Here is a 72089-nt window from a genome sequence, read left to right on the forward strand (position 1 = left end):
TGGTAAATTTAGAAAGAGCTATCCATGCCCAAATAGCTTCACCACTATGAAAAGGCTGGAATAAATCATGGCTACTTCCCAAAACGCAATGTTATCATCTATCTATCTATCTATATACTTACCATTTAAAAAATAAACAAAACCTTGGATTTACATACATATCAAGGACATCCTTGACAAATGACAAGGGATCAAGTTGGCTTTCACAAATGTTATCCTAGAACAGATCAAATTTTTATCCTCATGCAGTTGGTTAAAAGATTCAGATAAAAAAAGTCTCATTTTGCTTAAATTGAAGGGACCACAAACATTGACATAAAAACTGCATTTTTGCAGTTATTCATTAAAAGTTATTATTTGTATGAGAACCAAAAATCCCATGAAATTTTTCTTATTGCTGTTGAAAGGACAACTGATCCAATTCATTTACTTGTTATTCATAGCTGCAGATTCCTTTTTGTTTACTAGATTAATATGATTTAGGGTGTCCATTTAGCATTTCAGTGGATAATTTCACATTTGAAAACATTTGAAGTACCAACAATTATTGATAAGTGATATGCTGCTTCTTCCTCCCATTTCCCCCACTCTGCCTCTGTCCCTGAAGAACTGAATAGCTTTAATGGGTAGTCATGGTCAAATAATGTACCTTCAGATGAGCTTCTGATGAGATGACATGAACACTTTTGGTTGGTCTTCCAATTGGAGACAATCTCCAATAGTACCCATTCTTTCTAACACAGAAGAACCTGTCAGAACTTATTCTGAAGGAGTAGCTTTAAAGAATTCAAGGTCCCTGGAATTGTAGATAGCTCATGAAATAATATATTATAAATGTAAGTTTTTAAAAAATAATTATCTATAATAAAAATTAGCCTTAGTATTATAGTTATGTGAGAATAATGGCCTCCAGGTTATCCTGGCAAAGCAATGAGTTAATAAAAATGAAAAGGCAATAAATAAATACAATATCTTTTGTCCTGTTAAGTTTTTTCCTAGTAGTATGGCTGAATAAACACATCCTAACTCAGTTTCTGTTCCTTTCTATTATTACTAATGCATTGGTTTGCAAACCAAATAAAAAGCTATGTGGTCATTTTCATCCTTTCAACTATTTAAGTCAGATGACATAAAAAGCAAAAAAACATCAATTCAATTTGAACTAAGCTTTCATTCTCCCTAATCATCTAATCTAGTCTAGTCTAAGTTAGTCTAGGACCTAACAACCCTTTTTAGTCTTTTTTTGTTGTTTAATAAGTCTTTTTATTAGTCTAAGGCTTTAGTGGTTAGAAAAACACTGAAAGAATAAAGACAAATAAGGTACTTTTTGATCTCCAGTATTTCAATGGATTCTGCAAAGTAGCTACAAGCTTTTTTTTTTTTTTTTTTAAATTACCATTCCTAAATGGGAAAGTCTCATAAAAGAAAACAGTGTCTCATCTCTTTTCTGAATCAAAACAACCAATGTGTAAAACGTGGTCATTGGTTTTTTTTTTTTTGAGTGTTCAATAAAGTAACTATTGGTTTTTTTTTTTGATATGTTGTAGAATCTTTAACAAATATAAAAGATGTAGAACTTCATTCAATTAGTCAATTAAACAAGCAAGACAGCATTTATGCATCCATCATTTTCTGGATTGTTGGTAACCTGTGCGTATTTTCCTTTAAAAGAAAAAAAAAAAAGAGAAGAATTAGTACTATCTAATAAATCACTAACTTTAGTTTATGACATAAAAGTTCTTCAAAACAAATTTTTTAAAATTATATTCAAAGTGTTTAAATTCAAAGTGGATAATGTCTATTCAATCTCTAAATATAAAATAAGGCATGAACTTCAGCTTGAAAAATTTTGGAAATTAAGAATAGCAGTCACCCACAAACAAATTAATAAGAAAGAAAGCTTTAAAATGTCAATTCATGCTATGTGCTAGACACTAAAAAGAGAAATGTTTCTGGAAATGTTTTTTAATTGTATGCTAATCTGAAAAAAGGCTCCATTAAAAACAACAACTCTTCCTGTAATGTTATGTCTAGCAACAATGGAATGCCTAGAGAGTAATTGTGAATTATCCAAAGAGATTGCTTGGATCAAACAGTTTCAGTGAATTAAAAGTATCAATCACGTAAAAGATGTGAGATATGTGAGAAGAAAGACCAGGTGGCAAGAACAAGGGGTAGGTAACTAATTGATAGCCTGTATGTTTAATTCATATTCATTGAAATCAAGAGATACAGAGGAAGACACCCTACCCCTCAACCCCCAGAATGTTGAAAAGCCTTTTATACCTAGATAGGGAAGAGATGGATAACAGAGATAGAGAATAGAATGGATAGGCCTGCATTATTAGAAGGAATACCTACACTAACAAAATCAAAGATCTATCTAAAGGTTAAGATTTAGGATTTCTAATAAGTCACATTCATACTTTGGTCACAATGACCTTGAGAGACACATGGTAAAAATATTTTTTAGATTAAGCTCAGAGGTTGACTTTTCTATCAAATCAGGGTTTAAATTCAGGCTTCCTAACTCCTATTTTAGTACTTTCTAACACATCATGTCTTTTTAGTTAAAAAAACATTTGAGCATACATTTTATATTTTTTTATATTGCACTTTTAATTTTCTATTACAATAGCTTCAGTATGTATAGAAAGAATGTTCTTGGACTAATTTAGAAATGTTCTGGGCACTTAGTGAAGAGCAAAGTAAAAAGCTTGCCTTTCCTTTCTATGTCTATGTTAATAAATAAGACAAAGGAATATTAATTTAAGTTTGTCACAGTATTAAAATTTGCCATACTGACTTGGGATAAAATTTAGTTATATGATTAAATAAGACAGTTGATTACCACAGATTACTAGCAGTTATTAGTATTATGAATCCTACTTACCCCAGATAACTTTGCCTCCTTGTGTCACAAGGCCCAACTCACTCACATTCACTTCAATGACAGTCCCTTTGGTAATAACACCCAAAGTTGTATATAATGGGGAGGAGGGATTCTTCTTCACACCAAGTATCGGCAGGCAAAAAGTAGCTTTAAGTTCAGGATGAGTTACATGAGCCTTCTTAAACCGCAAACCCTGTTAACAATGAAAATGTCAATAGCTAATTTCCAAATGCCTAAATAATTTTTGCAACATTTATATAGTCAAAGATTATGGAGGTTATAAAACTCAAATGAAAAGCATGTTCTGCTCACAAAATAGCTTCTACTAAAAGTTTCTTTTGCCTTAGATATAGTAAATTGCTAATAGTTTGCTAAAGTTGTATCAAATGAAAATCTGAGTTAATTTAGGAAGATACAAAATCTGCAATATCACCAGTATCTATAGTTACAAGACACCTTTCTCTCTTCTACATATAATAGCTAGCAGCAAAATGTTCTAAAGAGATAGGAATCACTTTTCTTCTATAAACATGTATGGAAGAGGCAGTAGCCTGGTAGGCATTCAGTAGGATAGAGTGAAATGCTTTTGTCATCTCTGCAGTTATCTAGTAATATTATTAGGTTAACAGTCTATTTGGTAGTAAGCCTCACCAAACTGTTTGGTACTTTCCCATTATTTATGATGGGAAAATTAGGCTAAAAATGCAGATTATAATAGGGATTTCAAATCATCAGCCTTTAACATATATGAAAAGAATGGAATATATTACTGAATTTTACATCTTTTCAAGACTTAGAAGTTAAATTTACAAAGTTTTTATTTCTGATATTACGTTAAGTGACTCTTCTGAAAGAGTAAGAATTTTTAGAGTGACCCAATTTCAGAAGAGTAATTTGTAGAGAAGCCCAGCCCATATGTAGAAAACAATAACTAGCACATTAAATTGCAAAAAGTTCCCTAGTAATATTCAATTATTAAATACTTTAAAATTACAGAACTATGTTTTTTATTCAAACAAAACTGCCCCCTTATAAGGGTTATTACAAAGAAATTTTAAAAGATACTTCATCTTTTTCCCCCAGTGTTCCAATTACTTTTTTTTTTTTTTTTTTTTTTTTTTTTGCTAATGGTTAAGTAACTTGCCCAGGGTCACACAGCTAGGAAGTATTAAATGTCTGAGACCAGATTTGAACTCAGATCCTCCTGACTTTAGGGCTGGTGCTCTATCCATTGCACCACTCAGCTGCCCCTTACATAACATTTTAAAAATCTACTTCACATAGACATAGGGGACTGGCATCAAGGTTTGTGGCTGCAAATTCTTGCAAATGACTTACCATTGGTCTAATAAATCTTTCATATTTTGGTGGTTTTCGAGTAAAGCCATCCCCAACAAAGCAGACTTTAGTAACCATTCTCTTCCAAGCCTTCTTCTTTCTCTTTCCTGTACGAATAACCTTTAATACTTCTGTTTCTCCCTGGGCCCGAACTTTTGGCAAAGGTACTTCCCATTTACCCTAAAAGCATATCCATACAAACTGTTAATAAATGGTGTTAGTTAATAATAATCAAAGGATATGAACAATTTTCAGATGAAAAAATTAATGCCATCTATAAAAAAATGCTCTAAATCACTATTGATTAGAGAAATACAAATTAGAATAATTTTGAGGTACCACTTTACACCTATCAGATTGGCTAAGATGACAGGAAAAGGTAATAATAAATGTTGGAAGGGATGTGGGAAAACTGGGACACTAATGCATTGTTGTTGGAGTTGTGAACAGATCCAGCCATTCTAGACAGAAATTTGGTACTACACCCAAAGGGCTATTAAACTTTGGTTCAGAAGGGTCAATATCGAGTCTGTATCCCAAAGAGATCATAAAGAGGGACAAGGATGAACCATGTACAATGATGTTTGTAGCAACTATTTTTTGTGGTGGCAAGGAATTAGAAATTAAGTAGATGCCCATCAAATGGGAAATGACTGAATAAGTTATGCTATATGAATGTAATGAAATTCTACTATTCTATATAAACTGATTCTGAGTAAAGTGACAAGAACAAGAAGAATATTGTACACAGTAACAATAAGATTAAGTAATAATCAACTATGATTAAGACTTAGCTCTTCCTAACAAAACAATGATCCAAGACAATTTCAATAGAACTGGGGTGAAAAATGCCATCCACATTCAGAAAGAGAATTATGGAGACTGAATGTGGATCAAAGCATAGTTTTTTCAACTTTTTGTTGTTGTTGTTTGCTTTTAATTTCTCGTGATTGTTCCCTTTTATTCTGATTTTGCACAACCTGACTAATATGGAAATGTTGGAATATGGAAACTATCTCTACATGTAATTGGAAAAAAATACTATTTGGCTAAAAAACAAAACAAAATATGATGTTGACAGCAAAATGTGAAAAATTTTGAGCCAAAGGCTAATAAATTAATACAGACATACACACACAGGATTTGAGGCAGGTAATACATATATTATTATCACTTTACAAATGAGGTGAACAATCACATGGCTAGTAAATCAAAAGAAGCAGAAAGCTCATTAGAAAGAGTTGCTTTTTCAAATCTTAGTTACTTAGGAAAAAACAGGGCATTGAATTCTTAATTAAAAGACTGATCTCTTTAAGACCCTTTTATTATTAGGGGTGATAGAAAACGGCAAACTAAATAGATAAGGCAAGGGCTTCCAATAATCCTTTAGTGGTTTCCTGTTCTCTACCAAATCAAGCCCAAAGTCATTGGCGTGGTTTTGAAGATTTTTTGCAACTTGGTAACACTTTAATCCTTCGCCATCTCTCACTTCATTCTCTATATTTTAGACAATGTAAACTTACTGTTCCCCTCACATGTCCCATATCATCGTGCCTCTGATATTCCTAATGCCTTGAAATTCCTTCCTCTATCCATTTACCATTAAATATCTTTCCAAAGCAGAATATTACCTTGTCCATGATATTTCCCAGATCTGTTAGAAATGATCTTTCTTCTGTAAAATCTTCTGTAGCCTGTTATTTCTGCTTCTTATGTACTCACTATATTTTATTTTCTTAGTTTTGTATCTTCACCTCCTGCTCCCACATTTATTTTTGTTTCTTAGCACCTGGGACAGAACTTGGCATATAGAAGGTTGGACTGTTTAGCATTATATGATTTTCTAATATTCTAAAGATGAGCCACCCCTTATAACATGCTATAACAGTCACTAATGGTTTACTGAATGATTTCACTGAAATGACAGAAGTTTTATCTGATGAATTTTTCTTCATGAAATTCTGTGAAAGAACAGTATCTACTGACTTTAAAAATATAGTTAATGTTATTAAAATGGATGGTGTAATATCAAAAATCTCTATAGCTAATGCTTTTTTCATTGAAAATTCTGTATGTAGTGATACAAATTATATAAAAACATAATTTGATATATTCTAAACTCCTATCCCTATGTGTACCAATCAACAAAACCTATATTCTTACTAAAATCTAAGTGCCATGAAGACAAAGATCTTATTTAATACTTTTATGTTCTTAGTCTCTCTATTGCCAATATATAATTTATTCAAAGGCTGTCAATTTGTATTATAATTTAAATGATTCCCAGTTTTGTCTTATGTCTAATAATATTGTAGCTACCCATGGACAAGGACTTTTTTGTGTACATTCATTTTATGTCATTGATTCACTGATTTTTTCTATCAATTTGCTCTTATCTTCCCCAAAGCACATATTTTTACTAAAATAAAAAAGGCTATAATTGTAGTTCTAGAAATAGATTGTCATCTAATTTCTGTCATTTAAGGACTAGCCTATCAAAACCTGGACAATTTCATTACCAAGTTGACCATAAGTTGCTAAATCTTTCAATCAAACAAATTCTCAAAGACTGTTTATCTGCCTCAGTAGAGGAGTATTTACCAAAACCATGAACCTTTCAAGCAAGTATTGGATAATTCTAACTAATTCTAACCCTTTTGTTTCAAATCAATAGGAAAACCTAAAAAACATCCCTTACGAATTTTGATAAAAATCAGACATGAATATTTCTCATAAGCCATTTAAACATAGCAAAAAAGGAAAAAAAAAAAAAGAAAATCTTAAGAAATACCATCACTTACAGCTTTCTCTTTTCGTTTCTGTTTAATCATGTTGGAAAGGACTTTGGCTCGGGACTGTCCCTCTCTGTCTAGCAGATATGCAGGCACTGCTCCTTGGGGAGTTTTTTCATCATTCTTTTGCTTGGTATTTCTCTTTTCATGCATCTTGATACTATGTAAAAAGTCCAAGAAAAAAAATTATCCTATAAAAAGTTAATTTGATACTTTGTAATTACAAATACAGCAAACAGAATATACTCACGTCTTTTTCATCTGAATCTTCTCAGCATGACGCTGTTTATGGTAGAGTTTGGCCTTTAGACCAATCATTTTCTTTGCTTTCTTTGACCGTTCATGAGCCTCTCGGCTTTCCTTCTTTCTCTTTTTTTCATGGTAATCCAAGCGGTAGCCATACCGCTTTCGATGCAACTCTATGTATTCATTTTGTGGCTATTAAGACAAAGACACAAAATACTTTTAAAAGCACCTACTGAAAGAAAAACTTCCCAAATAACTTTCTTTTATAAGGACCATGAACTAAGAAAAGATCTACCTTAGTTTAAAGTGATTACCTGCAAGCAATCAGAGAATTAGCTACAAACAACTTCTCTCAGACAAAATGAATTATTTTTTACATAGGAGGATAGTGGCAGGGAATGCTTCTTAATCTGTTAGGACATTATTTATTCATCATACACAATTGGTAAATGCCACTGATTCAGATGTCTTTTTTTTTTTTAATTTAATAGCCTTTTATTTACAGGTTATATGTATGGGTAACTTTACAGCATTAACAATTGCCAAACCTCTTGTTCTAATTTTTCCCCTCCTTCTCCTCACCCCCTCCCCCAGATGGCAGGATGACCAGTAGATGTTAAATATATTAAAATATAAATTAGATACACAATAAGTATACATGACCAAACCATTATTTTGCTGTACAAAAAGAATCAGACTCTGAAATATTGTACAATTAGCTTGTGAAGGAAATCAAAAATGCAGGTGGGCATAAATATAGGGATTGGGAGTTCAATGTAATGGTTTTTAGTCATCTCCCAGAGTTCTTTCACTGGGCTTAGCTGGTTCAGTTCATTACTGCTCCCTTGGAAATGATTTGGTTGATCTCGTTGCTGAGGATGGCCAGGGTCATCAAGAATTGGTCATCATATAGTATTGTTGTTTTAGTATATAATGATCTCTTGGCCCGGCTTGTTTCACTGGGCGTCAGTTCGTGCAAGTCTCTCCAGGCTTTGATTCAGATGTCTTTTATGACAGTTTGAGCGAAATTTGCTCATTTTTATGGCCAGGAGAGATGTTCAACAGTTAAATTAATAAATTGCCACGATTCAAATGAGAAACTACAGCCAGAGAAATGCAATCCGATGCTACTTTATATATTCTACTTTTAAGAAAAATGGAGCTAGAATCCTATTCCTGCATTTTGAGCTTCCAAGAATCATTCTGATGCAGTGACCAAATGCTTACCTCATGAGAAGCAAGGCAGGTCACTTGGAAGGGAATTACCCAGCCCACTGAACATGAATGGAGATTTTGCTCTGGAACCTCTCCCCATTTTGGTCCCCTTTCCCCGAGACTGACTGTTCTTGATCCAGCCTCTCCCCTGTACAATCACTCCTCAAACAGCTGCCAAATTAATATTCCCAAAGCAGAGGTCTGACTAGGGTGTTCATCTGCTCAAGAAGTTCCAGCGCCTTCGGGATAAAATACAAAGCCCCCGTTTGGCGTTCAAACCCCTCAGTTATCTGGCTCGAGACCACCCTGGCTAGATCTGGACGTTATTGCAAATTGCGCTCAAACTGTCATAAAAGACATTTAATGTCAAGCTGCTTAGCCACTATCCCAGTCTCTCCCTCATCTCCGTTTCATGGAACCCTCGGTGCTCTTCAAGGCTCCATGCGAGTATCGCCTCCCCGGAAGCCCCAGCGGAGTAAGTCCCTTTATTTTATTTATTTAGGTCCAGTAGTTACGTAGTGTACACCTCCTCGCCCCGCTTCCAGGCAGAGCGTAAACTCCTCGAGGGCAAGCATTACCTCACCCTCCTCACAGGCGCCTCAGAGCCCGGCACAGTGCCAGAAGCACTTGGGGTGGAGCGACTGAAGACTGGGTTTGCTCGGGGTGACGGGGGAGAGGAGGTCCGGGGGTAAGAAACTCGTGGCAGCAACGACCTCCTGCCCATCCCCCTTCCGGGACGCCTCCCCACCGCTGCCGTCAGACCCGACGACACCGTGGCGGGGAGATGGGGGGGCCTCCTCTTCCCGTCACGCCTCCCCAGGCGAACAGCGTCAGGGCGTCCTTCCCCTCTTGGAACCGTCTAAGTGGCCCGGTTTGCTTACCATGTTGACGGCTGGGGGCCAGTCGAAGAGCCGACTGAAGTGTTCTCAAACTTCAGATGCTCCGCAGTTACCGACAGCCTCCCCACGAGCCGGAAAAGAAAAGGGTCTCCTTTTAAAACTCCCGGACAAAAGCAGAAGTTTCAGCGCTTCCGTTCCGCTTTGCTCCGCCTTCCTTTCTCGCTTCACCCCGGAGGGAGGCCGGGCGGAAGTCGCCGCCGGGCGGAAGTCGCCGACGGCCGCATTTGACTGTGGCGCTACGGCGGAGAGACCGGACTTCCGGCCGGTGACTGGCGGAGAGTGAGCTGCCGCAGCTTAGCGCGGGCTTTCCGGAAGCGGCTGACGGATTCTCTTCCCGGAAGCGGCTGACGGATTCTCTTCCCGGCAGAACGTTCGCTCCGAGGGCCGGCTGGTGCTGAGGTGCGTCCCCGGCGGGGCTTCTCCTCCTGAGGAGCTTGAGGAGATTGGTGATCGACAAACGGAGTTTATTTTTCTGACCCCTCTGCATCCAGCCCGGCGCCCCGTAGGCCGTCAATACATACTTTTGGGCTGATAATGAACGAAGTTGATCGGGAATAGTTGCTTTCCCTAAATGAGTCAGCCAGCCCACAATTACTAAGCGCCTGCTTGCGCTGGTTCTGGGGCTGCGAGGGCAGAACACGGAACGGATTCCCGTTCTCAGTGAGCTTGTATGTCAGCAGGCACCAAGCGCAGGCAAGAGGCTGGGGAACAAAAATAAAGATGTTAAATACAGAGATAAGGGAAGTCGTTAAATGCGCGCGGATTTGGAAAGGCTTCCTACAGGTGGAGTGTGTAAACTGCGTCTTAAACGGAAGGCTTCTGTGAGCTCAAGCTGGGAGCACATTGCATTCATGGGGCAACGCAAAGGCGTGGAACCATAGCGGATGAGGAACAGAGAAAAGGCCAATCTGGCGAGGGATTCCCAGCAACGTTAGGTTGGGCTCAGATTGTATAGAACTTCTGACAAAACAGCTGCATTTATTTGATTTTTGAGACAGTAGGAAACCGCTGGAGTTGATTCTTCTGGCATTAGATGGTGAGCAGCTTGAGGGTAGGTACTTTTGCTTTTCCACCTCCACACACTCCCCAAACTCATCCCCCTTTTTGAAAACTCAAAATGTGGTTGCAGGAACTCGCAGCTCAATAAGACATCAAAAATGTTTCAGGAATTCAGGAGGCTGTTGGCAGAATGGGCAGACACTAGCATGGAAAGTATTTTTCGGGACAATATGGAGGGAATTAGGACTCTAAAGTGCTGAGATCCCTGTAAATCATTCAGATATATCTATTATTACTGCTTTTAGAAAATAGAAAGGCATTCAGTTAGGTTGCTGATCTGGAACTTAAATATAGAAAATAAATAATGGGTGTGGTTCGTAGAAAAGTAGGTATTTTTTAGGGTACATTGACTTTAGGGCTCTTCAGAATGGGAAATACAGGCTGCAATGATATAAAACTTCCCTCTAGTGGTAGGTAGTATGCAGTGTACATCGGGGGAAAATGATTTAACTACAACCAGTTCATTCATATTGCAAATGTCTTTGGTTTTGTTTATACCAAATTTTTTTTTTTAAGTAATAGCTTTTTATTTTCGAAATACATGCAAAGATGGTTTTCAGCATTCACCTTTGTAAAGCCTTGTGTTCTAAATTTTTCTTTTCCTCTTCCCTATTTCTCTCTCCTATACAGCAAATAATCCAACAGAAGTTAAACATGTACAATTCTTTTAAATATATTTCCACATTTATCATGCCACAAGAAAAATCATCAAAAAAGAAAAAAAAATTGAGAAAAAAAACAACAAACAACAACAAAAAGTTGAAAATCCTATATTGTGATCAACATCCAGTCCTCAAAATTCTCTTTCTGTATGCAGATGACTCTATCACAAGTCTATTGGAATTGGCCTGAATCACCATATTGGTGAAAACAGCCAAGTCCATCACAAGGGATCATCACATAATCTTGTTATTACTGATGAGGTTTGGCTCCCATCAATTCCTGGTCAGGAAACCAAAAATGATGGGATTTGGCACAGGGCAGAGCATTGTGGGAACCCCCTTCTGGTTGGTGCAGGTCCTTCATAAATGAATTTATGAACCCTAAAAGTTAGACTGGCAAAGGAAGTTTAGTGGACTGGGAAATCAGCTTTTGCAGGCTGACTTCCTTAGTGGCAAAATCCTGACAGAGAAGTAAAGGTCTAGCAGAGAAATCCCAGCAGAAAGGTAAAGAGGGTATAGTCCTGTTAGGAAAATACATGAGAGAGACAAAGAGAGGTTAACGCTGAAAGGAGAAAGTCTTTTCATTCAGAGGGCAGAGTCCCTTGCAGGCAGCTATTCCAAAGGAGGTCCCTTGGCCTGGCATGATTCCTGCTTTTGGCCCTCTGCAAGGAATTGAGTTCAGTTGCCTCTTTTTATAATTTAAACTTTGGCTAGAGGCTGGGTGCAGTTTGAGTTGAAATCAGAATAGAGAATCTTCCAATTGAATGAGTAAATCTAGGCTAATCTTCAACTCAATAGAAGGCATAATCAGTAGTTATCAATGTTATCAATGGGGGTGTGCTTGTCTAACAGAATGAAACTACTTATCCTGATTCCCTGGGTGGTTTTTTGTTTGTTTGTTTGTTTGTTTTTGCAGAGGCAGGGTTCAAGGAGTTTCCATCTTATGCCCCTCCTCCTCAAGTAGAAAGAGAGAGTTTTGGGACTCCCCTAGTCATTACTGGGTACAGTGTTCTCTTGGTTCTGCTCACTTCACTTAGTATTAGTTTATATTAGTCTCTCCAGGCCTTTCTGAAATCAGCCTGCTGATTGTTTCTTATAGAACAATGATATTTCATTACATTTAAATACTGATTATACGAGTTCTTAAAGTACATCTGAGCTTCTCTATTTTTTCTTTTCATATTTTAGAATGTATAGTTTAGCTGATATACAGTGTTATTTGAAGTGTATTGCAATAATATAATTTAATCTTGTTTTACAAGTCTAAATATAAGACACTAGACAAAAAGATTTTAAAAAAAACCCATCACATTCTCTGCCTTCAGGGAACTTATCCTTTACTGAGGAATGCAGTAATTTAGATGGATAAAAAAAACATATGCAAAGTAAATTTGGGGAGGGGAGAGCAGCCAGAAGCTAGGAAATTGGGAAAAGTGATATTTGAGCTGAATTTTAAAAGGAGTTAGGGATTCCAAGAGGCTGAAGTTAGGAAGAAGAGCACTCCAGGCATGGGAAACCACCCATACAGAGACAAAAAGAGTAAGAATTGAAAAAGGGGAACAGGTAGTAGGCCAAGTTGACAGATATATAGGCAGGGTAGTGATGTTAATTCTCCAACAACTGGGAGTAGGACATAGATTCAGCATAAGGAGGAGTGGTCAGACTGGTTGGAACAGAACTAGGAAGAAGCAGTGTCACAAAAATCCGTGGAGTAGAAAGAGTCCTTGAGGAGGAAGTGGTTTGTAGTGTTTGGTGCTTTGGAAAGGTTAAGAAAGATGTGAATTGAGAAAAGGCACTTGGATGTATGCTTGTCACCAGCTCAGGTAGTGACAAGGATATTGGTAACTCTCATTAGGTAGTACATTGCCCAAGAAAAGGGGGAAAAAATGTTCACAAGAATATGACTTTTTTTTCTAATTTTTTTTTTTCATATTCACATATAATACTTGAATTTTGTTGATCAGGTTCCTATTTTCTTATGGTACTTCAGAGACAGTGAAGTAATTAGGTTATAAAGGATAGAAAGCAATCTATTTTCTTTCTTGAAACTAAAATTTTGCATGGAATCCTGACATTTTCATGAAATGTCTTAGTTGCCTTTTTTCTGCAGCTTAAGTTATTTTATGATGCTTTAGTTAGAATACTGATCTTTACTTTTAAGCTTTTGTTTCAAATGAGGCATTTAATTTTGGAGGAGAATATTTAGCCTGAGAACCAAATGTTTTCTCATTTTTAGATTAAAAGTTGACTTCCTAATTTATTAAATTTTTCTTAAATCAAATTAACATTAAAATGACTACTTCTTAACAAAGTAAAGACAAATTACTTTCCACACTTAATCAACAAAATACTTAAATGACACAATTTAAGTGTTAAAATTTCATTCTGTCATTATGCTCTTTCTCTTTCAGTGAAGAACTATAGAAAATAGAACCATGATGTTGACAAAATTAAAGAAATTTATAATGAATCAACAGAAAGTATCCAGTTTGCATATCAATGTAAGTTTTAATTATTCTAAATATTTGTTTTTAAATGTTTTAAGACATTTTAAATGTCTATATAGCATAGATTTAGGGACCTTAGAGGCCATCTAGACCAACCCTCAGTTTTATTGAAGAGCTGAGGTCCAGAGAAGTTAAATTATATTTATATGAAATTTAATACTTGAACCAAAATTACTCATGTAAAGTGTGTTTATATATATAAAGAGAAATATAGATATAGATGTACATATATATATACACACACATATCCCAAAGTGTCAAGTTTACTGCCTAGATTAGGGGTAGGGAACTTTTTTTTCTGCCAAAGAGCTAGCCATTCGGATATTTATAATATAATTCAAGATCCATACATTTCAGCTTTTGAACTCGAGCAGTGGGAGGTTGAAATCTAGTACTTAGATTTCAGGTTATTGTTGGCTGTTGTTGCTTTAGCAAATGATTTTGAGCCTTATACAATGCACAAGCCAGATGTTCCTTACTCCTGGACTAGATAGTGATTCTTAAATCTTATTTTATTATACCTCTGAATAATTTAAGGCAGGGGTCCTCAAACTTTTTAAATAGGGGGCCAGTTCACTGTCCCTGTTGGACAGTATTGGAGGGCCAGACTATAGTAAAAACAAAAACTTTGTTTTGTGGGCCTTTAAATAAAGAAACTTCATAGCCTTGGGTGAGGGGATTAATCATCCTCAGCTGCCGCACCTGGCCCACAAGCCATAGTTTGAGGACCCCTGATTTAAGGAGTATCATATTTAAAAAATGCTTTGAAGCAAGTTAGGTTAATTTTAAAATTTTACTACAATAAATAAAACAGACATAGATGACAAAATTGTATTATTGTGGAACACAGAAGGTGCAATTATATGACATATATTAGTGTGGAGCTAGATGCTATTACTTGATTTGCTCCCCTTATTGGAACATAAGTTTTTCTAGATAGAGAAAGTTATCTTATTTGAGAATAATAATTCTTGGTTTGATGTACAGGTTGTGATAGCATTTGGTAAATGTTTTCACTTTCTACCAGTTAAACAATTTTTAAAACCCAGAAGTTAGTTATATGCTTGCTGAATTATCTATTTCAAAATCTCCTCAGTTTTCTATAATCCATGTTCCCTGTAGCCATCAGTCCATCAGTCATCTATATCACTTAAAAGTGTTTCTACCCTTTGAGGTAACAATTAGTTACAAACTTTACTCAGAGTTTCCTTTTTAAATTAATCATAGAATCATAGATTTGTAGCTAAAAAGGGATCTCAGGGACTACTGAGACCCAAAGAGATGAAATGACTTATCCAAGATCCCACCCCAAATAGGAAGGAATGTGAAGCCAAATCTTCTGACTTCAAGTTGAATCTTCTGCATGAATTGGCTGTGAGTGTAATATCTGTCTTTCCTTGCTTAGTACAGGCATGACCTAGAACAAGTAGCTTAACCATCTCTCAGAATTCTTTCGCTGGATGTAGCTGATTCAGTTCATTACTGCTCCATTGGAACTGATTTGATTCATCTCATTGCTGAAGATGGCCAGGTCCATCAGAATTGATCATCATATGAATACAGAGAGGCTTGGAGAGACTTACATGAACTGATGCTAAGTGAAATGAGCAGAACCAGGAGATCATTATATACTTCAACAATGATACTGTATGAAGATGTATTCTGAAGGAAGTGGATTTCTTTGACAAAGAGAAGAGCTAACTCAGTTTCAGTTGATCAATGATGGACAGAAGCAGCTACACCCAAAGAAAGAACACTGGGAAATGAATGTGAACTCTTTGCATTTTTGTTTTTCTTCCCGGGTTATTTTTACCTTCTGAATCCAATTCACCCTGAGCAACAAGAGAACTGTTTGGTTCTGCACACATATATTGTATCTAGGATATACTGTGACACATTTAACATATGTAGGACTGCTTTCCATCTAGGGGAAGGGGTGGAGGAGGAAGAGAGGGGAAACAACGGAACAGAAGTGAGTGCAAGGGATAATGTTGTAAAAAATTACCCTGGCATGGGTTCTGTCAAAAAAAAGTTATTATAAAAAAAAAAAAAGAATTGATCATCATATAGTATTGTTGTTGAAGTACATAATGATTTCCTGGCCCTGCTCATTTCACTCAGCATGAGTTCGTGTAAGTCTCTCCAGGCCTTTCTGAAATCATCCTGTTAGTCATTTCTTACTGAACAATAATATTCCATAATATTCATATACCACAATTTATTCAGCCATTCTCCAATTGATGGTCATCTACTCAGTTTCCAGTTTCTGGCCACTACAAAGAGGGCTGCCACAAACATTCTTGCACATGCAGGACCCTTTCCCTTCTTTAAGATCTCTTTGGGATATAAGCCCAGTAGTAACATTGCTAGATCAAAGGGTTTGCCCAGTTTGATAACGTTTTGAGCATAGTTCCAAATTGCTCTCCAGAATGGTTGGATTTATTCACAATTCCACCAACAATGCATTAATGCCTCTGTTTTCCCACATCCCCTCCAACATTCCACATTATCTTTCCCTATCATTCTAGACAGTCTGACAGGTGTGTAGTGGTACTCAGAGTTGTCTTAATTTGCATTTCTCTGATTAATAATGCCCCAAGTCATTTTAAAAGATCATGTGAAATTTATTTTCTACTACAGCCTCAGCTATAGTGATTTTAGGGTGTCAGTTTCAAAAAGTTTAGGAGTCCTTTATTATAAGATTTAACAGAAATGTAAAGGACCAGAATGTCCACAGCCAAAACATATAATGCAAGCAAGGAAAATTATAATACAGATAGGCCTTTTTTAGTTGTGTTTCAATAAAACTAACTTCTCTCTTTGTTTTTTCTTTCCAGCACATGTATTCCTGTAGAACAACAGTGATTTTAAAGGGATTAATATCACAAGTTTTTCTTAGAAGAAATTATAGTTCCTTACCAGGTATAGATTTTGCTTATATCTAAGTTTACCTTAATTTTTTTTCTGTCTTCTTGTATTTTTCTTCAGCCTTTGTGAATCTTTGAGAACCAGTGCTGTGTTTTATCTTAGCCATTGTATCTCCCTTAACAGCTAACACAGTGGCTCCAAGTGACAGATGTTCCATAAACTTTTGTTGACATTGAAGTATACAATCCTGCCCAAGTTTAGGTTCAGAGTGACCTCCTGAGCGGCTCAAACTCTGAAAGAGTCTTGTTCTAGGATAATTGTTTCTTGTACATATTACAAAAAATGACCTTCTCCTTCTTACAAGAGATATTTTTCTTTTGTCCCATGCCTTAAGGTCACAGGAAAAGTAAAGACAAACAGTCCTTAAGAGAAGGAAGGTAGAGACAAAAGTCTTTAAGAATAGAATAAGAGAGCATGCAGGAAGGAATCTATGTTCCCCCCTGCCTGGGAGTCCTAGAATAATCAGAAGAGTTAGCTAATGTAAATGTAGCCAAGTAAGACTTCGAGATCTGCAATTAGATTTCTGTCTTCTGAGTGGGGAGACATACTGTTAAATAATAACTTCTTTTTCTTAAAATAAGTGAGCTTTATACTCTTCCCACTATATTGCTACTTAAACCTAAAGGAATAGACTAAAATGAATAGACTAATAAATTAAACCTAAAAGGAATAGACTATTAGATGGAGACTATACTAATATTAATGCAGTCTTAAGATTGCATTAGGATTTTTGTTAATGTTATATTGAACTTAAAATCGATAAAAATGTCTTTTTAAAGTTTTTTTACTCTTATATTAAAACTTTTAAATCTTAAAAAAAATTTTTTTTGCATACCTTTATAATAAATTCTTTTCACAGAACCCACTTCTGACAATTCATTAGCAACTAAAAAAAAAGAAAAGAGAGAATCACAACATAAAATAGATCCCTCATCCTAAACAAATAAGAAAACAAATTTTCACATTGGCCATGCTCTATATATATTTAAAGTTTATCACCTCTTTGGCGGGAGGTAAATGATGTGTTTTTCTTCTTTAGGCTTCCTCTGAACTTCTGGTTTGTTATTTTATTGATCAGAACTCCAAAGTCTTTTAGAGTTGTTTTTCTATATAATGTTGTCATTTTATAAATTATTCTCCTAGTGCTGGTCACTTTGCTCTGTAATAGTTCAGAGAGATCTGTTCTTTTTCTTCTGAAATTGTCCACTTCATAATTTCTTATTGAACAATAAAATTCCATTATATTTATATTACAGTTTCTCTGTATCCAAAAACAAGGACAGCTCCTTAGTTGCTATAAATATTTTTATAACATTATAAGTCTTTTCATTCTTTCTTTGCTCTCATTGGGATATGGGCATACTACTGCTATAGCTAGATGAAAAGGTATACACGCTTTTATCAACTTTTGGGATATAGTTCCACAGTGTAGTCCAGAATGAATGGACTGGTTCACACCTCCATTAACAGTGAACTAATTGTGCCTGTTTTTCCACAAGCCTATGGATATGAGTCATTTTCTTCTTTTGTTATTTTTGCCAGTCTGATGGTTGTGAGGTAGAACTTCAAAATTGCTTTAATTTGCATTTCTATAATTATTAGTGGAATATATAGTTGTCTTATATGATTTTGGGGGCAGGTAGGTGGCACAGTGGTTAGTTAGGGTGTCAGATCTGATTCAAGAAGGAGATCTCAAATTTTGCCTCAGATACTGTGTGAACTTAGACAAGACACTTAACTCTGCTTGTTTTTTCATCTGTAAATTAGGGGTAGCAGTAGTACCTATATCTCAATGTTGTATCAAATAATATAATTGTAAAACACTTAGTGCAATACATGGTACATAGAAAGCACTATATCAATTTAACTATTGTTATTGATAGCCTGAATTTCTTTCTAAGAAAACTTCTTGTTCCTTTGATCATTATTCTATTGGGGAATTAATCTTAATTTTAGAAATTTAAATTAGTTCTTTATATTTCTTGGATTGTGACCTTTACCAGAGACAGATTTTTTTCCCCTTTTACCTATTTCCCTTCTAATTCTAACAATATTAGATTTGTGTATCTATTTTGAGTAATCTTTCTTTCTAACTCTTTATGCTTGGCTTTGTTGGTAATATACAGGAAAGCTGATGATTTGTATGATTTTATTTTAGATCCTATAGCTTTGTTAAATTATTAATTCATGATTTCATTTAAATTTGGGGCCATTTTTTTGGGTTTATAAACAAATTTTAATCGTATTGATGAAAGACAATACTTTTGTTGCCTCTTTGCCTCTTTTGTCTTATTGCTACAACTAAAATTTCTAGTATTAAGTATTATTGATAAAAATGCATTTTCTTGCTTTACTCCTTTAGCTTTTTTCTACCACATATAATACTTGTTCTTTGATTTAGAAAGGAGGTCCATTTGTACTTGTGCTTCCTACTGTTTGAATTTTTTTGCATTTATTGATATAATCAATATTGACATAATTAGATAATATTAACATGATTTATTATTTATATTCTTCCTTATGTTGAGTGCCTACCTGATATTTTATTGTAGCTTAGTTGTTAATGCTTTGTTTAAAGTTTTTATATCAGTGTTTATTAGGAATATTGGTTTATAGTTTTCTTTGCTTTGTTTGGGGTTTTTGTTAAAAGTCACATTGAACTTGCTGAAATATCCATATTTTTGTACATGTATTGTTGTTAAATTCTATTTTATACCTTACTAAGTATTTGAACCTTAGTGTAAGACTACATTTATACCTATTAAATTTAATATTTTAGTTCTGTTATAGTTAGTGATCTATGAAGGGAAAATGTAAGGGAATTATACCAATGAGCTCTTGAACAGAGAGAATGAATAATGCCAAGGAAATTTAACTATCTATTATAATTTACCTCAACAAGCATTTATTAAATGTCTACTATATGAAATAGTTCTGTGACTGTAGATAAGTCACTTAACCCTATTTGCCTGAGTTGCTCATTTGTAAAATGAACTGGAGAAGTAAATGGCAAACCATTCCAGTATCTTTTCCAAGATAACCCCAATTGGGGTTTTGAAGAGTTGAACATGACTGGAATGACTCAACCACAACATGAATGGTATTGTGCTAGCCTCTGGCATCCAAAGATAATAACCTCAATGCTGAGGGCACTTTCTGCTGGGAGGATACAAAATGTATTCAGACAAGTAAATAACAGAAAAGATCTGAGAAGAGAGGGACAGCAAGAGGAATGGAATCAGTGAAGACCTCTTAGAGAAGATACTATTTTAGTTAAATCTTGAAGGAGAATAGACATTCGGTAAATAAAGATGATTGAGTATATTCCGGATAAGGGAAACATTTTGTAGGAATGAAGAGAAAGCAGAGGATGAAATCTTCAATTGAGGATACAGCCAACAATCCTTTAATTAGCCTTAATTCCTTTATTTCATGCATTCTGAATATGGGTTTCAAAACATCTTTTGAATTTCTCAAACTCATTCAGTATCAGATGTTTGATAAATTCAGTACTTTTTTTTTTTTTTTTTTTGCTTTTATTAAAATCTTTTGTTTTCCTAGGAATTTGGGGGAATATAAATTATAGAAAAATTTACACTGAAATAAATGAGCAAATTAGAGTTTTGTTTTAATGTCAGCAATAATGGTTAGTATAAATAGTAAATAAAGTTACCATTGTCAACTTTTCTTTTTTTCTAGCAAGCCTAAGTTTCTCAAGGTACAAATTGTTCCAGTTCCTGTTCCAATGATACCTTTAGCATTAACATTGGAGGGAACCTCTATGGAAATGACATTTATTACACTTTTAGTATGTGCAGAGCACTGGACTAACCTGTGAGAATATAAATAGAAAAATAAGATAGCTTCTGTGGAGCCAGTACTCTACAGAATAGGACTGCTGCTATTCTCAGTGTTCTTGGGCTCAAAGATCTGAGGGGAGGTAATGGTGCCCAGCACCAACTGCTTTCAACTGGTGTCTTGATGGTTCAATTTGACTGTTTTGTCTGCCCTGTGGGTAGAATTGGTTGTCCATTATTTAAAAGGTGAAAGCACATGAAGATGCTTAATTGCTCACTAGGAACTTCATGCTCTTCAGCATCCATTTTCACTATAAATGATAGAATAGTTTATCTAGAGTTAATGGAAATATAGGACAACTTTTAGTGTCTCAGTATTGTCTCTTTTTTCTTTTTTTTTTTTGTAAGAAGTATTTTATTTTTCTCCATTATATGTAAAAGTAGCTTTTGACATTGATTTTATGTGAGATTTTGAGTTCCATATTTTTTCTCTCTTCATCCCATTGCCCCCCCCTCCCTAAGACAGCAAACTATATGATATAGGTTAATACATGTATAATCATGTAATCATTATTTTCACATTGGTCATATTGTGAGAAAAGAAACAGAACAAAAGGAAAAAGTTACAAAACTAAAAAAGTCAAAATATTATGCTCAGACTCCTTAGTTTTTTCTCTTGATGTGGAAAGTATTTTCCATCATGAGTTTTTTGGAATTTTCTTAGATCACTTTATTGCTGAGAAGAACTAAGTCTATCATAGTTGATCATCATACAGTGTTTCTGTTACTGTGTACAATGTTCTCCTAGTTCCGCTCATTTCACTCAGCATCACTTTAAATTAGTCTTTACAGGTTTTTCTGAAATGAGCCTACTCATTATTTCTTATAGCATAATAGTATTCCATCACATACATATATCACAGTTTATTCAGGCATTCCAAAATTGATGGGTATTCTCTCAATTTCCAACTCTTTGCCACCTCAAAAAGAGCTACTATAAATATTTTTGTTTATGTACATCCTTTTCCCTTTTTTTAATGATCTCTTTGGGATATAGTCCTGATAAAGACACTGCTGGATCAAAGGGTATACACAATTTTATGTTTGGACATAGTTCCAAATTGTTCTCCAGAATGGTTGGATCAGTTCCTAACTCCACCAACAATAAAATGGTATCCCAATTTTCCCACCTCTTCCCTAACATTTATCATTTGCCATTTCTGACATATTAGCCAATCTGATAGATATGAGATGATACTTGAAAATTAATTTGCATTTCTCTTATAGTGATTAAAAGAGGTTTTTTTTTTAATGTGACTGTAGAAAATTTTAACTTCTTCATCTGAAAATTGTCCTGATTATTTATTAATTGGGGAATGACTTGTCTTATGTATTTAGCTCAGTTTTCAATATGTCTGAGTGTCTCAATATTTTCATTTTTAATTGCATCAGTTCTGTAGCTTTAAGCTGCAAAAATTGCTTGGAACTATACTCAAAAAGTTATCATACTGTGCATACCCTTTGATCCAGCAGTGTTACTACTGAGCTTATATCCCAAAGAGATATTAAAAAAAGGAAAGGGACCTATATATGCAAAAATGTTTGTGGCAGCCCTTTTCATAGTGGCTAGAAACTGGAAATTGAAGGGATGCCCATCAATTGGAGAATGTTTGGGTAAATTGTGGTATGTGAATGTTATGGAATATTTTTGTTCTGTAAGAAGTGACCAGCAGGATGAATACAGAGAGGCTTGGAGAGACTTACATGAACTGATGCTAAGTGAAATGAGCAGAACCAGGAGATCATTATACACTTCAACAATAATACTATATGATGATCAATTCTGATGTAAGTGGCTCTCTTCAACAATGAGAGGCTCCAAATCAGTTCCAATTTTTTCCATTTTGGATAGAAAAGAAATTCTTCCATATACAAGACATTCTTGAAAGCTTAAGGTTTTAGTTGGTTTTAGCTTTATTTGGAATTATCTATACTAATAAATTCTTTTTTGCACTTGTAAATTTCTTATATAAATTAAAACTTCTAATTTTGCTCTTTTTCTCTTTTGTGTAACAGAAAATGATGTCAAATCTTTACGTTCAATTATCAACCCTTCTATATCTAAGTAAGTAAGTTCATAGATATCACCTGCTTTTGTATTCATATTAATTTGTGAGGCTCTGTTTTCCTTCTTATTTCTTCTTTGTTAATTTGGAGATATCTACAATTTCTATTACTTATTCCTGACTAATAATAAACTTGAAGGTGTATCTGAATCCAGATTGCCTGCTATTTGTCTCTCAATATTTTAATTTTAATAATGAGAAATCATATTATTTCCAGATTTTACATTTCTTTTATGATATTTCTATCTAATTAGGAGTAATGTTGTAAACATGTGATGAGATTTATTTTCTTTTTTTCAAAGTATTGCCATCCTTATTCTAGAGATAATGTAAAGTACTATACCATTTCATAATTAAATACATTATCAATGCTTAAAAATCTTGAAGCACTATGGATATGTATTATTTTCTTTTTTGCAGTTCTATTAAAGGCATTCAAATCACTTATTTTAGATTAATTTTTATGTTTACTCATTTAAATGAATTAATATGTTGCCTGATTTTTTTTTTTCTTTTAATAGAATTCGTAACATTGGAATTATGGCTCATATTGATGCAGGCAAAACTACAACCACAGAGAGAATATTGTACTATTCTGGATACATCAGGTCTTTGGGAGGTGAGAATGATTTTCTCATCACAATTAATTTAAACAAAATTAAAAGTAGTATTAGTAAGTAGTTTGATTTAAAAAAAAATGCAATAGATGGACTTTCATCCTTTCCTAAGAATAATAAGTTTGTGATCATTTTGCTCAGCTATTGATATTTTTAATCCTTTCTCTAGGTCTTTAAGTCTTACCATTGTACTGATGTTAAAGTAATAATTGTATAAAAGGGAAAAAAACCCAGGAATGAAAATTTCTAATTATTTCTCCATTTTTCAGTGTTTTTATTTACCTCAAGTGTGTGCTTCAGTTATTTAAGTTTCTCAGACAAATGTACTATAAAAGATGTGGCACAACTGACACCAATAGTGTATTACTGTGCCTTTTTATCCCATAGCCCTATAATTATTACAAATATCAAATATTTCCATCTTTGCCCATTTGATGAATGTGAGAGAATGTGTCAAAGGTGTTTTAATTTGTTCTTTTAATTTGTTTATATGTTTAATATAAATGTTATATAATTTGTTTAATTCTTAGTGGGTTAATAATTTTTTTTTTAACATGGTGGTTGATATTTTGCATTTTTCTTTGTGAAAACATGTTTTAAGCACTTAGTTATTGAGGAATAGTTCTGTCTCTAGAGTCATAAGAATTCCAAGTATATAAAGAATAAAGAGAAAGAAACAAGCATTTATTATGTTTACTATGTTCCAGGCAGGCAGCTAGTTGGCACAGTGGAGAGAGGGTTAGCTGGCCCTGGAATTAGGAAAATTTGAGTTCAAATCCAGCCTCAATCATTTATTAGTTATATGACCTTGGACAAGTCAATTAATTTTGTTTGCTTCATTTTCTCATCTGCAAAAATGAGCTGCAGAAGGAAATAATAAGCCACTTTGGTGTCTTTGTCAAGCAAAGCTCAAATTAGGGTCATGAAGTATTGGGTATGATTGAAATGACTCCCTAACAACAAAAATGTGCCATGGACTATGCTAAGCACTTTACAAAAATGATCTTATTTGATCTTCACAGCAACCCACTTGAGAGGTAGATGTTATTGTTATCCTCATTACACTGTTGAGAAAACTGAGGAAGACAAGGTGACAGCTGATGTTTGATTTAAACTTGGGTTATTCCTTACTCTAGGCCTACCACTCTATCCATATACTACATCATCTAGCCACCTTGAATCAGATTTTTTATCAGAATATTTGAGGCAAAGCTTTTTCCATTTAATAATTGTAAAATCTAGCTGAATTGATTTTATTCATACAAAAGATTTTTTAGTTTATGTGATTGAAACTTTATTTTTCTTCATTTAATGAATTATACCAAGTCTTCATGGCTTGGAAGTTGTTTCTCTGCACATCATATCATCTTTTATTGGTATTGTTCTCTAAAGTAATTTAAAGTAGTTTTTTATGAGATGACAAAAATTATTGACTAAAATGATAACCTTTTCCTGGTTAGATGTTGATGATGGGGACACAGTGACGGATTTCATGGCCCAAGAGCGAGAAAGAGGCATTACCATTCAATCAGCTGCTGTTACATTTGACTGGAAGGGATATAGAGTTAATCTCATTGATACACCAGGTATAGTACAATTGATAACATTGATATGCAAAGTATAGCAATTCTAACTAGATACAGATATGTTGTTATTAATTTCTGTTACACTTTAAACATTTTATTTATAATCTTTTCCTCAGGTCACGTGGACTTTACTTTAGAAGTTGAGCGTTGTCTAAGAGTATTGGATGGTGCAGTAGCTGTATTTGATGCTTCAGCAGGTGTGGAGGTAAAAAGTATTGTTGAAGTAAAATGGAGACTGTTGTAATACTAAACAAATTGATTAAGTTCTGAGATTTTTAGTACTATTTTCTATTTGTGGATAACTCATGTAAGTAAAAATGTATACAATTTGAAGACACTTTATTTCCACCTTCTTTATTAATGTTGTGACCTCAATCTGTAGATGCTGTTGCCTGTAAGCTCCCAATAATTTCCGCAAAACCTAAGACAGACATTGACTTATTCTTACCTAAAATTTAAAGTCCAGCCTAATTTTCATCTCTTAGGAAGCTATCATTCAGTCAGTGATGACTTTCCTTGTTAAGATTCCATGCATTGTTGTATATCCCATTGGAAGATTGCTTTGTGGAAAGAACACTGGCCTTCCAGTTTGAATACTGAGCCTTAGTCTTCTCATCTGTAAAATGAGGACTTAACACTTTCCTGACCATCTCACAAAGCTATTGACAGATCAGATAATGTGGCTTTTGTCATATATATTAAGTATAGATTAGAGATTTTTTATGTTCTTTTCCTCTCTGTGGCTTATTTTTTAGCCAAATATAGATATTGTAGTCCCCCAGTAGAACAAAATATCTTCGGGAAAAAGAGTTTTTTTTTCCTTTTAAAAGAAAACCTCAGTGACATTTTCATTTTCATAGTGCTTCCATTTACTAAATGGAACCACCTTTTTCCCTCCCAGAGAGCTATCCCTTATGACAAAGAACAAAGCTACAAGGGGAAAAACTGTCTTATCAGGACATATGCCCAATGTGGACAATGGGTGTAGGTAATGCTTGTTATCCCGTGTTCTGCAAACAAGGGAGGAGATGGTTTTTAATCCTTTCTTTGGGGCAACTTTTTTGTTTCTGTTTTTGGTGAGCCCAGCACTTGGCATAGCTTGTGAACATGATGGACATGTAACTGAGAGTTCTCTGAACATGAAACAGAGTTCACCATTGTTTTTCTTGGTGTTGTTTGAGGCACTTCACTTTTTAAAAAAGTTATTGATATTTTTTACTTTCATACACTTTGTTTTCTTACATATTTCTTGCTCCTGCTAGAGAACCATAATTTGGTCTTCTTGCTTTTTATTCAATTAGAGATCTAGAACTGAAAGGGACCTATCTCAAAGGTTATCTCATCCAATTCCTGATTTTACAGATGAGGGAGCTGAGGCCCAGAAAGGGAAATTAATTACTTGCAATTTCAGACAGATGGTAAATAGTAGAGGCAGAATTTAAACCCAGAACTTTTGATTCTAGAGCTGATGCTCTTTCTTTTCTACATGCAATCTTCCTATAAGTTTGTTCTTGTCATGTCTCTATGTTTTTCCAGACATTTTCTCATTAATATATACATTTTATTGCCTATGTTTTGTAGTATTCTTGAACAACAGATTTGCTTATTTAAGATGCATTACTTGCTTTAAAGCAAACAATAAGGAAAGCATTTTTTGGATTTGTTTTGTTAATTTGTTCCTAGATGTTTTCTATATATGTTTTGGTTGTGTGTATGTGTGTGTGTGTGTGTGTATGTATACACACACACACACACACACACACACATATATATATATGCTATAATTGTAGGGATAGCGAGATGGTGTAGTGGTTAGGGCACCAGCCCTGAAGTCAGGAGGACCTCAGTTCAAAACTGGCCTCATATTTCCTTGTCTGTGTGACCCTGGGCAAGTCACTTAACTCCAATTGCTTCAGCAAAAAATATATACATATATACCCTTTTAGATGGACCCTTCTATGCCTTAGGGACAGCTACATGACTCAATGGAGAGATTGCTGCACCTGGTGTCAGAAAGACTCACATTCCTGAGTTTAAGTCTGGCCTTAGACGCTTCCTAGCTGTGTGATCCTTAACTCTTTAGCAAACTGGAGGTGGGAGCTGAAGCTCTTGGAGCCAAGGAGAAAGATTCATTCCATCTTCATCAGCCTTGTGGTGACTGGCCTGGCCTCCTGCACTACTCTACTGAAACCAAGACTCTAAAAGGCCTCTAAGAAAGCTAGCTCGGGCCCCAGATAAGGAAACTAGATTGTGAAGGAGATAATAAAAAATTTGGACTTTTTCACCTGGCTATTCTCCCAGTGATTACTCTACTGAAACAAAGGCTGCTCCCAAGACCTCCAGAAAAACCAAGAAAGAACCTTATAGGCACTGACCATGGAGTCAGGAGGCTCTGAGTTCAAATCTGGCCTCAGATATTTAACAATATACTAGCTGTATGACCCTGGGCAAGTCATTTAACCCCAATTGCCTAATTCCGCAAAGTAGTAAAGTAAAGTAAAGAAGTAAAAGTAAAGTAGAGTAAAAAAGTAAAGAAAAGAAATTAAGATGAACTGAGAGATAATGATTCAAGCATGATCATGGTTAGTTTATTGGTTATGCTAGCAGTAACAAATAAATTGGATCTTTGCTGTCTCAGTAATCAGAGATTCTAAGAGAGGGCTTACTAGCCTTCATGTAGATTTGGGAAGAATAGAGTTGGGTAAATGAAGAAAATAAAGGGATTAGTAACAGTGTAGATAGTGTCAGGGGGTTGGACAACATGATTGGTACATCAGTTAAAGAGAGGCCACCACCCACATGGCACTACAACTCACCCCTTTCCAACAATTAAAGATGGTTTACTGTTTTAAGAGACCCATCCACATCTTATAATCTTTGCTAGGAGATCAAAACTGCCACACTTGTTTTTATGGAAGAGATGAACTCTTGTAATTGGGCCAGTTAGATGGCCTAGTGGATAGAGTACCTGCCTTGGAATCAGGAGGACCTGAGTTCAAATGTGGGCACAGACCTTAAAACTTAATAACTGTGTGATTCTGGGCAAGTCACTTAATCCCAATTGCCGTAGCAAAAAAACAACAGCAACAAAAACATTTTCTAATTACAAGCAAGGACTGATGACACAGTCTTTGGGCAATAATAACAAGTTAACTTGTTAGCCTTAAACAAATCCAAGAAGTATCCCTGGGGTCATGGGTACGAGCGAGAACAATCTTTGCTTTAAACTAACTTTATCTTAACTCAAAGGCAAAGCTTAATTCCTGAGTTCAACTCAGGGACATAAAAAAGATGGCTTTAGGTTGATACAGATTCAATTGTAAAATTAATATTACATTTATCAGTTATATTGTAGGACTTCAGAGTAGTAGCCAATGCTGTAGAGGCTTCAGATAACATTAATTTTATCTTTTTTTTTTTAAATGCTCAATTCACAAAATGATAGCATTTTACTGAATGTGACAATGTGGTGAAAATGTAGTGAAATCAATGTTAGAAAAAAAACCCAATTCCATGTTAAAATTAAATGAATTTATGAATATAGCATGATTATTCCATGCCTGGTAATAAACATTTATTGCTGTCAAATATATTTATATTTTCCATTATCTTTGTTTTAGGCACAGACTCTGACAGTATGGAGACAAGCTGATAAACACCATGTGCCCCGGATATGTTTTTTAAATAAGATGGACAAAACTGGAGCTAGGTATTGAAAATGTTAAAGGAGAAAATTATTTGGGCCTTTAGTGAAAATAGATTTGAAATTTATAATCTGAACTATGTAATTTTTGGGGGGAATCATTTATATACTTTCTGATAATATTTTTTATCTTTTTTTTTTTTTTTAGTAAGTAGTGTTGCAAATATTTCAGAACAAATAACAGTTATGAATACGTGAGTAGATTAATAGATCAGCTGGTGGGAGTCCTTACTGGTATTGAAGTGGGTCAGACAGATTCAGCTGTGATTAAGATAAACAGTTTTTGCCATACTAGACTTGCTAACTTTTTTTTTTTTATGTAAATATCTGATTAGAATAATTGAAGACACTTTGGCCATCTTTAATTCTGGAGGCAAAGAGTGTGAAATACTATTGCCTTTTCTGCCACCATAATTATCTGTGAGACAAAATATTTCTGTCCTACCTTCTGCTCTCTTTAGCTTCTGACTAGCTGATATAAGTATAGAAGAAATGAGAATATTCTGTGTATAGATGTTAAGAAATGCACATTAAAAAAACTAATAGTTTAATATTAGAACAGAGCAATAAAATATAGAATGGTAGTTAAAAAAAAAAAAGGCAGATAGTTGCTATCTTGGAACATCCATAAATCTAGAGGGGTGAGAGAATAAATCTTCAAAATCTGAAGTTTTTAGAAACACTGGGTTCAGGAAAGAGAGCTGTTTTTTTTTTTTTTTTGCTAAGACATTTATGATTGAGTTGCCCAGAGTTACACAGCTAGAAAGTATTACGTGTCTGAGACCAGATTTGAACTCAGGTCATCCTGACTTCAGGGCTGGTGCTCTATCCACTGTGTCATCTAACTGCCTCAAGAAGGCTGCTTTAGAATAAGATAGAAGATGAAAGTTTTAGAAGATAGGGACCAAATACTGAAAAGCAGTAGTAGCTTAGATATTTGACTTAAACGCTGTGATTCAAGAAAAAAAAGACCTAGAGTTTAAGAAAATTATGTGGGCAGAATTAAGGGAGATTTCTGAATGGGAATTAAAATAGGAAAAGAAACTAATCCCACTATGAGCCAAAGAGAAAATCTGAGGTTTAGGCAAAAAGGACTTTATTTTCTTAGTGGCCAAAAGGAGCCAAAATGAATACCATCTAGACTTCTCTGGTTGGTTTGTACACCAAAACATGGGCATTAATACTTTTCTGTCCAGAAGATGTAGTAGAGGAGAGGAAGGACAGGAATCTTAGGAGTACAGAATGGAAAAAAAGGAACCTTCATCTCCCTTGCATAGTGGCATAACATAAACACCAGCACCACTATCTGGCAAACAATCTTTTGCTGACAGATCTCAGGAAAATATTGTTTTGAGTGGTGGGAGGTATGATAATTGATTAGGAGTGATGTCTATAAAAGTTTATATAAAAGGTACTTTACGATATTTATAACATACAGGAATATATATTAAGGGGTCTTTGTACTACTACGAATATAAGTGGAGAATATGTTCTTATTTGTGTATGGCCAAGCCAAAACTGGCTTGTGTGTATTATATTGTTATGTCTCGTATTTCCATATGACCGCTACTAGAATTGATAAATGTTTTAATGATTTTTTTCTCTAGTTAGTCATATTAATAATATAGGAGTCTTTTAAAAAGTTGTATGCTAAAATTATAATCTTTCTGGGATGCCTTCTTCTACTGAGGCTGAGGTTGCTAGATGGCTTGAATTCAGGAGTTTGGAAGTGCAGTTAGGCTCTAGCTGATCTGATGGCAAGGCTGCATCTAGCACCAGTGTGATGAGTCCTTGGGAGGAGAGAGCCCCTAGGCTGCTTGAAGAGGGACAGACTCTGACTCAGGTCAAAAACAAGGGGCTGCCATATTTTCAGTCTGGATGAGATGGGGAGAGCCAGTATATTTCTTAAAGGATATAAAGAAATCTGGAAAGTGAGAGCAAAATGATGTATTACAATAATTCTGTGTGGCCTCAGTTTACAGATTATGTAACATTTTTCTTTATAACTATTTTACCATCCACAGTTTTAACTATGCTGTTGATAGCATCAGAGAGAAACTGAAGACAAAACCTTTACTTTTGCAGGTAAATTGATTACTTTAATAGAAAAAGATTATTAAAATAACATTGTAGTCACATTTCTATGGAGGGCCTGGAATGGCAATCCTAGTTGAATATTGATTTAATAATGTTTCTTTCTTGCTTGTAGTTGCCTATTGGTGAAGCAAAATCTTTCAAAGGACTAGTTGATGTTGTGACTATGGAAAAAGTTATGTGGAACACTCATACATCTAATCATGATGATGGAAAACATTTTGTGAGAGAACCCCTTACAGAATTGAAGGATCCTGAATTGCTAAAGGAGGCAAAGGAAGCAAGAAATGCCTTAATTGAACAAGTAAAGTAAATATACTGGGTGCTTAAATTGCATGGATTATTCAGGAGTTTTTTTAAACGCCTCTATTTTTTAATTAAAAGAGAAGAAATATGCATTCTGGATTGTTCTTCCTTTGTAAATTTTTAAAAATTTCTACTGTCAGTACCAGTTTATAAATAAACTATACTATAAATAGTATAAGTAGGTAAAGACTAAAATGGTGTACTACTAAAATAAAGAAGTCTGATTATATATCTCATAAGATTGTTTTAAGAACCTGCAATTTCAACTCTCCTATAGGGGAATTATGTCAAAGTCTATGCTGAGAACTTGGTTTTCCATGAATTATGTTTTGTGGTTGGTTAACTTTACAACTATTGGTAAAATTTCTTATTTTTAAAAAAAGTTATTAGTACTACTAAGAAGTAATAGTAATCAAGATTCATGTTTGAAATATTTGAAGTATAAATTCAAAATTTGTACTTGTTTCTTAACAAATAATGTTATTGTAATATGTAGAGAGATTTAAAAATATATACATATTTATCGTGTTTAATACATAACTCTTCAAGAAGTTTATGAGTGAAGCAAGATGAAACATGAAATAATGATTGAGTAAAAGGATAAGATGTTTTTTGTGTGCTACAGAAAAATCATTGTTTCAGAAGGAAGAGATTGAGTTAACATTGACTAAATGTCAACTTGACGTTAGCCATGGTACAGAAATGCAGATTAGTTATAGGTATTGGTGCTACAAAGACTTATGTTCCCCTCTTCCCTTCAAGTTATTTGACTCAGAATTTATAACTTCATCCCTTGGATGTCAGTTTTATCAGATAGCTGAAACATTTTCCTTATATTTCACAAAAATATCAACAAAAAATCACAATATATCACAAAATATAAGATTATCTAATTAATGTTCAAGTATCTTTAATATTTGTCGACCACTATTTGCTAAACATTTACATCATTTCAAATATTTTCTTTTAGTGCAGAATATAGTAAGAATAAGGGATTTTTTAAAAATGTTGTATAATAGGCTAATTTGGTTACCTTGAGAATCTCTACAAGCTATTCAGAATATGTTAGACTCTACATGAAAGTGTACTAAAATAGCTTTTCATTATAACTTTTCAGAAAAATCCTTCAACAGTTGAGAAGGCTGTTAACATTAAAGTTACCATTTGAACTACCTTTTATTATTTTCTAGGAAACTTGAGTCGACATTTGCTACTAGAGTTTCACTAACCATGAGCTCAGAAAATCCATAGAAATGTATCTCTTAATTTGATTTCCCCTTGTTTTCCTGGTTTCTTACCCTTTCTCTTAACCATTTTTGATATGATATATAATCATTTGCCTTCATTAATAAACTAATAAAATGTAAAGATAAAAATGTTGAGAAATAGTGCAAAAAAATTATCTAGTACCAGAAACAACTTTTTATAGCATTCAGAATTATGTGACAAGAACTTTACATTTGGAATCAGAAGCTTTTGAGTCATGAATGTATGGCCTTGAGTAACCTACTAATTAAACCAATATTTCTCAGTTTAGTCACATACAAAATAAAGATATGAGACAAGTTAACTCCCATGGTCCCTTCTGTTGTTGTTATAGGTCAGTTACATCTGACTCTTTATGATCCCATTGTCCTTGGGGTTTTCTTGACAAAAGGATTGTAGGGCTTTTGCCATTTCCTTCTTCATTGTATCCCCATTTTACAGATGAGGAACTGAGGCAAATAAGACTTCAGTGACTTGCACAGACTTACACTGCTACTAAGTGTCTGAGGCTTGATTTGAATTCTCTTCTTGATGCCAACCCTGGTACACTGTCCATAGTACCACCTAGCTTCCCATTCTAGCCATGAATTAAAGATTGTAAAGCTATGCACCAAAAATTTATACTCCTATTATATATCCAACAAGTAGCTGTTTCTTTTTTTTTCTTTTATTTCATTGAAGTTTCTATTTGTCCTGACAAAAGATTTTGTTTTCTCAATAAAATTGCACTTTTATTATATTTATATTTGTTATATATAATCATTACTGTTATATACAAATATGCATTCATAATTTGATGGAAATGTATTGATTCATTTCTGTTGCAGATTGCAGATCTGGATGATGAGTTTGCTGACCTTGTTTTAGGAGAGTTTATTGAAAATTTTGATTTGTTACCCCCTGAAAAGGTAAAATAGATGATTCACCTACAGTGATTTATTACTTAGCTTTATTTATTTGTGTGCTACTTTCTTGTACTTTGCATAACATCAGCAAATCTTTAAAAAGTGAACAAATACAAAATTAAACTGCTGCTTATAAACTTAAAGGATGATGAGGATGAGGATGATCTATTGTATTTTATATGCTAAATCTTGAATATTAGAAATTGAGCTTTTAGGATTGTGTGAGTTTAGGGGGAAGAGACGGTGTCTTAGTCACCTTTGACTTTTGTATAATACCTACACAGTGCATTGTAATAGTGAATACTAACTAAATATTTGTATACCATAGTGAAAAAAAGTGTTAGACCTGTAATCAAGAGACCTAGGTTCCAACTCTAGCCCTTGTTACCAAAATTTTGCTGTCTTAATCTCTAAACTATGAATTATTAGAGCTGTACAAAGGAGGCCTTGAGGTAGGTTTTAGAGAACAAGGAGTGATTTAATTAATCTTTTTCAAAGTGAAGAATACATTGTGTAAACTGGAAGTTCTCCTGGGCAGGACAGCTCCACTTGCTGCAGAAAGGGTCAAGATTTTATACATAAATCATAAGTGGGAAGGGAGAGGGAAAGTGGATTACAGTACAATCATGTTCAGCTTGATTGATTTTCCATGACAAGTACCCAAAAGAGCAATTCTTGGATTGTTCCATATTTTGAGGGTCTTGACCATCCCCTCATCAGTTTATAGAACCAGAGTTATATGATGGGAGCAGTTTGCTGTAGTTCTTGATTTTTAACACATATTGTACCCAGGTGAGTGTTGTCAAGAATTGATTAATCATTTCAAGCTGCATTATAAGATTCTCACTCCTAAACAATAAAAGTCATCTCTGAGAAATCTAAATTATTAGTATATTCATTATACATATCATGTTGTTATTGATGAAAATCTTAATTATAATTTTTCCACACTTTAATTGAAAAGATTTGAGTAACTATGAGCCTCATTTTCTTCATCTGTATAATAGGGAGAATGATAATAGTCCTTGATAAAAACCTTGGAGGTCTGTATGGATGCAGCTTGTAATAACAAGTTATCCATTTAATACTTTATGCCACATTTCCAACTTCTTTTCTTTCAAATTACTTTGTTTTAAAAGATTCCAGAAAGAAATCTCAGAATATAAAGTCATCTCAGCAAATTAATTACTAAGTTTTCAGCTGATAGTAAAATGATTTTTCACTTAATAGTTATTCTGAAGATTTTAAACTCCAAATTTTTTGCTATTATATATATTTGCTTTATCTTTTAAATTAGCTAACCTACAGGAAATTATGCTGTTGGTTTTAATGCAATATGAACAGAGATTTCCTTAAGCTTTCTCTTTACTCTGATTTGTCAGGTGCTTTTCATGTGAGCTTAGTGTTTCTTGCTCTTAGCTTCCTGAAACCAAAAGTTGTTAAGTGCTGTTTTTGAAATGGTTTTGAAATGGTAATATGTACAGTGAGGAATCAAGATACACCCATAATAGAATCTCTGAGCTTCAAGGGACAGTAGAGATCATGTAGTCCAGAGATGTCAACCATGTACCCTACCACACTCCTAAAGATAGTTGAACCAAATTGAAATGTATCTAAAAAATATTTAACAAAATAAAATTACAATAAACTTTAAAGGTGTTAATATGTCATTTTCTAAGTCAAAATTTGCAGCCTTTAGAGATTCTTATATGTGACTTAACAGTAGTCATTTCCATTAGATATCACTGACCTAGTTATATTCAAAGACTGAATGTAGGCCTCCAGATGTGAAAGAATGTCTTTAGGCCAGTTTTGAATTATATAAAATTGGAGAATTGTAGAGGAAATTTTTTCTTTTATTTTTTTTCTATATGCCACCTGATTTATTTCTTTTAACCTTTTAATTATTAAAGTTAGCTATAATTTTGCTTTTGCTTTTGGATTGTTGTTGTCTTTTTTCTTTTTTTTTTCTTTTTGAAGAACATGGTATATTTTAAAGAGAATATCATATTTCAAGTTCTCCAGTCCTTTAATAGCTACGTAATCTTGTATTATCCTGACTGTGGTTCCACTATACTTAAATTATTTCTTTGTGGATGCTTGCAATATTTTTGTCTCGATCTGGGAGTTCCAGGATTTCATTATAATATTCCTGGGAGTTTTTATTTTGGGATCTTTCAGGAGGTGATTCTTGGATTTTTTTCAATTTCTATCTTACCCTGTAGTTCTAAAATATCAGGACAGTTTTTTTTAGTAATTTCTTGAAAGATGATGTTCAGCCTCTTTTTTTGATGATAATTTTCAGATATACCAGTAATTTTAAAATGATCTCTCCTGGACCTAATATCCAGGTCAGTTGTTTTTCTAATAAGATATTTTACATTTTTTCTTTTGTTTTTCTATATTGTATTTTGATTTCTCATAAAGTCATTAGCTTCCAGTAGCAACTATTTTTTATGGAATTATTTTTCTCAGTGAGTTTTTGTACATCCTTTCCTAAATGGCCAATTTTTCTTTTTAAGGCATTCTTCTCTTCATTAGCTTTTTGCATTTCCTTTTGTACCTCTCTGTTCTTTTCCTAATTTTTCCTCTGTCTCTCTTACCTGATTTTCAAAATCCCTTTTGAGCTCTTTCATGACCTGAACCCAGTTCTTATTTTTCTTGAAGGCTCTGAATGTAGGAGTTTTGACTTTGATATCTTCTGAGTGTGTGTTTTGATCTTGTCACCATGATAACTTTCAATGATCAGAAAAGTTTTCTATTGTTTGCTCATTTTCCTCCCCTATTACTTGGCTTTTAACTCTTTGTTAAGAGTAAGGCTGTTTCCAGGATGGAGGGTGCATTTGTCTCAAGCTTCAAGGGTTTTGTGCATCTGTTTTCAGAGATCTTTCTAAGAACTTGACCACAAACATTCTTTTTTGCCCTGAGTTGTTAGGGTGTCTTCACCCCATTGTAGCTATAAGATTTACTATGCTAAAACAACAGTCCTTTTTTCCTTATTCTGAGCTGGGGCTGGGGCCAGAGCCTGTGCTACTGGTATTATAGGCTAGACTCCTACCCCGTTCCCACAGACCCTCTCCATTGACCTTCCAAGTCTTCCCTGGTGGCCCAGGGCCAAGAAATGCAGAAGCCTCCAGCATTGCTCCTGATTCAGAGGTCTCACCTTACTGACACTAGAGTCGGGGCTGGAGCTGGATCTGTTTCCAAGGCCAGGGCTGTGCTGATATGGTCTGCGTTGGGATTGTGTGCCGGGGTCCTACCCTGGTTCCACAGACCATTTCTGCTGACCTTCTAAGTTCTCTTTGGTGTCTCTGGGCTGAGAAGTCTGGAAGCCATCAATAGTACCAATGATTCAGAGTTTGGCTGGGGCTAGGTTTGATACTGGGGCTGGGGCTGGAGGTGTACATTCATAACCTGTATCGGGACTACACATTGGACTCCTACCCTAGTGTCCCAGACCTTTGCTGTTATCTTCTAAGTTGCTTTCAGCAGGAACATGTTCCACTCCATCTTTTTGGGTGTTCTGATGCTCCAAAATTTGCTTAGGGACATCATTTAAAGGATTTTGGAGTGGTTTGGAGGAAAGGTTGGGTGAGTTCCTGCTTTTACACTGCCTCTCTCTCTATTTGAAAATGGTATCAAAGAGAAAGGTAGTTACTTAGTTTAAAGGAAAGAGAATCGTTGTTCTGTCCAATTTATTCTGTACTTTATTTTGAGAGAGAAATTTATTCCATTTCATGATTAAAGAATAATATTTTCATTATGAAATAGAAAATCATGAACAAACACTACTGTTTCCATGCACAAAGGAAGCCAGAGAATTGAGATATACATGAAATAATAGATCCTCTCTATGAATCTTGCTCCTTTTAATAATATACATTAAATTTAACATATTGTACCCAGTATTTTCTTGTTTGCTTGTGTCCCTTTTTGATCACTACTTTGATTGCCTTGGAGCATTTTTTCAATGTTTCGTTCATACTCTTTTCTTCTTTTCCTTACATTTTTTTCTATTACCCTCAGTAATCTCCTGCTATACTTCTATCCTCTAACTATGGAAAGTGAACTACCCTTATGACAAAATCAAGGTAGACAAATGTGCATTTGTAAAACTCTTATTTGGAAATGGTTTGTTCTGACAGATGTATAATACCTCCAAGCTAAGGCTTTAATATTTTAAGGGCAAACTTCTATTCTTGTGTATTTGTAGTTACACCCTGCAATACGTAAAGTAACTGTGGCTCAGAGAGCTGTTCCTGTGCTCTGTGGAAGTGCCTTGAAGAATAAAGGGATCCAACCCTTATTAGATGCTGTTACTATGTATCTGCCTTCTCCTGATGAGCGCAGTAATGAATTTCTGTAAGTAAAAATGAAAAAACATTTTTATTTATTTAACTTGGGGGGAAAAACAAATGAAAAATGAAAGTTTATTTTTTAACTTTAGCTAATAAATTTACTGTTTCTAAAGTAAACAGGCAGTACACCCATTATGTTTTAGAACTAGAAGGAATTATCTTATCCTGTTCTTGCAGTTGAAAGATGAGGGAACTAAGGAAAGAATCTGATGAGCAAATGGCAGGAGGTTGGGGGGATGAGAACCAGGGGACATGTAATGGGGTGATATTAGCAGCAGGAAGGGTTACCTAATCCTCAGAGAATAAAATAGATTGATGTTAGAAGGATAAGGAAAGAAGAGGAAGCTTTTGGGGAATAGCCTTTTATTTGGAGGGTAAAGTATGAGACAAGGTCCTCGGCTGAGAGAATTGATGAAGCTGATGCTTAGGTACCTTCTGTAAGGAGAGCTCTCCAGGTTGTATTTTGCTTTACTGAGTCAAATGCTTTTATTTATTTATTTATTTTTGTAATGAGTGAAAAAAAGCTGAGCTATCCAGTAAAGATGAAGCATTCCAATTGACTGTGAAGTTATGATGACTTAAAAGAAGTCATCCTCATAATCAGGCAAGTGGATAAAGAATGCCTACTGCCCAGATTAAGATGCAGGTTGAATAGGCAGCCCATAAACCAGCTCATCAGTGTGTGTGGAATAGTCAACTATAGATGCACAGTGAACTGATTCTAGAATTAAATTAAGAGAATTGTGGGCTGAATCACGTTTGGGAAATTACAAAATTTTTAAAATGAATTTTTCTTACTGTCTTTTAGAATAGCATTTCTTTCCTTTTGTTGTTCTTTCTCCCCCGTCATACAATGTGATCGCACTTAATGAGCAATTTTTTAAAATTGAGAAAATAATGGAAAACAATCAGTGTAGCTGATCAATGTATTGAAAAATATCCAACAATATATATAGTGTACTGCATTCATGATCCTCCCATCTCTGCAAAGGAATTGGGGGAAGTGTCTTCTCATATTTTGGGATCAGACATGTTTTTTGTCATTCTTGTACAGTATTTTCAATAATCTTGTACTGCTCTCTGATCTAAGGGAAAGTTTTTGATATTGACACATAAAATTCTCCTGTTATGTGTTATGTTTCGTAAGTCATGAAATGCCACAATTCCCAAAGAATACAAATTGCAAATGGCTGGAAGTCTTCAGTGTATCACCAATTATTATTTGACTGTAAGAAGTAACATAAAAGATACTATCCAGAAAACATGTGCTTGAGAATAGAGTACCTGCCAGTTGTTAGCCAGAGCAAGGGATAACAGACAAATAGTAATGTGAACAAATGTTCACAGACACATGGATACCCGGATGGACACTGGTATCCGTGGAATGGGAAATGATCTTAAGCTTGTTTTGAAAATAGATTCCTGATTGCCTTTAAAAGGGATACTTTCAACATAGAATTCTTCTGTATATATTGATATTTGCAATGTATACTTCATATATGAAGTAGGTTTCATTTTCTTAAATTGCATTTCCAAATCAGGTATTGAACTGATCATTATGTGAATCTTGTAAATTTGTCATTCCAATTGTAAATACTCAGGCTCATTTAGCTTAGTTGAATGTTAAAACAACATTCCTGCTGATTTACCTTATCCTTTGTTTTGTGGAGCAATAATGGTTATGATTTTCCATACTCATCCATTAAACTGGTGTTGTCCTTTGCTATCAGCATTTCTCACTTCATAATCAGATCCACTGTAAATGTTTAATTAATCCAATGCCAGTTAATAGAGTTTCCAGGCCATTTGGAGCACTTATTTTCTTTTAAACTTTTCAAAATACCATTTTGTTGAGTTGAAACTACACCTTGTCATTCCTATTTTTCCTTCTAATTTGGTATTAATTGTGACCTTTGATCTAACCAATCAATAATATTTCCACACACAAATAGTTTATAATAAAATAACTTCCATGCCATTTTTTGCTAACATTCAGTTTTTAATATATGCTGCATTTTCCAAGTCCCTCCTTTTTCCCCGCTATAGTTGAAAAGAAAGATTATATTAGTAAAAGCCTGGTAATATTGAGGAGCACAACATTAATCATATTTTTCATAAAATAAATAATATCCAGTTTTTTTCCAGGTTCATAATGTTGGAAGCTCTTTTTTCTCTCCAGTATGTCAGGTACAAGATAGAGAAATCAAGAACTTCACTTGTTCTTCCATTCTACTATTCCACCACTCTAGATATAGGTCAAGGGCAAAGTGGAGGTACTAGCATTTACTTCCTACACAGAAAAAAGGGAATCAGGTGGCTTGCTGGCTAGTAGGTGATCACAGTTGCTTCAGGAATAAGGAAATTCTGGATTGGGTGCTGGATTTCTCTTAACAGCATAGTAAATATCAAGGGGAAATGTTAGGGGCAAGTACTCCCATCACTTGTGGTGCAGGTCACCTTTATCTTTTCACCCCAAAGAGGCAAAATTGCAAGTCCAATCTTCCTTTTTTCCCCTGCTTTGTCCATGAAGAAAGAGAAAGTAGCTCTCAAGCTGTCAGTTCCTTCTCATTAAGGTCATCGAATAAATCAGTCCTTTAAGATAGTGCAAAGTGTGGAGATTTCCCATTTGTTGACATAATCAAATTTCTTCTTGAAGAAAGTATGCTTCTTACTATCTTATAAACCTTTTTAAAATTTTATTAATAAGTTTTGTTTTGATACAACAAATATTTTTTTAATTAAGAAAATATTTTTTCTCAAGTGTTTTATTTTTCCAAATTCATGTAAAGACTTTGTGTCCCAAATTTTTCTCCCTCCCTTCTTTGACTCCCTTCTCCCCAATACAGCAAGCAATCTGATATAGCTTAAAAATGTGCAGTCCTTTAAACATATTTCCATATTTTTAATGTTGTGTAAGAAAAACAAACCAAAAAGGAAATACCATGAGAAAGAAAAAACAAATAAACCCACAAACAAAAGGTGGAAATACTATGCCTCAATCCACATTCGGTTTCCATTTTCTCTCTCTGGATATGGCTGGCACTTTCCATCACACAGCTATTAGAATTATCTTGAATAACTGTATACAATAACCATTTCTGAACACCCCAGCACAAAGTATATTATTCCCTTTAAAGTTACTGTATTAACTAATAGGAAAAAGAAATGTATTTTTTAATTTTGGTAATAACATTGGCCATTGTATTTGACCAGAATTTTCCTCTTAATGTTGATTTTATTCATGTTGTCATTTTGGATATTACTATTTTCACTTTTTTTACTCCACATCAGTTCATAAAAATCTGACAATATTTCTTGAAATTCTTTATTTTTATAATTTCATATGTAATAGTAATATTCCATTGCATTCATGTAACATGATTTATTCCAGATTTGGAGGACTCTTGTCCTCTTTTCACTCTTTTCGGCAAATATCTTTACTTTGCCCTCAGTAGCAGATCTTGCTGACCTGGAGGCAGTTATATTTACTTCTGTTCATCTTGAGTATTGTAGAGCAATTATCAACAAGAGTCATGTGAAATGGCCTTTCTCTTAGATGTAATATTTTTATGTGTGTTTCATTTATGGCAGTATGAATGAGGTTCAGTTTCTCCCATTGTGTCATTTCATTAGTTGTTGCTCAAAGATTTTATATTTAGCATACCTATAGTTGATATTTATAATTAGTATTCTTCCTTTTTTTTTTTTTTTTTTTTTTTGGACACTTAGAAGTTGTTGACTTACATGTTTGTTTAGGAAAAATCACGTGCATAAGAAAAGGCATTGCCCAAATTTTGACATACATTTGGATGGGCAGCACATCAAGCTAGTATGTGTATATGTCCACATATGTACATGCACACAAATACATGTGTGCTCCTGTCTGTGTGTATTTTTTGAATAGACTCTACAAATGAACAATGAACAAAGCCCAGAGGAAAATAATTATAATGATAAGAACAAGCTAGAATTAATTTATGAATTTGTGCAGCACTTTCATTAACCCCAAAATGCTCCTTGCCACAAAGCCTATCTTTTCAACCCTAGTAGGTAGTATATCCCTTGTGATATACTACATGGGTACTAATCATGGAATGCCACAGTCTCTAGAGAATCAAAATTGTGAGTAGCTTAAAGGAACTGGAAAACATATCTTGAGTGTGAGACTTGCCATCAGCTACATCCCTTGTGGACTTCTTTGGTTTTCTACCATGTCCCCAGTGAACTCCTTATTAGGAAATCTCCTCATCTTACAAGATCCCAGTCAGCCTTGTTCCTCATATCTCATCAATATCTTCTGCTTCTCTCATTGGGCCATGAACAGGTAGGGTTCAGGTCACATCTTACTCCCCATCCAGCTTCACTCATTGTGGTCTTTTTGGTTTCACCATTTCCACTCTCATCCTCTTGCATCCCCTCCTCCCCTTTCAGCTTTTTGTGTGTGTGGTGTCTTTTCTTATAATTTAAGCTCTTGAATGGTTCTTTTGTTTCTGTTCTATAATTATATCTCCAGCACTTTCAGATGCTGCCTAGAAAATAGTAGACACTTAAATCAACACTACTGACTGGCTAAAGTAGGCTTTGCAGTATATCCATTGCTTCCTAGATAGGGTATTTTAGACATTTTTCAGGACTTGAACTATTTGATGAAGAGGTGACCTGGTAATGGATAGGAATAATGATAGTGCTGATAACCCTGAGGGAAGAGGCACTGACTGGAGGGAAAGGACCTGAATGCAGATCCCACTCCTCATGGCACTTTTGGGAAGTTCCTTTACTACCTTGATTTCCTTTCATTTCCTCACCTTTAAAATAAAGGAGTTGATTTAGATGTCTCTGAGGTCTCATCTCACCCTTTGTATTCAGTGGAGGAGCCATGTATTTGAAAACAAGAGACAAGGAATCTACATGCATGTTAGGAAGAACAGCAATGAACAGTACACATTGAATAGGATGTCTTTGGTCACTATGATAAATAAAATAGAGGGGATAATGGTGCAAAATTGCAAAAAAAAAAAACAAAACAAAACGCACATCAATAAGATTATGATTAGCCTTCTCCCTTTTGGAGAATATTTGGAAATCTGAGTACAAGTTTCTAGTCATATGGTGGAGATTTATGGCCAACTGATTACTTTTATTTTATAGGCAGTGGTATAAAGATGACTTGTGTGCCTTGGCATTTAAAGTTCTTCATGACAAACAGCGTGGACCTTTAGTTTTCATGCGCATTTATTCTGGTACAATGAAACCACAGTCAGCCGTCCATAACATTAACGGGAATTGCACGTGAGTGAACTCTCAGGTTGCTTTCTAAAACTATGTAAATTTCCTTAAGAGTATAGTACTTTTGTCTTTTTTATCTGATTTCTCTTGTGCAGTGAGAGAATTGTATAAATATATTTATATATATTGGATTTAACATATATATTAATATGTTTAACATTGCTTGCCATCTAGGGGAGGGAGTGGGGGAAGGAGGAGAAAATCTGAAACACAAGGCTTTGCAAGGGTCAGTGCTGTCAAATTATCCATGCACATGTTTTGAAAATAAAAAGCTTTATTTAAAAAAAAGTATAGTACTAACTTAAATCATTTATTTGCAGAGAGAGAATAAGTCGCTTACTGTTGCCTTTTGCTGACCAGCATATAGAAATTCCTTCTCTCACAGCAGGCAATATTGCTCTAACTGTTGGACTTAAACAGGTAATTAAATGGCTGGTTTCTCTCAGAGAAACAATATCTTCCTACAGTGACAATATAAATGCATTTCATTCTTAAAATTTAATTTCTAAAGTTAAAATGCTTAGGGTTAATACTTTTGAGCTGCCTTTTAAATAAAATTTTGGATGAGGTGGACACTAAGGATATGTAAGGACAAATTTACACTTTTATTGTCACTTCATCTTTATGCTAAGTTCTTTTAGATCCTTCCAAATAAATCTAAATGTTAAGATTATACAAATATCTTTTTAACTTCATCAATAAGAGTATTCTAGCCAAAACACCCATTTTGAATAACAGTTCTATAAATGCTTATAACATGTCGAAATGTCTAGTTTTTAAATACTTCCCTAAAATACTAAATCTTCTTAATGCTATTATTGATTCCAGAAAAAAAAAATCATATGAGAAAGCATTTCCTTAGCAGCCTGGATTAGGGTCTAGTTTTGATGCAGTTTCATAAAAACATTCTAATGGCAACATTTTGTGGCACTTAACATTACTTGGTGCTTTAGTCTTTGATGAATCCCTGAAATCAGCTGAAAAGATTATATAAATATGTAGAAGTAGAAATATGAAATATAAATTTGGGGAAAAGCTATTCCACATACAAGAGTAGTTATTCCTATAGATTCTGGAGACTGAAAGTAATAAATTCTCTATGTAATAAAAAGAAATATTATCTCTGTGTCTTTTAATGATACCACTATTTTTCTATCACTCTTGTGGACAATTGTGGAGCATTTTCCCCTTATTGCCAGGCAGTCCATTTCCTCTTATCCATTTCTTGGCCATTTTCCTTTCAATTCTTATTCCATCCCAACACTCTAATCTATGCCCTTATTATCTTTGTTCTAAATTTTACGATAATTTTTCATCCTTTTATTTTGACTTCCTAAAAGCACTTCTCCCCACCTCTACTTTCTTTTATCCATCTACATATGGGCTTGATTAATCCTTCTGGTAGAGGGATGTCTTCATTTTGTCCAGAATCCTTGTCCCAAAAGCATTCTTTATTCTTATAACTTTAACTAGATTACAGACTCTTGGAGTGCATGAATCAGGTGCTAATAAGTATTTTTTGAATACTTAAGTTATTAAACTGTGGAATTCTTTTTAAAAACATATTGAGTACTGAAATTTAATGTGCCAGCTGCCAGAACTGGTACAAAAGTAAATAGGATGCTGTCGCCTTAGAGAACAGATGTTCTCCCAAGGACTTAGCACTCTTACAGAAAAGAACCTCAATATTTTGTTTAGAAAAGGAAAGTTTATATTGTAGCAATCTAATACTGAGAAACTCAGATCAACTTTGAAAAGAAAATATCCCTATTTCAAAGATAATAAGGGTGTCACCACCAGAAGCTTTTCCTCCTCTACTGTAATGTTAACTTTAAAAAAAAAAATGAACAAAATATTTAAATGACATATCCACAAATAGATTTTTAAAATATGTACAAATAGCTTTTTACAAAATATAGATGTGTGAACATAAGTACCTCAGTTTAGTCATCTGTCTACTAGAATTCTAGTTAGCAGAAATTTTTGTACAGACTCTAGTAGTCATAGCTCATCTATCTAGGAAATTTGTTTCTTAATCTTCAGCCTGATTACCTTCTACAGAGTAGTTACCTAAGATATCTTTGTTGAATTTAATTAAAGAATTCAGGACTTAGGTTATCTTTATTTTCATTGTGAGAATTTTCCTGAATTTGATGTTTTATTCAGCTATCCTTATAGCTTTCATAATTGTAAGGGAGATGGTTGATCATAATCTTGCTTTGCTCTTAGATAAATGTCATTAAACACTGTTAAGCTATTTCTTTCACAAAATAGACAATATAGGCTTATCTAAACTTTGAAATCCCATTCTCATGATTTAAAAAAAAAATCCTAAGGAGTAGAAATATTTTCTGGTAGAAAATTTTTTTAGAAGAGACAATATAGTAGTAGAATGGGAAAAGATTGAACTGGGAAACTAAATTATTGTCTTAATTCTGCCTTAACCTGGCTTTGTAACTATAGATAAAATATTTAATCCATTTGGGCCTTTGTTTCCCAAACCATATGATGACGAGTTGGAACCTGATGGCCTTTAAGGTCTTTCTGGCCACAATACACCATTATATTTGATTTGTCTGAGCAGAAAAGTTATACCATAGCAAATTTGATTTGTAGGTAATTTTTGTGCATGTTTCCTGTGATATGTCTTTAAATATTGATCCAATTAATCTAGCCTTAAAACCTAACCCTTTGATATTTTCTTTTCTTTAGGTAGGTGGTTTCTACTTGATAGAACATAAGCTCTTAAAGGGCAGGGGCTTCGTAAATTTTTTTTTTTTTGGTCTTCTATCTTCAGTACCTGGCACAGGTGTTGGATAAACAATTTTTGAACAGAATTGGGCTGGCTTTAATACACAAAGAGAGATATTAAAAACTTCTAGATCCTTTTTTTTTTTTTTTAAATGTTTTTGGGGGTTTTATTTTGTTTTGTTTTGGCAAGTCAATTAGGGTTAAGTAACTTGCTCAGGCTCACAGAGCTAATAAGTGTTAAGTGTCTGAGACCAGATTTGGTCCTCCTGAAGTCAGGGCTGGTGCTCTATCTACTGCGCCATCTAGCTGCCCCCAGATTTTTTTATTTATGAAGTTGCAGATGTCCAAAGGCTTTTACTCATTTGCTATATTTCTTTTTCATGTAAGCCATATCTTTGCTAGTCTTACTAGTTAGGAGCAAGATTTCAAACAGGAAAAACAAATTTTATACTTAGTTGATATAACTTTGGGCTTTATTGATGACATACAAATCAATATTACTGGATGTACTTGATATTATAAGAAAACATATGTATTCCACTTTCCACCATTCACTAGCTCTGGAAATTGAAGCTATACACATAACTGCTCCCAGGGAGTTAGATCTGTCCACAGATAGCCTGACCACTAGTTAGCTTACAAATGTTAGGGGCTGGGCAGTTTTATATTAAATTAGACTAAAGAATCTGGAGTCCTTTGCAAATGTGCCAATTGAGAATATATTTTGACTGTAACAATCTGATTAGGTCAAATAAAAGTAACCACAGAGTTTAGTAAAATTCTTTTGAATTCAACTGGCACTTATAGATGAATTTTCATTATTCCCTCTGGTTATATGTACATGCATGTTGTTTCTTTCCCTTCTCTGGTTGATATAGCCTGATAGTCTACATCAATAAGTCATGATCCATGATATTTTGCTTATTTTACAGACTTCTACTGGTGATACCATTGTTTCATCCAAGTCTTCAGCATTGGCTGCAGCCCGACGAGCTAGAAGGAATGAAGGAAAGATGCACAAACATAACATGGAACCTGGGAGTCTTTTATTGGCAGGGGTAGAGATTCCAGAACCTGTCTTCTTTTGCACAATAGAACCACCTTCAGTAGCCAAACAGCCAGGTATAAATGCAGTTGCTGTTAAAATTGACTCTGATGATTAATATGAAGCACTGGATAGTTCACATATAGGTTTAGATATCGTATAAGTACAAATGTTTTCATGTATAAAACAAATTATCCTCTGAAATTTCTTGGCATTAATTTTTCATCTAAGCTTGTCCAAATATTTTTCTGATTTTATCACTTTGCTTGCATTCAATGTTTGAAATAATTTTTTCCATTATTGCTGATATCTTTATTTTTGCTTTTATGTGGTTTTTCCTATATAGAGCATTGGGCAGATGGGCCCAGAATTCTCCCCAGAGATAATGGTTTGGCTGTTTGCAGAGTATTGAGCATTTAACAGTTTTCAAAGATGTTGTGTTTTTGTCCCAGATTGGTGCTATAGTTGTGTTTGTCCTTCAATAGAATATAGTGCAAAATATTTTTTATGGGGTAACAAGCACACCATGTTATCATTAGAACAAGATGTTAGTAAACACTGCTGATGAAAATAATATATGGCACATATATAATGGAATGTTTTTCCAGTTTACAAGTATGATATATTGTGTGTGTATATGTATATTTATCTATCTATATAAAATCTTATTTAAACTCAAGAACGTTATTCATTAGATATCATATGAAACTTTAGTTTATTTATTTTATGGCTTTGAATAATATTTAACAGCATTTGCTTAATTCCAAATGCTATTTTATTGGCTGGATACATAAATGTTTATGTTTTTGTATGATCCTATTAGATTGTTAATTCTCTGATGGCAAGGACTGTATTTATTCAACTTTATACTATCTGTAGCAACTAGCACATATCACAGATCATAAAACTGAAAAAATTTTAGAGAACAGCTGGGTTTTTTAAATAGATGAGAAAACAGCCTCAGAATTATCAATAATAATAATAATAATAATGTCTATGTGTATTTTCTTTCAGAATAATCACACTAAATGGCTGTTTACTATGATTATCCTACCACTGCTCAAAATATTTTAGATCTTTTTTTAACATAACTACTTAAAGAAATAGTTTATAAATCATCTGAATTAGTCTTAATGATTTATAATCTCACCTTGTTTTGTTTTGTTTCCCCAGCTAGTTAGGATCAATCTACAGCCATATTCAAAGTTACACAGTATCTTGTAGAAAAAAAAGGCATTTAATTTCCTTTTAAAATACTTGATCCAATGTCTTGAATATTCTTATTTGACCTTTATTAGGTATTTAAAACAATGTAGAATCCAATTTAGTAACCCTTAATGAACCTCCTATTAAATGTAAGGCACTGGGTTGGTTTTTTATTTTTTATTTATTTATTCATTGATTGATTGATTGATTGATTTTTTTGTTGAGGCAATTGGGGTTAAGTTATTTGCCCAGGATCACACAGCTAGAAAGTGTTAAATATCTGAGATCAGATTTGAACTCAGGTCCTCCTGACTTCAGGACTGGTGCTCTGTGTACTGCACCACCTAGCTGCCCTTGGGTTGTTTTTAAAAAGATACACAGAAGCCTTTAATTTTTACTTTATTGAGAACCCATTTGAAAGAGTAACTGGTGAAATTATATTAACTCATTGTTAATCAGTTACTTTATACATGAATCACATTGTCATTTTCTTTTTAAAATTAAGACATTTCTTAGTGATTCCTTTGAAAGATAGTATCACTTCATTGTTGTAGACATATTTAGTACAAATGGTCTGTATCCTACAACTACTAGCTGTTTCTGTTTTCACTTTATTCACTTTTTACTTTCATTGTTTCATCTTTCACATTTTTTTTTGCATGTCTGTTTTGAGTTGGTTACTTTTGTAAGTATCACATGAAATGTTAATGTTTATCTATCTGTACATAGAACTGGATCGAGCATTGAACTGCCTTCAGCGTGAAGATCCTAGTTTAAAAGTGCGATTAGATCCCGATTCTGGACAAGTAAGCATGTTTCTACTTTTAAAAATCCCATATAAATGATAATTTATAATGATGTTTGTTGTGAAAAAAAAAAGATATGTAAAACATAATGTATGGCTCTGTCACATGGAATGGCAAAAAGAGTTATTTCTTTGCAACATTCATTTAAAAAAAATTTTTTTTTTGAGTTCTGAATTCTACCTGCCTTTCCTCTGTTGATTAAGAATGCAAGAAATGTGATGTCAGCTATACATTTGAAATCATTCAAAACATTTCCATATTAGCCATGTTTAAAAAAAAAAAAAAAAAAAAAACAAGAAAAATAAATATAGTGAAAAAAATTATGCTTCAGTGTGCACTCAGATGACATCAGTTTTCTCTCTGGAGATAGATGACATATTTCATTAATTGTCCAGAATTGTTTTAGATCTTTTACTTTGATCAGAATGACTAAGTCACTTAAAATTGCTCATTGTACAAAACTGCTGTTGTGTTCAATGTTTACCTGGTTCTGCTCACTCTCACCTCATTCTGCATCAATTCATGTAAAACTTCCTAGGTTTTTCTGAATGCATCTTGCTTGTCATTTCTTATAGTACAATAACATTCCATCACTATCATATACCACAACTTATTAAGCCATTCCCTAGTTGATGGGCATGCCCTCACTTTACCAACACACACACACACACACATGCATGCATATACACACACACTATCAACTGCTATAAATATATATACACATATACATACATATAAATATGTATATGAAGGTCCTTTTCCTTTTAATAGGATCTCTTTGGAATACAGACCTACTAGTGGTATTGCTGGGTCAAAGGTTATGCACAGTTTTATAGCTCTTTGTGTATAATTCCAAATTGCTCTCCAGAATGTTTGGATCAGTTCACAACTCCAGCATCAATGTATTAATGTCCCAATCTTTCCACAGTGTCCTCTAATATTTATTATTTTCCTTTTCTGTCATATTAGCCAACCAGAACTAATTTCTTAAAAGACCTCTCAATTACTTGTTCCCATATCACAAGGCTCTCAAGTTTCATTTTCTGGTTTACATATTCACAAGATTAGAACCAGAAAACTAGAAATGGAACACAAATCTAGTAGAAGCAAGCACAGTTATATCTGTGAGAAATGAGTCTACCAGCTTGACGGTGAGAAGAGTGGCTAATAATTCTCAAAAGCTAAGTCAGAACCCTGATGTAAATTTGCACACTGTGCTATAACTGAATGTTCATCATGAACTGATTTAATAAGCATTTTCATCCAGACAAGGTTGGTTTATATCTTGTATCTCCCTTTTCAAGAAAATAATAACATATATCATAGATATTAAGAAGTATTTCTTCAACCATGGTTAACATCTACACTAATATTTACACTTGATTATAAGGGGTGAGCTTCAGTTAAGTATTTTAATCAGAACATCCCTAAATGGAGGGTGTGTGTGTGTGTGTGTGTGTGTGTGTGTGTGTGTGTTAGGGAAATTGTTTCTAATGAGTATTGGGTATTCATTTTTGTGGGCCCCATTTAGGGAGGATATTGAGATTCAGTAGATTGTCCACAATGAGGCATCCAGTTCATACCATATGTAACTTGTTTGAATAAAAGAATCCCCAGTTTGAATGAAGTAGAGATGTTTGGTTTGGATGTGGAATTCATAATAGTTGTCTTCAAGGATTTGAAGAGGTGATACTGCAGAGGGGCAATTTGCAGCTCAGAATAGATACATAACTAAAAGCTACCCAGAAGGGCCTGGGAAGGCAGTGGATTGGATCTTAGCTCAAAAGTTATATGTACACTAGTCAAATGTTGCAGTGAGGATCCTTAATCAAATATAGGTTGGATTTGAACAAGACTTCTTAAACTTTTTCCATTCATGACCTCTTTTCACTTGAGAAATTTTTACATGACCCCAGATATAGAGATATATATACCCCTGATATAGAGATATATATATGAAAATATTTATATATATATATATATATATATATATATCTGGGGTCATGTAAAAATTTCTCAAGTATAGGTATCCAATATAGTATAGGTATCCAAGTGTAGGTATCTAATAGGTATCCAGATGAAACATTTACTGATAATAAATCATGGTTTCATGATTTATTCCACATTCAGTTATGTCACTCCCATATGGAGCCATGACGCATAGTCTAAGAAGCTTTGACCTCGGAGGTTCCTTCCAAATCTTCCAATTCTATGAGTTTGAGAGTAAGTCATATAATTAATATTTGTTAATGTTAGACATATACATGCATGTGTGTATGTATATGTATATATGATATATTTATGGTATAGATGTTTATGATTATAAATACATTTTTAAAGTTCAGAATCACATATTCAGTATCACTTTGTTGTTCTTAATCTACCTTGTACTCCTCAAAATGTTAATAAACTCTCAGTCATATAAGTAATAATAATAATAATATTATTTCTCTTACTATTGATTTTTAAAATAATCATATTGGAAAGCTACACATTGATTCTAATGATGCTACCATTGTTTAAAGCATTTTAGAAACTCCTTTTATGAAATTCTCTTTAGAATCTGTAAGTTAGGTGAATCAGTCTTGCTAATTTAAAATCACAAGTTGTTTTTTTGTTGTTTTCTAAATAAAATTGGTATTCCTCAGCTTGATTGCTCACCTCATTCAACAAATCAGTCTCCAAATGACCTGTAGCTGTTGACATAAATCAAAGTCCCTCCAAAGAGTCACCATTATTTTGAATAGGATACTCAAAAGAATATGCTGCAAATTCGAAAGGTAATTCCAGAACAGGAATTCCACAAGAGTTTTGATCAGTGACAGTCCATTGGAACAGCATCCAAAGGTTACTCAATTGAAAGTTACACTCTTTCTTAGATATATCAATTCTATTGTGGAGTACTTTTATTAATTTTTTAAAGCAGGGGTGGAGACCTTTTAGCCCACAGCCATATAAGGCTCACAAAATCATCTAAGAGGTAAGAATGAGCTGAAAGCTACATACAACTTTCCACTGCTTGAGTTCAATAAATTGATAAAATTGTATGGTCCACACATGAAGTTCTATATATCCAAATGGTTCCCACCCCTATTTTAAAGAATAATCCCACCTTATAAACATTCTCTTAATTATTTTCATCGTCTTCCTTTTGATTTCATAATTTTCATAAACGTCATAATTCGGAGACATTGTATTTATTATAGGGAAAAGTGCTCTCGCCTTTGAAGTTAGTTGCATAATTTCTATGAGTCTCAGTTTCCTCCTCTGTAAAATAAGGAGAATGCTGTACCTACTTTTTGTTATTGTCGTTCAGTCGTGTCTGACTCTTCGTGACATTGTCTGGGGTTTTCTTGGCAAAAACACTGGAGTGATTTGCCATTTCCATCTCCAACTCACTTGATAGTTGAAGAAGTGGAAGCAAATAGGGTTGACTGACTTGCCCAGGGTCACACAGTAAGTATATGAGGTTAGATTTGAAGTCAGGCAGAGGAGGCTTCCTGACTTCAGACCTGCACTCTGTGTATTATGGCGCCACCTAGCTGCCCTGACTGAGTTGTTGGAAGGAAAGCAGTTGTTAAATTGTAAAGCTCTGTCTATATGAGTAAGCGAAGAAGCTTTATTTTGTCAGTGGCAGGGAACTCGCTGCTCCACCAACATGGATCTCTACTTATGTAAATAAGTCGTAGGAAATCATCTGAGGCACACACAGCTTAAGTGGCTTGCTCTATATCATCATGTAATTAGCTAGTAAGTGTCCATGGAAGAAGAAAATTTAAAGCAATGTTCCTGGTAAAAACTTTTTTGACTTTAATTAGAAAAAATATATATACTCTACTTTCATTTTCATTTTCCAGGTTCTTGAAATGTACTTTCGAATTCTGTTTTATTTTGTCATAATTGGCCAAAAGGAATGCAGTTAATGGGATAGCCTTGCCTTAGTTTGCCTTTCCAAATATTTTTCTCAGTTTGGATAATATAATGAAAGAAGCTAAATCATTACATAAATGGTATAGTACATGTACTCTGAAGTCCTTATCTTGTTTCTTGAATTTGGTTTTTTTTCTTCTTCTTTTCACCAGACTATTCTCTGTGGCATGGGGGAGCTACATATTGAGATCATTAATGACCGCATCAAGAGAGAATATGGAGTTGAGACCTTCCTTGGTCCTCTACAAATAGCATATAGAGAAACCATTCTAAACTCAGCCCATGCCACAGGTACAAAAAATAAAAGAAAATATGACACATTGGTTCTTCTTGTCTTTCTAGGAAAGATGTCCAGATCATTTAGCTCAATTTTATCAAGTAGGAATTAAGACCATACATTTCAGTCCTTATGTTTTTAAGTCATTTCAGCCAAAACATTCTAAAATCAAAAAAACCCATAAATCTCTTTGCCAGATATGCACTATATCTAAGTCAACAGCCAGTACATGCTTTTGCTGGTCAAATTTCAGAAAAAAGCAATAGCTTTTTGGGGATGACTTAAATAGTACTGTCCTAAAAAAAAAAAAAAAAAAAAAAAATAGTACTGTCCTCAGCTTATGGGACAATTCATAGATGTGTGTCCTATTCTTTTGTGCTAACAAATGCTAGTGTGTATCTTTCTGTACAAAAATCAACATCCAGTTCAACTCAAGGAACATTAAGTGGTTGTTTTTGTAAAATGTTACCTTGTCTCATGGAAACACATCTTCATAGTTGAGTCAATATTTCTTCTGTTTGGTTACAGATACATTGGATAGAACATTAGGAGAAAAAAGACATTTAGTGACTGTGGATGTGGAAGTGAGGCCATGTGCAAGAGAAAAATCAGAAGTAATCCCTGTTATTGAATATGCTGAAAATATTAGGGAGGAGCTTCTGCAAGAGTTTCAAGAGGCCATTGAAAATGGAATTCGTAATGCATACCTGCAAGGTATAGTACATAAATTAGAGTAGACATTAGTATCCCTCTTACTATTCTCATCTCTCTCTCTCTCTCTCTCTCTCTCTCTCTGTTTTTCTGTCTTTTCTCTCTCTTTACCCTTTTCTGTCTCTCCATTGAAAATTAACGCTACTGTCATATCCATCGTAAGTCTTGTTTTTTAAACTAGTTACTTTTCATTTCTCAGTGGTGGAAAAAAGCATATTTAAAATGCTAAAGTTAATTGTTTTCCCCTTTCCAGGACCATTGCTTGGATTCCCAATTCAGGATGTTGCAGTTACTCTGTGTTCATTGACACTTCACCCAGGCACCTCTACAACAATGGTTTCTGCCTGTGTCTCCCGTTGTGTACAAAAGGTATAAAAGTATTGTCCTTGTTTCTTGAAGGTGACTTTACTCAGTATTATTATTCAACTGTTTCCAACTCTCTTTGGCTTATCCCTCTTGAGTTTCAAAGTCAATAAGATTTTCTTTTCACATGAAACATCTCGGACTTTTAACATTGTTGTTTTCCTGGAATTTTAGTGGATAGTGGGGTTTTTGTTTGTTGTTTTTTCACTTTTATTTATATGTTAGTGTAACATTTGCTCTGAAGTCATAAGCTTTTGTTTGTTCAATTTTGGGGAGGGCTGTCTGTCATTTGAATAACTTTGTCTTCTAGTTTAGGAACAATTTCTTCCTTTTCAGTATATATATATCTGAATACAGGAAGGGAACTCATATATGGGTTGTTTTGATCATGAGCCCTGTCATACATGTCATATTTTGGGAGACTTGTTTGTCTGGATATATTTAATGACAAGAGTCTACATCCAAATCCTTCAGTTCCTCCTTATTGTCTTTTTTGAGCCAGTGGCCCTGTGTCTATCCCCATTGCTTAGTCTGGGCACCGATGCCAACTTCACTATATATCAGCAGGAGGGAACACATTGCTTCTTTAGTATGACATCTTTCAGATTAGACATTCGTGACTTTGATAAGTTGTTTCATGGGTATTCTTGAAGTTAGACCTGGAGTTTTGAACCCTTGACTTGCATGATTTTGAGGGTTTGGATAAGTGTAACCAAATAGCCAGGTTTTGACATAGCAAACACAAGTTCTGGGCATTTCCCCATATATTTTGGATAGATTGGCATGATTGAAAAAGCTCTGATTAGGGGCTAGCATTTTCTCAGGTTGTTTCTAATCTAAAAGACTTTAGACAGATCAAATTGGTGCCAAGGTCACTTCCAGCTGTTCTTCATCTTGTCCCTGAGTCCCACTCTGAAGGTAGAGTCACCCTTTGAGGATTTCTTGCCTTTCAAGGGAGTAGACCTTCCTTGAATAGTTGGAGGATTTGTTTATAATAACTGAATGAATTGGAGAGTCATTTAAAAGACCATTATACAGTAAGAACTTTATTTATTTTAGCTTCACTTTCTGCCCTTTAAATTGTTTTCTTTAAGAAAATAACTTACATCCTTCTAGCCTTCTAGTCAGAGGATTATGTTCTGTAATTGAATGGTACTTCTAATTCTTAAGTAAGTGAATTTCTACTTATAGCCAGCAAAATGTTTAAGAGAATTACTTCCAAAGGGATAGAAACAGAATTTTCAATCTGGAAATGTCCTTAGAGAATTTCACTCCTTAATTTCACAAAAGGGAAATTTGATGTCTACCAAGGGAAGTAACTTGTCTAAGCTGTCACAAGAGAGTTTTAGAGTCAGGTCTAGAGCTTGGGTATCACAAAACAGATAGTGGTAGTTGTTTTAAAGGATGTCATGGCTATCTCTGGTGGCTGCTCTAGCAGGATCATTACAGAACATTTCAGCGCTATCACATTAAGTAAACGGTAATTACTACTTGCTTCCTAACTCTGGTTATAAGCCAGAGTAAATTGAAAGCCTTTATTCTATCTTAGCCATTTGTTTCCTTTCATGTCTGATGCTAAGTCTCTGATTGTACATTCCACTATAATGGATCCAGTTAACAGAATTCCTAGCAATACAAGTCTTCTTAGCAATGACCCTATTATAGGGTGATAAGGATGAAAATTTTCTGATTTCTCTGTGCCTTCTTTTTGTTTGCAAAGTTTTAAAACTAGGAATCCTATACCTTTTTTATTATGATATTGTGGAGATGAACTGCAATAATGTATGAAAATACATTTTATTTTTGCTATGACATTGTTTGGAATTTTCATGTTGGGATCTCTTTCAAGAGGTGATTGGTGAATTCTTTCAGTGGCTATTTTACCTTCTGATTCTAGGACATCAGGGCAGTTTTCCTTGATGATTTTCTGAAAGATAATGTCTAGGCTCTTTTTTTCCATCATGGTTTTCAGGAAGTCCAATAATCCTTAGATATACATTTTATTTTTGGAAAAAAGTTATCAACCATGTTATATTGAACATGATAAGTGAAGTAAATATTTCTTATTACTTGTGGGCAAAAAAATTTTGTGTAAGAGCCACAGGCAGTATGACCTGTAAAGGTTCTCATTTTTATATACAGTTGGGTTTTTTGTTATGGTTTGGATATATCAGTGAGGAATCACTTTTATATTTAAAATGTAATTTTATGTTTTAAGGAATTTTATTTCATTGGAAGGTTTTAATGTCTTTATTCATAGGCTCTAAAGAAAGCTGACAAGCAAGTTCTGGAACCCTTTATGAATCTCGAAGTTACAGTGACTGGAGACTATCTCAGTTCTGTCCTAGCTGATCTTGCTCAGAGAAGAGGCAGCATTCAAGAAATTCAGAGTCGTCAGGATAACAGAGTTGTTGTTGGATCAGTTCCCTTAGCTGAAATGATGGTATGGACTATTTTGTTACTTTAAATTTCATAGAGTTTGGGTATCATTTACCTGAGAGATAAATGTAATGTAAATGAAGAGAACCAGAAAAATTGGTTCAGATGAAAGGTCAGAATCTTTATTAAGAGATAATCAGTGAGAGTTTCAACAACTAAGAAATAGTAGTGTAATTTGGTTTTCAGTGATAGAGACATTCATAGATATGGCAGCTGGGACTACAGACAGGCAGTTCCTCTCTGAATATAGGGAGGCAAAATGGTCATCTTTTCTTTACCATGAAAATATCTTTGAAATGAAAGTTGCCAATGCAGTGAACTCCAAACCATTTATAAAACCACAAATTTAAAGCAAGAAATAACTTTTGAGGTCATCAACAAACATTTTTTAGTGTCCAGTAAGTGCCAGGCATAGTGCCTCAGATAGTGGGGGAGAGACAAAGTGAAAATGGTTCTTTCTTCAAAGAACTTACTGTCTAGCTGGGGGGACAACAGATGCATATATGAGTTTATACAAAAGAAATATAAATTGACTTGGGTGGGGAAAACTCAATCAGTTGGGATTGTAGGGAAGCAGGAAAGGCTTCATAAAGAAGATGGTTCTTAAGGTGAACCTTGTGAGAAAATAGGTATTCTGAGAGATGAAGATTAGGAAGTACTATATTCAGACCTGAGGAATACCTGGTTCAAAGGCACAAAGATGGGGTGCTAGAGGAATAACAAGAAACACAATTTGACTGGGTTGCAGTGTACCCAGAAGGGAATAATAAACAAGACTGAAAAGGTGGAATGAGGGTCATCTTGGGAAGAACTTTAAATAGCTATAGAAGCTGTTGACTAAAGTGTTATCTATACTGTGTTCTACAGTCTTTTCTACAGGTCAGTGGTATATTAGGAACCTACTTTCAAAATCTATAATTGTTAAATACTATAAAAATAACTAATATGACAAATTAATCAGAGGCCTCAGGTAGGTACAAAATAGATAACCATCATGATAGTGGAGAACCAGAACAAATAAGTGCTGATTGTCTCACATTAAGATATACTTTTTAGTGAAACATGTCATGGTTTAGACCAGTAGTGACAAACTCAAACAGAAATTAATCTCAGCTGTGGCATGTTGCTTGACTAAGGAAATCACAAACTAACATTATCTGTGTTGCATTGGGTTTTTACTTGTTTTGTACAACAATTTCCCAAATGCATTTTTATCCGGTTTGAGCCACATTAGGTGATTTTGCAGGAGCAGTTTTGTTTTAGTTCCAGCTCTTGTCTTAACTTCTCTTTCTTACTTAGCTTTTTCAATTGGAGAATGAAGGGATTGGACCACTCAATTATCTCTTCCATTCTTTACCAGCTATATGACATCCTGCAACCTTGAGGATGTGTATTGAGCAAGTATATTTCTACATAAAGCAAGCTTAGTGTGGAAATCATGACTAAATAAATTTTTTTTTTTAAGAAAAAAATTTTCATTCAAAACTAAAATCAGCTGTCCAGTTTGAACTTCATTATCTTTCTTTGCTTATTATCAATAAAATGGTCATAAAGAGTGGGAAAAAGTAATTGAGAGCATAGATATTTTGATCCTGATTAACTGACTTATCATTTCTTGTGAAATTACTGTGTTTAGGGTTATTCAACTGTGCTCCGAACTTTATCATCTGGTACAGCAACTTTTGCACTGGAGCTGTCTAATTACCAAGCTATGAACCTTCAGGACCAAAATGCTTTGCTTAATCGAAGAAGTGGACTGGCCTGATTACTTTCATTACATGGAAATAAAAATACTGAGAATGACAGTATCTCACTTAAGTTTCTTCATTGTATGAAGATCCACATTAATGACTTTTCCTGGGAAGGGAGTTATTAATTTTCATTTATGACTTGACACATGCGCTGTCATGCTAACTCTATCAGACTTTGGCTACTGGAGTCCTACTAGTTGTTGATGATCATTTAAATTGTTTTAAATAGCCTGACCTAAGGGAACTACTCCTCAAAAGGTAAGTGTTCAAAGTCTATGAACTGTTTTCAAAGGAAGAATTACCAACTGTTGCTCCAATTCACTAATAAGAAAAAAGGCAATTTTGAGTAAATTTGACATTTGAGCTCATGCCTTAAAAATTTGCACATATCTCAGTCCATTTTGGAGGGACATCGTATTAATACACTGAGAATCACATTAATACACTGTTGATAAAGCTGTGAACTGCTTTAACCATTTTGAAAAACAATAGGAAATTATGTAAGGAAAGTGGCTAAACTGTTCATCACTTTGATGTATTTATCCCATTCATGGTATTGCATGAATACTATGTGTAGGAAACAGAATTCTTGTAGCAAAAAACTGTAAACAAAGTGGGTGTCCATTGATGTGAAATGACTAAATAGTGGGATGAAAATGAAGTGGAAGAAATGGCTAGTGTGAAGAACATGAAGACACATGGGAAGATTTAAATGAACTAATGTAGAAGGTAAAATAAGAAACAATGGAGTAAATATGCATCTATAAATGGAAAAATTACTAAGGTTAGGTAGTCATTGGAAAACAGGTAATGAAACCTCCCTCCCTCTCTTGTCCTCCCAGCTGAGGCAAGAGTCTAAATATGCAGGGTTTTGTTTTTTTTCCCCCTAAATAGTATTTTATTTTTCAAAGACATGTAAAAATAGTTTTCAACATTCATTTTTTTTTAAGATTTTGTATTCCAAATTTTTTCTCCATTCTTTACCTCCCCCCTCCCCAAGACAGCAAGCAATTTGGTATAGATTATATATGTATGATTTTTTTTTAAAGCTTTTTATTTTCAAAACATACATGGATAATTTTTCAACATTGACCCTAGCATAGTCTTGTGTTTCACATTTTCCCCTCCTTCTTGTGACCTTCTCCCCCAAAAGGGGAGAAGAAATCCAATATATATTATACATGTTGAAATATATGGTAAATCTAATATGTGTAAACCCCAAATTTATACAATTCTCTTGTATAAGAAAAATCAAGATCAAAAAGGAAAGAAAATGAGTAAGAAACCAAAATGCAGGTGAACAACAACAAAAAGAGTGAGAATGTTTTGTTGTAGGATGATTTCAGAAAGGCCTGGAGAGACTTACACGAACTGATGCTGAGTGAAATGAGCAGGACCAGGAGATCATTATATACTTCAACAAATACTATATGATGACCAGTTCTGATGGACCAGGCCATCCTCAGCAACGAGATCAACCAAATCATTTCCAATGGAGCAGCAATGAACTGAACCAGCTATGCCCAGAAAAAGAACTCTGGGAGATGACTAAAAACCATTACATTGAATTCCCAATCCCTATATTTATGCACACCTGCATTTTTGATTTCCTTCACAAGCTAATTGTACAATATTTCAGAGTCTGATTCTTTTTGTACAGCAAAATAACAGTTTGGTCATGTATACTTATTGTGTATCTAATTTATATTTTAATATATTTAACATCTACGGTCATCCTGCCATCTAGGGGAGGGGATGGGGGGATAAGAGGTGAAAAATTGGAACAAGAGGTTTGGCAATTGTTAATGCTGTAAAGTTACCCATGCATATATCCTGTAAATAAAAAGCTATTAAATTTAAAAAAAAAAAAAAAAAAAGAGAGAATGTTTTGTTGTGATCCACATTCAGTTCCCATAGTCCTCTCTCTGGGTGTAAATGGCTCTCTTCACCCCAAGATCATTGAAACTAGCATCAATCATCTCATTGTTGGAAAGCGTCACGTTCATCAGAATTGATTGTTGCATAATATTGATGTTGCCGTGATGCATGATGTTTTTAAACGTATTTCACTATTTGTCATGTTGTACAAGCAAAATCAGGCCAAAAGGGAAAAACCATGAGAAAGAAAAAGCCAACAAACAAACAAAGAAAATCACACGTTTTGATCCATATTCAGTTTTTATAGCTTTTTCTCTGGAAGCAGATGGCATTTTCCAAGTGAAGACTGTTGGAATTGTCTTGGACTGCACTTTGGTATAAGATGTAAGATAATGTTCTGTGCCAAACTATTTTCCAATTTTGCCCAATAATTTTTGTCAAATAGTGAGTTCTTATCCCAGAATCTGGAGTCTTTGGGTTTATCAAGAAGTAGATTTAGATTATTATAGTAAATGATGATTGTGTCTTGTGTACCTAACCTGTGTCACTGATCCACTACTCTATGTCTTAGAAAATGCCAAACGGTTTTGATCACTGTTGCTTTACAATATCATTTTAGGTCTGGTATGGTTTCATCTTCCTTTGCATTTTTTTTCCCATTAATTCCCTTGATATTGCTGATCTTTTGTTCTCCAGATGAATTTAATTATTCTTTCTAGTTTTATAATGTAATTTATTTTGGCAGTTTGGTATGGCACTAAATAAGTAGATTAATTTAGATATAATTGTCATTGAAATTATATTAGCTCAGCCTATCCATAAGCAATTGACATTTTTTCCAGTTGTTTAAATCTGACTTTATATGTCTGAAAAGTGTTTTGCAATAGTGTTAATATAGTTCCTGGGTTTGTCTTGGCAAGTGGATTCCAAAACATTTTATATTGTCTCTAGTTATTTTAAATGGGATTTGTCTCTCTTGCTGCTGGGTTTTGCTGGTAACATATAGAAATGCTGATGATTTATCTTATTTATCTTATATCCTGCAGCACTGCTAAAGTTTTTAAAGTGTTAAAGTGTTTTAAAGTGTTAAAGTTTTAAAGTGTTTCGAGAAATTTTTTAGTTAGAATTTAGTTTAAAATCTTTAAGATTCTCTAAACATACCATCATACCACTTGCAAAGAGTGATGGTTTTGTTATCTTATTGTCTATTCTAATTTCATTAGTTTCCAAAAGGACAGATTGTTGCATCCAGTTATGTTCATCATATTTGGTATTCTTGTTTCCCTGTGTTTGTTATAAGGGAAGGTTCACTTCCAAGAATCCAGGAATGAAAGTGATAAAGAAATTGTACAATAAAAAAAATTTTTTTAAGGAATCCACCTGCTCTTTCACACTTAAAAAAAAATTTCCTACATGTTAGAAACCCATTGTTAGGGGAAGGCTAAATGAATTGTAGTATGTGAATGTGGCGGAATATTATTGTGTTATGAGAAATTATAAATATGAAGAATCCAGAGATTTATTTGAGTGATGTAAAGAAAATCAGTATTTGTAATGATAAAAAGAATGTAAATAGAGAGGAAAAAATAAAAATGAATGCTGTGTAAATATAATGAATAGCTTAATTTATCTCTGAAGCAGAGATAAGAAAAATATACTTCTCCTTTTTTGAAGAAGAAGAATTAGGGTACTATAGATATTGAGTAATGCATATACTCTCAGACTTGATTAATGTATTGGGTGGTTTTGCTAAACTGTAAATACCCTTTCCTTTGCCTCTGCCCATCCTTTCATCATCTTTGTTACAAGTAACAGCTCGCTGGGTAGGGTACAGCATTGTGCCTACAATGTACAGACCCAAACAAATTAAGCACTCATTGCTTCTTTATAAGTAGATCTAAGGCAAATGATCCACATTATATAGGTAGTGCTAATCCTGCATCAGTTTAGAGATAATTGAATATCTCCATTATCTCAGTTAATTGTTTAAACTTTATTCTCAATTTGCATTTGACCACAAAAGATTAAGGGCCAATGTAGGTGACAGTGTAAATGGACAGGTAAAAGCTGCAAAAATCCATTTTTCCAAGCTCTTTGAACAAGCAATTTAAATAGTACTCACTTTATATTCTTAAACCAGGTACATTTATGATTTTTTCCTACTAGGCCAAAATATATAGCCAATTCAGTCAAAATTCAATGACTCATCAGCTGCCAGGTACAATTATTACCTCATTTGACCTCAGAAGAATCCATGGAAGAAGGTACTACTATTATCCCCATTTTATAGATGAGAAAACTGAGACAAATAGGAGTTAAGTAACTTCCAGAGTCATACAGCTAGGAAGTAACTGAAGCTGAATGTGAACTCAGGTCTTCCTGACTCCAGACCTGCCATCTCAATCCACTGCACCACTCAGCATAATAATTTCTGGAAAGAGCAGGCATTAACAACTAGGAGTATCAGTTTTAGCTTTATTTAGGAGGTGGTTCCTGTTTTGAGAGGGCATCCCAGAAAGCTTATATAAAAGCAATGATGGGGAGTAATCTAAAGTAAGACTGCAGAGACAAGTGGGAGCCAGATTGTAGAGGGCTTTAAAAATAAGAGGCTAACAATTTTGAATTTTACCCTAGAGACATGAATAAGGTAGTGACTGATCCATGATTTAGAAATAAAGCTTTGGTAACTTTGTGTGTGACTATAGGAGAAGAAGAAAGAATGGATGGATGTGAGAAATGTAAGTTACAATTGCTGAATAATTTTTCACTTTTTGTGCTTAAAGAAAACACCTTAAAAAAAAAACACACCTTGCAAATATCAGACTTGCCAGTAAAGTTAAGATGCTCCACATTATAGAATTTCTTTCAATCTTGTCCTTAACTAAAATGGTACATACCAAGGGGCTGTAAGGACTACACGATGTCTGGCTGGTGTAACTTTCTCTAGCTTCTCATAATAAAAAAAGACTCTATTCATACTTCAATTATAATATTCTGTTTAAACTAGAAAGATCACATATACATTAATAGAATAAGTCAATACAATTGACTTAAAAAAAAAAAAAAACTACAATAGCCAAAAATTCAAATTAATAGTATTAAATTTTATTTAAAATTCAGGGCATCCCCAAAACCTTAGTTTAGTTAAGCTTTTTAAAAAATATATTATTTGGGGCAGCAAGGTGGTACAGTGGATAGAGCACCATCCCTGAAATCAGGAGGATCTGAGTTCAAATCTAATCTCAAATCTGGGCAAGTCACTTAACCCCAATTGCCTCAGTAAAAACAAAACAAATATATATATATATATATATAAAATTTCCCCCCAATTATAGGCAAAAATAATTTTAACAATTCATTTTTTCTCAAATTCTCTCTCCATCCCCTCTTCATTATACAGTTAATATTTTATACATTTGTAACATTTTATAATTTATGATATATACTTATATTTTAATGTTTATTTAATCTATATTATACTCATTTTAATATTTTTTCTTCAACAGTGGTCCAGTTCACAAGCTTACAATAACAGTATCCTTCCTATAGTAACAATATTATAATAATAATATTGTTACTTTTATAAATATTAACTCCTAACTTATAATAGTATAACTTATATAACTAATAAGGATAGCTAAGTGGCAAAATGAATAGAGGGCTGGTCTTGGAGCCAAGAAGATTCAGCTTCCTAAATTCAAATCTGACCTCAGACACTTGTTAGCTGTGTAATCCTGGGAAAGTCACTTAATTTCTATTTATCTCAGTTTCCCTGTGTATAAAAGAGCTGGAGAAAGAAATGGGAAATCCCTTCAGTATTTCTGCCCCAAAAATGGGACCTATAAGAACCGGAAATGATTGAATGACAAACTAGAACTTTTATAATAGGAGCTACTAAATAAATAAATAAATTGAGTTACACTTGTTATTCAAGATACTTGAAAGAAGCTATTCTCCTCTCAAAAATCACATCTTTGGCGTCAATATCACATCAATTTGTCCAATTAATCTTTATATAATATTTTTTGAGTTCCCTTTCTAGCTTGTTCTCATCCTAGACAAGTTTCTCTGTCTGCATATGGCCTCAAATATGGGACCCAGAATTAAACACAATACTTTAGGTGTGTTTTAATCGGGCAAGACACAGTTATGCTACTGTTGACAGAGATTCAGATCATGTTAGATCTTTTGGCTGCTATGCCATTCTGTTTAGCTGAAGCTTAAACTTCAACAACATCCTCAAGTTCTTGCTTTTAAATCTCATAGGAAAATAGCTATAGAGTTGTATAGGAAACTTTTTACATATGAGGAAACTGAGGTCCAGAGAAGTAAGAAGATTTCTCCAAAGTCACACAGTTTAATAAATGGCCCGGCAGGGATTTGAACAAACAAGTTCTTATTTTCCAATCCAGCATGTTTTCCCACTATATCACACTCTTCCTCCCCAACATGTTTCTCACACAAACTCTTTTTTTTAAAAAAAGCTTTTTATTTTTAAAGCATATGCACAGATAATTTTTCAAATTGACCCTTGCATAGCCTTGTGTTTCGGATTTTCCCCTTCTTTCTCCCACCCCCTCCACTAGATGGCAAGCAATCCAATATATGTTAGACATGTTAAAATATATGTTATATCCAACATGTCACACAAACTCTTAACATTATTCAGTTTCTCTTGGCATAATGGTAATTATATTTTTATAAAAAATACCCAAAAAATGCTCAACTAAGGAAAGGATGAAAAGTAAAGGGTTTAGTCACTCGCAAAGCACCCCAAACTTTTCTAGCTTCTAGTACTGCCACAGGCTCCTGAACAACCAATTTATCCGTAGTCAAGAAAAACATAGTCTGTGAACTCTTCAGCAAAATAAGATAGAATATAATTAAGGCATATTATTATGATATATGTTTATGCACTACTCAAAAATCTTATTGATGTAAGAATAAGGAATAAAGTTCTTACTAAAGTTTAAGTGAAATTCCAAATACAGTAAAATAATAATAATAATAATAAACCTGTATTCATAGACTTATTTGGTGGGTCATAATTCTTTCTCAGGAATTTAAGTTCATTTTGTGCCAAAAGTATGACAACAGTTACTATACTTCAATTGTAGACATTAGACCATTCTATGAGTCCCCACAACCGATGAGATTCAACCCCCAGTGGTCAGCCTTCTGAAGAAGAGCCCCTCTGTACTGAGCTGGCTGCTCTGAGGAACCCTGATGGCACTCTCCTGCCCCTCTGACTCATCACCTCCTTCAGCTGTTCATCCCATCTGCTCTGGCTACATGCTAGGCCCAGCCCAGTCTCTGCTTCTCTACATTGCATGTATTTTATATGTACACAGTTGTTAACATTTTGACCTTTCCCACAGAAATCTAAGTTCCTTGCAGTTAAGGACCATGTTTTACTCATCTTTGTATCCATAGCATTAAGTACAGTATTTTGCATATAAATATTATTGGCAAATTCAGTTTTCTCATCTATAAAATGAAAAGGTGAGACTCAATGATCTCTTAGGTCTCTACAGTCTCACATTTCTGCTGCTTGGAGCCTTCCCATGTACTGGACCCAAGTAAAAGTGAACTTGGCAGGTACACTTCCCTTCCCCTCTGAAAGAGGCAGGTAAAGACAAGATGAGAGGTAAGACAAAGAAAATTCAGGTTTAGGGAATGTAAAAGATATGGTATAAGATTCCATCAGTAGCAAAGTCTCAGATGATAAGGAATTCAGCTCAGGACATCTGATTTTTCGAATGGACATGTGTCCATGTGAGAAAGATGATAACTAAATAATATGGTAACAAGAGAAACTGTCTAGGATGACACTCATTACAGACATCAGAGTACTAATAACACAAACATGGAAAACAAAGATTACTTTGTGCAAAAGTAATATTGCTTAACCAGATTGTTGTTTATATAACTTTCTTATTAAGTAATTACCACATAGAATGGTGGTAAAAGTGGTTGCCCTTTGTTCTCAAAGAGGACCAAAATGATATCATTATTGTTAGAGTAAAGTTATAGAGAGTCTGATTATGGCTGATGAGACCAATACAAGCTAGGAATACTCTGCCACAGGTGGGACCCAAATAGACCCTATGAACATTTGGGGTGAACACTTCACCTTTCTTCTGAGCTAATTCAATTCTGTTTTGCTCATAGAACATAACACCCTTTCTTATGAGGGCACATCATGCTGGGCAGTCCCATGCTAGGGGAGACATCCCATGTCATTTGCTACTAATGGGCTTCCAAGAGGTCCAAGGGCTAAGCACAGCTTGATTAGAAAGAACTGACAGTCATGACAATTTACTATCAGATCCCGAGTCAAGAGCAAATATTGATGACACCTTTGATCTGTCAGAAGGCACCAATCATCTACTAAACTTAAAAATGAATTGTTTCAATTCACTACTCTCACTGTAGTAGACCATTCCTGGATAAATTAGCATCACAGATTTAGATTTTGAGATCATCCAATTCAACACCTTCAACAAATGAAGAAATTCATGCCCAGGAGCAATAGGTGACTTGTTTATCCTGTGTTGGCTCTAAATGGACCTTGTATATGCTAACTGTCTCTGTATATGCTAACTCTTAAAAACTCTTAAAAAAATGAAATGCTCATGGTAGATCTGAGTTTAAATATGGCCTCAGACACAAGTTGTGTGATGCTGGCCATTTCTATGGAGCTTATATAACTTACATGAAATAAAATACTCACAAGACTCATCAGAAGTGCTGTTAGCGTAAATAAACATCAATCTTTGAGACAGAGTTAATTGTGACAAGAAGTTGTTTGTTGTATCTCTGCTCCAACAGTAGACTTGAAATACTTACCTGGACTTTTGGAATAGCCAAAAAATGTACTCACTGTAGCTGTGTTGAGAAATAAATTTAAATTTAAACAAGCTGAAGAAACAGCTTTGCAGGTATATTTTTAAATTTTAAACACACAGTCATCAATACCACAGAATTCACTCATATTCATGTACTCACAATAGCTGTGTTGAGAAATAAATTTAAATAAGCAGAAGAAACAGCTTTGTAGGCATATTTTAAATTTATGAATACAAAAAATTCCAAATTGAGGCAAATTGAATTCTTTAGAATTGGATTCTTTGGATTCTCTCTTTTCCCTCATTCCTTGACTACAGCAAGAAATGAGTTAATGGGTGAAACTGAAGCCATTTAAAGTTCAACTTCAATTCTTTGATAGATGGACCATCAGCATTCTTACAGGCAGCCCACAGAAGGGACCTGATGCATCTCCTGCTGTCGCCATCTCCACCCTGGATGACACCCCGGTTTTAGTCTGCTCAGGAGATCTGCGCTTCAATCTTTGGACTTTCAACTGCCCTTCAGCCTGGAGAACGTGGGACAACTGACTGGGAACGACTGACCGGGACAAATGCCCCTTAGATGTCCTGTTGCCATACTAGATGATGACCAGTTCTGATGGATCAGGCCATCCTCAGCAACGAGATCAACCAAATCATTTCTAATGGAGCAGTAATGAACTGAACTAGCTATACCCAGAAAAAGAACTCTGGGAGATGACTAAAAACCATTACATTGAATTCCCAATCCCTATAGTTATGTACACCTGCATTTTTGATTTCCTTCACAAGCTAATTGTACAATAATTCAGAGTCTGATTCTTTTTGTACAGCAAAATAATGTTTTGGTCATGTATACTTATTGTGTATCTAAGTTATATTTTAATATATTTAACATCTACTGGTCATCCTGCCATTTAGGGGAGGGGGTGGGGGGGTAAGAGGTGAAAAATTGGAACGGGAGGTTTGGCAATTGTTAATGCTGTAAAGTTACCCATGTATATATCCTGTAAATAAAAGGGTATTAAATGAAAAAAAAAAAAAATTGTGGGTAGGAATGAGAGAGAGAACCTAGAACTCAGAATGTTTAAGAACAAATGTAAAAAAATTGTTTTGACTGTAACTGGGGAAAACAGTAAACAAATAAAATAAAAGAAACAAAAGTAGAAAGGAAAAAAAAAAAAAAAAGATGTCCTGTTGCCATCCCCAAACCCCACACCTCACTCCTCACCTCCTGGCATGAACCCCCAAATCTCTACGACCCTTGCCAGCTCGAAGCAGTTAAGAGGAGATCAGCGCCCCTTTTCCCACATGCCTTTGGAGGTGACTGCTTGAGGGGGGGATGAAGGGAGGACCCCCAACTTGGAAAATCCCGGAAGGAGAAAATCTTCAATTCTGCTTCAATAAGAGACCTTGCCGTATGTCTTTTTTTCTTAAATGAATTTAAGTTCCAACTGCTTGAGGGGGGAATGATGTGGGAAAGATTCCTATCTTTGATTCCCAACCCCCTCCCCCCCCCTCCCCCAGTTAAAGTAATTACCCTTTAACTCACAAATCCTGATCCCTTTGTAGTCCAATAGGAGATAGGGACCTGTCCCAGCCTCACCAGGATCTGAGCCAACTTTGGAGCTACACCCAAAAAGTCCCTCTAGCTAAATCTATTATAAAAGGGCCACGCTGGGAACCCCCTCTTTGCAGAGATTCCAAACATGGTAGCTATGTGAGGACCCTCTGTCCACTGGACCTTCTGTCCGGTGCCCTCCTTATCTCTACCTTCACCTATCACCTACTTCTAAACTCAATAATAAACCTCTTTTATTAGTCTAGCTCTTGGGCCGCTACTAGACGTCATTTATCTTGCGCCGAATCCAGGGGAATTGCAGGGGAGCTCCGTTTGACTCCCTGTACCCCAAACCTGCCACTAGACCTCAACTAAACCCTAATTTCATTTAGGTACCCCAAATCTAGACCTCAACACAACCACTTCCTAGCTGGACGACCTTGATGAGTACTTAATCCAGCCTGGCTTAGTTTCCTTATCTGAAAAATGAGCTGAAAATGAAAATGACATTTCACCTTAATATCTTTGCCAAACCCCCAAATGAGGTTACAAAGAATTAGAAATGAATGAGTAACAAAATAATAATAATAATAATAATAATAATAATAAGGCACTATATACACTCCAGCCAGAATTTGTTTTTTACATCGTAGACAAATGTTTGTTTGACTGTTTGAATATATTTTTATGACATATTGATATCAACAAAACAACAGTGTGGGTGCAGATTGTTCTATCAGCAGCTAGTTTCTGGATATATAGATTAGAGATTAATTAGAAGTATTTCATAGGTGAGATTATGAGTTAAATTCTCTAGATTAGTTCTTCAATACAGCATTAGAATACCAGCTCCTTTTGTTTATTTATTTTTCATAGCTTACTCAGGTTTCAGCTCTGTGACTGTTAATGTAATTTAGCAATCACAGAATCAGAAATAAGTACCCAGAGGTCTAATCTAGCTAATTTCTGAAGCATAAATCTCTCTGTCTTGATAAGTGTTTAGAGTTAACTCAGAAGGTCTCCAATGATGAGAATCTTCCATCCTTCCTAAGCAGCCCATTTCTTGGACTCAGGGCAGTCCAAGGGGAGTTTTTCCTGAGCTAAAATTTGTTCCTTTTAGTTCTTTCTAGTAAGTGCTACCTGCTAGAGCCATGTAAAATAAGTTTCATTTTATTTCCATGTACCAGCTCTTCAAATAGTGAAAGTCTTCTCCACATCGACTTTCTTGTCTGTCACTATGCCATTTATTCTGGTATTTCACCACTCTTAAGTATAACAAAATAGCAAAAAATAGATAGTGGAAAGTGCAATGAAATCACAAAAAGGCAATGTCATATTGGGTTGAAGTTCCTGCTCTGACACTTCCTACCTACATGGTTATAGATGTCAATTAATCTAAGTTTACTTACTCATATTTATTTACTCATCTTACATATACCATAACTGTTCTACTTATAGTAATCACAGATATATGAAAGGAAAGTCCTTTAAGTCAGTGTAGATATGATAATAAACTCTGCAACCATGCTTTTAAATAATCCTCCAATTCCAAAGATAGTTGAAACCTAATCAGTTAATTTTTTTCCTTGAGGCAATTGGGGTTAAGTGACTTGCTCAGGGTCACACAGTTGGAAGTGTTAAGTGTCTGAGATCAAATTTGAACTCGGGTCCTCCTGACTGCAGGGCTGGTGCTCCATCCACTGCCCCACCTAGCTGCCTTAATCAACTAATTTCACTTTAAACAAAATCTTATAGCTTTTCATCTTTTAAGCGCCTGAAGCTTCCCTCTCCTCAGCAAAACTTTCAAAATTCATGGGTGAGCACTAAATAGTAATTGTAACAATCACGCAACAATTACAGTCATATGATTGCTGCATGAAAGGAAAAAAAAATACTATCTTCTCCCAAAGTACAGAAACAAGAATAGGATAAGCCCTGAATGGACGTCTACTCAATTTTCTATTCCTAGGATCAGGGATTTTGAAGTGTAAGCAATTTTAGAGCCCATCGAGGCCGCCACTTCCTTCTGCAAATGATAACTGTGACAAGAAAACTGTGTGACTTGCTCATGGTCTCATTGTCTTAGTAGATAGCAGAACATGGTACCTTCAAAAGTAGCCTCCATTCTTTTTCACTATACCCCATTTTATGGAGGGAATGAAGCTATTTAACGCACTTTATCTCCTCAGTGAAGGCCTTCTCCCATTTTGCATCTTCAACATATTTTTAAAAACCTTCCAAAGATGTTCTTACTACTTATTTCAAAGACTGGGGAGAACCATCTGCCATTGTCTGCAGAGGATTCAATGAAGCACCTCTCTCAAGGCCAGCCCCAAGAGACTGATAGTTCCCCATTTTAGGGCTCCTTCCTGTTCTAGGAAGAAGGAGCGGAGGCGCGGTCCGCCCCCAGAAGCCCTCCCCTAACCTGGGCTACCCCTTTGCTACTGGTTGTTCCCGGGGCGCTTCAGTTTTCGCCGGCGGAAAGCGTCCTGCTGGAGAAAACAATCAGGAATTTTGGGGGGCCTGAGTAATCGCGAAGCTGCCGGGCGCGAGGCGCAGGAGGTTTGGTGACAGCTGCACGGACACTGGCCGGGGCCAGAGGCCGGGTGGCGGCGGGCAGGGGCCAGCGGGACCCCAGCCTCGAGCACCACGGGCAGCAGGAGCTGCCCCTGGGCCGCCATGGCTAAGCCCTGCTGGGCTCTCCAGACACCCGTCTGTTGTGTTTACATTTTTCCGACGCTGAACCCGTATTTTTAAGCATTTACCTGCAGATCTCTGCTTATATTCTACTATATTGACTTTCTTTGCTGACAAGAAGCTAACTATATTCCAAGCAAGCCCTTGACTTCTTTCTCTGTGTGGTGATTAAATCCTGATGTTGAACTCTGATTCTTAATAACCTATTTGAAACCTTGGCTAAAAATACCACTTCCTCCATGAAGCTTTCCAAGATCGGATTGTCAGAGCCAGAATAAACTTTAGACATATTATCTAGTTCAATCTTCTTATTTTATGGGTGATATAACTGAGACCTAGAGAGATAAAGGGATTTGTTCAAGGTCATGCTGCTAATTAGTAACAGAATTGAAATTCAAACTCCAAACTCCTGACTGTAAGTCATTATCGGAGAATATGGTCAGATATGCATCTTAAATTACAAAGATTTGCCAATTTATAAGGTGAAATAGCTCAAAAACAACCACATATGACCAATTATTCTGAATAAACAATGTGCTTTTGAGGGGTACAACTTTTAAAGTTTTAGGGAAGTGTAGGGATGAGGACAGAGTCCAGGGAGGAGTTTTATCGTCTAAAGATATGCTTTTCATATTAGCAAAGAGGAAAGCACTCCTATAGAAGGTAGCACTTAAGTACAGCAGGAATTTCAAGAGGTAGCGATGAGGAAAAAAAGGCATTTTAGGGATGGGGAACAGCTAGAAAGAAAAAAAAAGACTGGAAGTAGATATTATCCCTTCCACATGGATTTTCCCCATCATGGTTTTACTACAACTCTGGTCGACATAACAAATTAAATGAGAATTTGGAGGGAGTTTTACAGACGCTGCAGACCACAGGGAGGCCAGATACACAGAAAAAGTTTAGAAACACAAAAATTCGTAAATATATGTATAGTATTATATAATATCTACATGTTTTATTTTCTAATACCATAATAATTCAGATTTCTTTTCATGTGTGAAGGGATGGAGCACATCCCAAGCCCCTTTGATGTGGAAGGGATAACTATACTGAGTATTGCAAGAAAGGTGGTCTGGTTGGATAATAGAGTGTGTGAAGGGTAGCAATATCTAATAATGCTGGAAAGACAGGCGGGAGTCTGCTGTGAAGATCTCTTTACATGTCAGGGATTTTGTTGAGTGCTATATTGCTACTGTTGACACTTCACTGCCAGGTTCACCTTCTACGTGCTCCAGAGCAG

General features: G+C 34.7%; 2 protein-coding genes across 2 annotated transcripts; one reads left to right on the plus strand and one right to left on the minus strand.

The window, feature by feature from the left end:
* Positions 1-205: 205 nt before the first annotated feature.
* NSA2 (NSA2 ribosome biogenesis factor) lies at positions 206-9574 on the minus strand. Its single transcript, XM_012541117.3, has 6 exons — positions 9366-9574; positions 7274-7461; positions 7033-7183; positions 4232-4411; positions 2894-3086; positions 206-1662 (listed from the first exon to the last, which is right to left on the minus strand). The coding sequence occupies exons 1-6, from the start codon at positions 9366-9368 to the stop codon at positions 1595-1597; spliced, it is 783 nt and encodes a 260-aa protein (XP_012396571.1). The 5' UTR covers positions 9369-9574; the 3' UTR covers positions 206-1594.
* Positions 9575-9605: 31 nt separating this feature from the next.
* GFM2 (G elongation factor mitochondrial 2) lies at positions 9606-58787 on the plus strand. Its single transcript, XM_023495827.2, has 21 exons — positions 9606-10434; positions 13516-13605; positions 16449-16533; positions 22413-22461; positions 22984-23081; positions 24540-24665; positions 24782-24870; positions 28286-28374; positions 30393-30453; positions 30578-30766; positions 32862-32942; positions 37153-37301; positions 42446-42586; positions 42904-43003; positions 46267-46456; positions 48315-48391; positions 52474-52612; positions 53127-53312; positions 53563-53678; positions 55933-56115; positions 57748-58787. Exons 2-21 carry the CDS (start codon positions 13540-13542, stop codon positions 57874-57876), a joined length of 2343 nt encoding a protein of 780 aa, XP_023351595.1. The 5' UTR covers positions 9606-10434; positions 13516-13539; the 3' UTR covers positions 57877-58787.
* The last annotated feature ends 13302 nt before the right edge of the window (positions 58788-72089 follow it).

Source organism: Sarcophilus harrisii, chromosome 1, assembly GCF_902635505.1.
Source record: "Sarcophilus harrisii chromosome 1, mSarHar1.11, whole genome shotgun sequence".
Classification (NCBI taxonomy): domain Eukaryota; kingdom Metazoa; phylum Chordata; class Mammalia; order Dasyuromorphia; family Dasyuridae; genus Sarcophilus; species Sarcophilus harrisii.

Bases quoted from the DNA above. Each gene is read 5' to 3' on its own strand.
- NSA2 (XM_012541117.3), bottom strand. The intron at 7,184-7,273 runs GTGAGTATATTC...CTTTTTACATAG, and splicing joins AAGATTCAGATGAAAAAGAC to TATCAAGATGCATGAAAAGA. The intron at 1,663-2,893 runs GTAAGTAGGATT...TTTCTTTTAAAG, and splicing joins AGGAGGCAAAGTTATCTGGG to GAAAATACGCACAGGTTACC.
- GFM2 (XM_023495827.2), top strand. From the start codon at position 13,540: ATGATGTTGACAAAATTAAAGAAATTTATAATGAATCAACAGAAAGTA. The intron at 23,082-24,539 runs GTGAGAATGATT...TTTCCTGGTTAG, and splicing joins ATACATCAGGTCTTTGGGAG to ATGTTGATGATGGGGACACA. The intron at 48,392-52,473 runs GTAAGCATGTTT...TCTTTTCACCAG, and splicing joins TAGATCCCGATTCTGGACAA to ACTATTCTCTGTGGCATGGG.